The sequence below is a fragment of the Scyliorhinus torazame genome, unplaced genomic scaffold (genome assembly GCF_047496885.1).
Source record: "Scyliorhinus torazame isolate Kashiwa2021f unplaced genomic scaffold, sScyTor2.1 scaffold_771, whole genome shotgun sequence".
Classification (NCBI taxonomy): Eukaryota; Metazoa; Chordata; class Chondrichthyes; order Carcharhiniformes; family Scyliorhinidae; genus Scyliorhinus; species Scyliorhinus torazame.
The window spans coordinates 26712-98800 of NW_027308498.1; the positions used below are offsets into that span (position 1 = coordinate 26712).

A 72089-nucleotide genomic window follows, 5' to 3' on the forward strand; every position below is an offset into this window, starting at 1 on the left:
ATCCCCCAAGCTATGGACAAGCCCAAAAACAAATAGACATGATTTGCGGGCCCACCGGCATACCGTCCACACCTATCTTCCACCCCTTCAAAAAAACTTGCACATCCTGGCCACCGTCATGTGCGCCCTATGGACCACCTTAAACTGAATAAGGCTAAGCCTAGCGCACGACGAGGATGCATTCACCCTCCTCAGAGGCTCCTCCCACAGCCCAGCCTCCAACTCCCTACCCAACTCTTCCTCCCACTTCCACTTCACTACCCCGATCGGGCTCCCTCCCAATCCATCAACACCGTGTCAATTTCTGACACTTTACCCTCCCCTACCCCTGTTCTTGACACCACCTTGTCCTGCAGCCCCTGGGGTGGTAGGTGTGGAAAGGACGGTATCTCCTTCCAGACAAAATCCTTCACTTGCAAATACCGGAACCCATTCTCTTTGAGCAACTCAAATTCCTCCACCAACCCCTCCAAGCTCGGAAAGCTGCCCCCATCGTGGATAGTAATCTCTGACCATGCGCCCCATTGGCTGGCGATTCGGCTTAGATCGGGACGGAAGCAGAGGCCGGGGCTCGATTCGGGGTTGTTGGCAGATAGAGGGTTTTGTGACAAAGTGCGGGCTGTGATTCAAGATTATGTAGAATTGAACCAAAACAGGGGGGTGTCAGCGGCCACTTTTTGGGAAGCGCTAAAAGCGGAGGTCTAAGGGGCAATTATCTCATTCAAGGCACATGCGGATAGGAAAAGGAGGGAGCAATATGAACGGCTGATAAACGAGGTAGTGGAGATAGATAGGGAGTACTCGAGGGTGCCAACCACGGAGGGATTGGTGAGGAGGGAAAAATTACAGCGGCAAATTGATAGGCTGACAATGGGAGGGCAGCTGCGCAGGGCAAGAGGGGTGCAGTATGAATACGGGGAGTAGGCAAGTCGAATGTTAGTACATGAGCTACGGAGGAAGGCCGCGTCCAGGGAAACAAAGATACGGATTAGGGCAAGGGATGTGGTGTCGGAAACGGGGAAGATAAACGAGGTGTTTAGGGATTTATTATCAGGAACTGTACAGGGCGGACCCGGGGGGTAAAGAGATGAACATGGGACAGTTCTTAGACGAACTGGAGTTTCCACAGTTGGAGGAAGAGAAGAGGCAGGCGCTAGAGGAGCCCCTGGGGCTGAGGGAGATATTGGACAGTATAAGAGGTATGAAATTGGGGAATGCCCCGGGGCCCGATGGCTACCCGGCAGAATTTTATAAGGGGTTTGCGACGGACCTAACACCACATCACGTGGGGGTGTTTAATGAAGCGTTGGAGAAGGGGTGTTGCTGGAGACGATGATGGAGGCAATGATCACGTTAATACCAAAAAAGGGGAAGGATCCATTGGAATGTGGGTCGTATAAGCCCATATCGCTGGTAAATAAGGCGTGAAAGTGCAGGCTAAGCTGCTGGCGGGAAGGATGGTAGGTTGTGTCCCGGGGGTGATTAGCGAGGACCAAAGAGGCTTCATAAAGGGGCAGGCGGCTTTCTAGTAATATAAGGAGGCTGTTAAATGTGACTCCATCAGGGGCTCCGGTACCGGAGATAGCGGTGTTCATGGATGTGGAGAAGGCATTCGACCGGTGGAGTGGCAGTACCTGTTTGAGGTCCTGGGAAGGTTTGGGCCGAAGTTTGTGGCATGGGTGTGCCTGTTAAATGCGGCACCGAGGGCGAACGTGTGGACCAATGGCATGGGTTCACGCAACTTTGAACTACACACGGAAACAAGGCAGGGGTCCCCGCTGCTGTTTGCGCTGCCTATAGAGCCTCTGGAAATGGCTCTTAGGGGGTCGGCAGAGTGGCAAGGGATAACGAGGGGATGAAGGAAGCATCGGATGTTGCTCTATGCTGATGACCTACTATTGCATGTTTCGGACCCGCTGGAGAGCATGGAGAAGATCATGGGCCTGTTGGGTAAGTTTTGGGGCGTTCTCGGGATATAAGTTAAATGTAGGGAAAAGTGAAGTGTTCCCGATGAATGAGTTGGGTCGGCGAGCCAATTTAGGAGGGATGCCATTTAAGGTGGCCAGAGACGGGTTTAGTTACTTGGGGATTCAGGTAGCGAGGGAATGGCCGATGCTACATAAATGGAATCTAACAAAACTGGTGGAGGAGGTTAGGGAAGATCTGAAGAGGTGGGACACGCTGCACTTAAATTTGGCAGGGAGGGTCCAAGTGGTGAAGATGAACATTCTGCCGAGATTCCTGTTCATTTTCCAGATACTCCCGATCTTTATACCGAAGGCCTTCTTTTGCAAACTGGACACAATTATTTCAGAATTTGTATGGGCAGGGAAGGTGCGCAGGGTTAAGAGGACCCTGTTACAGAGGAGCATGGAAGGTTGGCGTTGCCAAACCTGCAATATTATTATTGGGCGAACATAGAGAAGGTGAGGCAATGGTGGGAAGGAGAGGGGGTGGAAAGGGTTAGGATGAAGGAGGAATCCTGTAGGGGGGGCACCTTAAGGGCTATGGTGATGCCGACGTTGCCAATGGCGCCAAGCAGATATTCCGTGAGCCCAGTGGTGCAGTCCACGGTGAAGATTTGGAACCAGGTAAGGAGGCACTTTAGGATAGAGGGGATGTCGGTGTTAACGCCGGTATGTGAAAACCACATGCCATGTTGGATGGCATGTATCGGAAGTGAAGAGAAGTGGGGCTGGTTAAGGTGAGGGATTTGTATCTGGAAGAAGGGTTTGCCAGTGTAGATAAATTGAAGGAGAGGGTAAAGCTACCGAGAGGAAGTGAGTTTCGGTACCTGCAGGTAAGGGACTTAGCGTGAAAGGTTGGGAAAGAATTCCCCAGGTTGCCGAGATACACCCTGCTGGAACGACTGTTGCGTCGGGATGTGGAAGGGGAGGGCAGGATTGGAGACATATACAGGTGTCTGGGAGAACAGGGAGGTGAGCGGGTGGTAAGATTAAGGAGACGTAGGAAGTGGAGCTGGGAGGGGAGATAACCTGGGGAGTATGGAGTGAGGCACTACGAAGAGTAAATGTGACCTCCTTGTGCGCAAGGATGAGCCTGATACAATTCAAGGTCGTACACAGGGTACAAATGATGCGGGCAAGAATGAGTGGGTTCTTCCTGGGGGTGGCAGACAAGTGTGAGAAGGGTGGGCAGGGACCAGCGAACAAGCTCATATGTTCTGGGGCTGCGAAAAGTTTGAGAGATTCTAGGCAGGAGTGTTTGCGGCACTGGCAAGGATAGTGGGGGAGGAGGTGGTGCCGGAGCTTTCGGTGGTGATATTTGGGATATCGGTGAAGCCGGAGCTGATGGGAGAGTGGGGGGAAGAAGGCTGATGTTGTGGCCTTCGCTTCGATTGCCCAGCGATGAATCTTATTGGAGTGACGGCCAGCAACGCCACCGGGGGTGACGGCCTGGCTGGGGGACTTATATGACTTTCTTTGGCTAGAAAAGATCCAATACAGGTTAAAGGGTTTAGTGGAGGGTTTCAAGGCAAGGTGGGGCATGTTCGTTTCCCTGTTTGAGGAGTTGTTCGTCAGGGGGGATGAGGGGGGAGCGAAAAAGGGGAAACATTTGTATAAACTGTATAGTTGTGTGTTGAGAAGTTTGTTTCCCGAATTGTTTATCTATTGTTCTTGTATGTTTGGAAAAAATCCTTTTTTTAAAAAAAAAATGTTTTTTAATAATCTTTATTATCACAAGTAGGGTTACATTAACACTGCAATGAAGTCACTGGGAAAAGCCCCTTCTGGCACCTTTTCGGGTACACAGAGCCAGAATTCAGAATGTGCAAATGGCCTAACAGCATGTCTTTCGGGATCTGTGGGAGGAAACTGGAGCACTTGGAGGAAACTCACGCAGACACCAGGAGAATGTGCAGACTCCGTACAGACAGTGACCCAAGCTGGGAATCTAACCTGGGACCCTGGCACTGTGAAGCAACAGTGCTAACCACTGATAAAGATATAGTTGGGATTAGAGAAGTGGCTGTAGGGTGACCAGGGATGAGAGTTGAACATTCAGGGGCATTCAGTATTAGGAAGGACAGACAAAAAGGATAAGGAAGTCGGGTTGCATTGCTTTGGCGGCATGTGGCGCAGTGGTTAGCACTGGGACTGCGGCACTGAGGACCCAGGTTGGAATCCCGGCCCTGGGTCACTGTCGGTGTGGAGTTTGCACATTCTCCCCATGTCTGCGTGGGTTTCACTCCCACAACCCAAAGGTGTGCAGGTTAGGCGGATTGGCCATGCTAAATTGCCCCTTAATTGGAAAAAAAAATAATTGGGTACTCTAAAAAAAATTTTTTAAGGGTTGCATTGCTGGTTAAAGAAGAAATTAACACAATACTGAAAAATGATATTAGCTCCACCGATGTGGAATCTGTATGGAAAGAGCAAGGGGCAAAAACATTAATAGGAATTGTTTACAGACCCTCAAACTGTAGTGGTTATATTGTGAATGGCATTAAACAGGACATTTTATAATAATAATCTTTATTATCAGAAGTTTCTGTGAAAAGCCCCAAGTCGCCACATTCTGGTGCCTGTTCGGGTACACAGACAGAGAATTCAGAATGTCCAATTCACCTAACAGCACGTCTTTTGGGACTTGTGGGAGGAAACCGGAGCACCCGGAGGAAACCCATGCAGACACAGGGAGAACGTGCAGACTCCGCACAGAGACCCAAGCCAAGAACTGAACCTGGGACCCTGGTGCTGTGAAACCACAGTGCTAACCACTGTGCTATTGTGCCGCCCCAAGTTAGAGACACACTCAATAAAGGAACATCAGTAATTATGGGTGACTTTTATTTGCATATACATTAGGCAAATCAAATTAGTAACAATACCATAGAGGAAGGATTCTTGGATTGTGTCTGTGATGGTTTTCTGGACCAATAGACTGAGGAACCGACTAGATAACAGGTTAACCTAGACTGGGTATTGTGTAATGAGAAAGGAATAACTGGTAATTTAGTTGTGCAAGGTACCTTGGGGATGAGTGACCATAATATGATAGAATTCTTCATCAAGATGAGAGTGACGTGGTTGATTCTCGGACTAGGGTTCTGAATCTGAAAGGAAACTACAATGGTATGATGCGTGAGTTGGCTACAATGGATTGGGGAACATTTCCTAAAGGGATGATGGCGGAGAGGCAATGAGAAACATTCAAAGTGTTCATGAGTAACTACAACAATTGTTCATTCCTGTCAGGCGCAAAAGTAAAATGGGAAAGGTAAATGGGAAAGGTGGCCAAACCATGGCTTATAAGTGAAATTAGAGCTAGTATTAGATCCAAGGAAGAGGCACACAAATTGGCCAGAAAAAAAGCAGACCTGAGGATTGGGAGTTCCGAATTCAGCAAAGGAGGATAGCGGGATTGATTAAAAAGGGGAAAAGCGCGTCCACCAGGTAAGTATTGGTGATCCCACAGGACCGGGGGATCAGAAACCCCCACCAGGATTGTTACCTGGAATGTAAGGGGACTCAACAGCCCAGTGAAAAGATCCAGAGTGTTCGCCCACCTAAGAAGCCTAAAAGCAGACATAATCTACCTACAAGAGACGCACCTGAGGGAGAAGGACTGACTGCTGGTAAGGAAGGGCTGGATGGGACAGACGTACCACTCATGCTACGGGACGAGGGCTAGGGGGGTAGCAATATTAATTAGCAAAAGGATGAGGTTATCATAGAATTAACAGTGCAGAAGGAGGCCATTCGGCCCATCGAGTCTGCACCAGCTCTTGGAAAGAGCATCCTACCCAAGGTCCACACCTCCACCCTATCCCCATAACCCAGTAACCCCACCCAACACTAAGGGCAATTTTGGACACTATGGGCAATTTTAACATGGCCAATCCACCTAACCCGCACATCTTTGGGCTGTGGGAGGAAACCGGAGCACCCGGAGGACACCCTCGCACACACGGGGAGAATGTGCAGACTCCGCACAAGCAGTGACCCAAGCCGGGAATCGAACCTGGGACCTTGGAGCTGTGAAGCAATTGTGCTATCCACAATGCTACCGTGCTGCCCTAGGTTTATGGGAACCAAGACAGTTTCAGACCCAGGGGGAAGATACGTCATGGTCAGCGGTATCCTGGAAGGGGCACCGGTCGTACTGGTAAATGTGTACGCTCCCAACTGGGACGATTCAGAATTCATAAAGAAGACCATGGCGGAAATCCCCGACCTTGACACACACTGACTGATTATGGGGGGCGACTTTAACTGCGTGCTGGACCCACTGACCGACCGATCAAACCCCAGAACGGGGAAAACGTCTGGCATGGCAAGGGAGATAGGGGCCTGCATGGAACAGATGGGGGTGGTGGACCCATGGAGGTCCCTGCACCCGGGAGAAAAGGAGATCTCGTTCTTTTCGCAGGTGCACAAGGTATACACCTGTAGCGACTTCTTTGCAGTGGGGAAATTCGTGCTTCCAGGGATCACGGGAAAGGACTACTCTGCGATTGTTATCTCCGACCACGCTCCACATTATATGGATGTGACGTTGGAGTCAGGCCGGGCCCAGCGCCCCACGTGGAGGCTGGACACGGACCTCCTGGCCGACAAGGCTTTCTGCCAAAAAATATCGCAGGCCATAGGCAAGTACACTAGTAACAACCAAAACCGGGAGGTCTCGCCCTCCATGTTTTGGGAGGCACTGAAGGCCGTGATGAGAGGAGAGATCATAGCCAACAAGGCAAGTAGAGAGAGGGTGGCCAGGCAACAGCTAGTGGACTCCATTCTGGAAGTCAATGGAAAATACACCGAGGCCCCGACTGTAGAGCTGCTGGCGGAGAGGAAAAAGCTGCAAATGGACTTTAATCTGCTATCCACGAGGAAAGCAGTGTACCAACTCTGCCAGACACAGGGGACATTCTATGAACACGGAGACAAGGCTGGCCGCCTATTGGCTCACCAGCCGAGAAAGCAGGCAGCCACGAGGGAAATAGCGCAAGTTAAGGATAGCAGAGGCAGACTGGTAACAGAGCCAAAGGAGGTCAATCGTGCATTCGAGACCTTCTACCGGGGACTGTACACCTCTGAGCCTCCCGACGGGGATGTGGGAATGAAACAATTCCTAGACAGTCTGGAACTACCAGTGGTGGGGGAAGACAGACGGTAGGAGCTGGAAGCACCAATAGACCTGGGCGAAATCATGGAGAGCATCAGCTCCATGCAGGCGGGGAAGGCACCGGGACCCGACGGGTTCACGGCGGACTTCTACAAAAACTTTGCACCAGTCCTGGCCTCACACTTAAGGGACATGTTCGCGGACTCACTGGCAAGGGGCACCCTACCACCCACGCTAGCGCAGGCCACAATTTCACTGATACCGAAAAAAGATAAAGACCTGACGGAATGCGGATCGGACAGACCCATTTCACTGCTGAACGTGGATGCGAAAATACTCGCAAAGGTCCTGGCCAAAAGGCTGGAGGGCTGTGTACCAGAGGTGGTCGCAGAGGACCAAACGGGCTTTGTCGATGGTAGGCAGCTCACAGCGAACATCAGACGGCTGCTGAATGTGATAATGACCCCCCCCCCCCCCCCCACCCCCACCCCCCACCCCGGGGAGAGAACACCAGAGGTGATCATCTCCCTGGACGCAGAAAAGGCCTTTGACAGAGTCGAATGGAGCTACCTCCTCGAGGTACTGGAATGGTTTGGGCTAGGAGCGGGATTCGCCGCCTGGGTGAGGCTCCTGTACAATGCTCCCAAAGCGAATGTCTGAACTAATACCACCAGCTCTGAATACTTCCAGCTACAGAGAGGAACAAGGCAGGGTTGCCCCCTGTCCCCACTCTTGTTCGGGCTAGCGATCGAACCCCTGGCAATATCCCTGAGGGACGCGAAAAGCTGGAAGGGAATCCGGAGAGGAGACAGAGAGCACAGAGTCTCACTCTATGCAGATGACCTGCTCCTCTATGTCTCGGAGCCACAGGAGGGACTGACTGCAATACTGCAAATGCTGAAAGAGTTTGGAACCTTCTTGGGTTACAAACTTAACCTGGGCAAAAGCGAGGCATGCCCAGCGAACCCAAAAGGGGCCCAGAACAGATTCCGTTACCTCGGGATCCAAATAGCCAGAGGTTCCTGACCAGCCTGGTGGAGGAAGTAAGAAAACACCTTCAACGGTGGGGCTCACTCCCACTCTCCCTGGCGGGAAGAGTGCAGACGGTCAAGATGAACGTACTGCCAAGATTCCTCTTCCTGTTTCGATCCATCCCGATCTTCATCCCCAAAGCCTTTTTCCAAAACGTAGACAGTCTAATCATGGCGTTTCTGTGTGTGGGGGGAGGGGGTAAGAACACGAGAATTCCCAAACTGACACTGCAAAGAGGGAAAGTCAGAGGGGGCCTGGTTCTACTGAACCTACAATACTACCACTGGGCAACAACGGCAGAAAGAGTGAGGTGATGGATACAAGAACCCGACACAGATTGGGTACAAATGGAGGAGGCATCCTGTAAAGGGACGACCCTCCGGGCCCTGGCCACAGCAGCACTCCCATCCCCCTCAACAAGGTACACAACGAGCCCAGTGGTAGCTGCCACGCTGAGAACGTGGACCCAGCTGAGACAGCACTTTGGGATAACCAAAATGTCCCCCATGGCCCCCATATGTGGCAATCACAGATTCCCCCCAGCCATGCTAGATACCACCTTCAAAAGATGGAGGCAGGACGGGGGCACCCTGACGGTCGGGGACTTCTACGTAGGACGCAGACTGGCGACACTGGACGAACTGACGAGGAAGAGGAAACTAGCAAAAGGACAAGAATTGAGACACCTCCAAATAAAGCACTTCCTCCGCAAAGAGACAGTAGGGTACCCCGGGGCCCCAGAAACCACACTACTAGAGGACCTGATAGGCACAAGCAGTGAGAGGGGCGGGGGGGCTATGGGGAAAATATACGGACAGCTACTGGACAGAGCCTGAACACCACTGGACGGGACCAGACAAAAATGGGAGGACGAACTGGGGACAGAGGTAGAATGGGGACTCTGGAGCGAAGCACTGAGCATAGATTATCATAGAATTTACAGTGCAGAAGGAGGCCATTCGGCCCATCGAGTCTGCACCGGCTCTTGGAAAGACCACCCTACCCAAGGTCCACACCTCTACCCTATCCCCATAACCCAGTAACCCCACACAACATTAAGGGCAATTTTGGACACTAAGGGCAATTTATCATGGCCAATCCACCTAACCTGCACATCTTTGGACTGTGGGAGGAAACCGGAGCACCCGGAGGAAACCCACGCACACACGGGGAGGATGTGCAGACTCCGCACAGACAGTGACCCAAGCCGGAATCGAACCTGGGACCCTGGAGCTGTGAAGCAATTGTGCTATCCACAATGCTACCGTGCTGCAGGGTGAGGTCCACCTCCTCCTGCCTAATGCAGCTCAAAGTGGTGCACAGAGCGTACCTGACCAGAACCCGAATGAGCAGGTTCTTCCCGAAGGACAAATGTGAACGATGCCAGAGGGGCCCGGCCAACCACACCCACATGTTTTGGGCTTGCCCCAATCTTGCTGGGTACTGCACAGCCTTCTCTAGGGCAATGTCCAAGGTTATGGGGGTGAGGGTGAAGCCATGCCCAATAGTGGCAATCTTTGGGGTATCGGAGCAGCCAGAGTTACACATGGGGAAGGGGGCTAACGCCCTTGCTTTCGCTTCCCTAATCGCACGCTGGCGAATCCTGCTCGGCTGGCGATCGGCAGCACCACCCGTGCAGACTGGCTCGCTGACCTCTCGGCTTCCTGGATACTTGGGGGCAGTTCGTCGACATGTTCCAAAACCTGTTCGAGGCCAGCAACGAGGAGTAAGTCACGGAAAAAAAAAGATGAAGAACCAAAGGACTGCGCAACCCGGGGTCGGGTGGGGGTAGGGGATGGGGGGGTAAATGTAATGTATATAAGCAACAACTGTTTATAAATATGAGAAAAGCCAGTAAAAAGATTTTCAAAAAAAAGGGGAAAATAGAGTACAAGAGTAAACTTGCAGGGAACACAAAAACTGACTGTAAAAGTTTCTATAGGTATGTGAAGAGAAAAAAAAATGGTGAAGACAAATTTAGGTCCCTTACAATCAGAAATGGGAATTTATAATGGGGAACAAAGAAATGGCTGACCAACTAAATGCATACTTTGGTTCTGTCTTCACAAAGGAGGACACAAATAACATACCAGAAATGTTGGGGAAAGCAGGGTTTAGTGGGGAACTGAAGGCGATCAGTATTAGTAGAGAAATGGTGTCGGGCAAATTGATGGGATTGAAGACTAGTAAATCCCTCGGGTTTGATAATCTGCATCCCAGAGTACTTGGGAAGTGGTCATCTTCCAAGATTCTATAGACTCTGGAACAGTTCCACAGATTGGAGAGTGGCTAATGTAACTCCACTATTTAAAAAGAGGGGTTGAGAGAAATCAGGGAATTATAGACCAGTCAGCCTGTTGTCGGTAATGGGGAAAATGCTTTATAAAAGATTTAATAGCAGATCACTTGGAAAACAGTGACAGGATCGGACAGAGTCAGCATGGATTTCTGAAAGGGATATTATGCTTGACAAATATACTGGAATTCCTCAGGGTGTAACTAGTAGAGTTGATGAAGGGGAGCCAGTGGATGTGGTTAATCTGGACTTTCAGAAGGCTTTCGGCAAAGTCTTATGTAAGTGGTTAGAGTGTACAATTAATACGCATGGGATTGGTGGTAGTGTATTGAAATGGATAGAAAACTGGTTGACAGACAGGAAGAGTAGGAATAAACAAGTCTTTTTCCAAATGGCAAGCCGTGACTAGTGGACAACCGCAATGATCAGTGCGAGAACCACAGCTATTTGCAATATATATTAATGATTTCAATGAGGGAACTAAATGTAATATCTCCAGATTTGAAGATGGCACGAAGTTGGTTGGGAGGGTGAGCTGTGAGGAGGCTGCAGAGATGTTTTGATGTGATTTGGACAAGTTGATGAGTAAGCAAATGCATGGCAGATGCAGCATAATATAGAAACATGTGAGATTATCTACTTCGGTAGCAAAAACAGGAAGACAGATTATCTGAATAGATTGAGAGAGGGAAATGTGCAATGAGACCTGTGTGTCCTTGTACACCTGTCGCTGAAAGCAAGCATACGGTTGCAGCAGGCGGTAAAAAAGGCAAATAGAATGTTGGCCTTCATAGCGAGAGGATTCGAATATGGGAGCAGGGATGTCTTGCTGCAATTATACAGGGCCTTGGTGAGACCACACCGAGAATACTGTGGCCATCTAAAATGGCCTCCCGCAAAGAATGCTGGGAAATTTGGCCAAGCCTGAACACAAGACAGGTTGCAGCCTGCAAATATACAAAGCTGTAGCTCAGACTTATGCAGAAACTAAGACAGGAAAAAGGCCATTAAAAGGTCTTCCAAGGAACAATATAACTATCCTGTCAATCACATTGTCCACCAGACACAGCGGCACCCAAGCCCCTGCTCCCAACACGTCCAGGCATGGCCACTGTGTGCCCACCCCAAAATCGATGTGGCAGCCCCTGTTTGGACTTGATCGATCAGGGTGATGGAGCCCTGATCAATCGATTGACAATGATCCAGAGACCGCCCACAAAAGGGGCAGGGAAATCCAAAAAGAACAAACGGCACTGCGCAGGCCACCACTCTCTCGACCACAGCATCGACAGCCACCAACAATGGTGAATCCACCACCAGCCAAGAAGAGCCCACGCCATCCACGGAGGGACTAGAACAGAGGACACAGACTGCCTACAAAAACGTCAGCACTGCCAGACTACCAGAAAGCAGATAAGGCCTTATCTGCTCTGTATTTGCCAGTCACCTGGAAGTTAAGTTAAGGTCGTTTAAGTGTATTAGTTTATAGTTTATAGTCCAATGTGCATGAACGTGTGATTGATTAAGTAAACAACCGTGTGGATGTTAATGAACTATTATTGTACTAAACAACATGTGTGATCATTTGTCCACCGTATACAGGTTAAAAACACACTGTGGTTTAGATAAAGAAAAGAGTAACCGTACTGTGCACACTTTTGGTCTCCTTATGTGAGGAAAGATGTTTTATAGAGAGACTGCAGCAAAGGTTTACCATACTGATCCCTGGGATGGCGGGACTGAGGTATGAGGAGAGATTGAATTGGTTAGGATTATATTCGCTGCCGTTTTAGAAGAATGAGGGGGATCTATCAAATCTATAAAATTCTAACAGGACTAGATAAGGTAGATGCAGGAAGGATGTTAAGATAAGGTAGATGCAAGAAGTGGGGGAGTACAGAACCAGGGGTCACAGTCTACGGTTACTGGGTAAAGCATTTAGGAGTGAGATGAGGAGAAATTTCTTCATCCAGAATGTACTGGGCCTGTGGAATTTGCGACCACAGAAAGCAGTTGAGGCCAAAATATTGTATGTTTTCAAGAAGAAGTTAGATTTCGCTCTTGTGGCTAAAGGGATCAGAGGATATTATTTGATTGAATTCTTTGAGGAGGTAACGAAGTGTGTAGATGAAGGTAGAGCAGTTGATGTCGTATACATGGATTTCAGTAAGGCGTTTGATAAGGTTCCCCATGGTCGGCTCATGAAGAAAGTAAGGAGGTGTGGGATAGAGGGAAATTTGGCCAATTGGATAAGTAACTGGCTATCACATAGAAGACAGAGGGTGGTGGTGGATGGAAAATTTTCTGACTGGAGACCAGTTACCAGCGGTGTACCACAGGGATCAATGCTGGGTCCTTGGCTATTTGTGATTTTTATCAATGACTTGGAGGGGGGGGCTGAAGGGTGGGTCAGTAGATTTGCTGATGACACCAAGATTGGTGGAGTAGTGGATGAGGTGGAGGGCTGTTGTAGGCTGCAAAGAGACATTGATAGGATGCAGAGCTGGGCCGAAAAATGGCAGGTGGAGTTTAACCCTGATAAGTGCGAGGTGATTCATTTTGGTAGAAAAAATTTGAATGCGGATTACAGGGTCAACGGCAGGGTTCTGAGGAATGTGGAGGAACAGAGAGATCTTGGGGTTCATGTCCACAGATCTCTGAAGGTTGCCGCTCAAGTGGTTAGAGCCGTGAAGAAGGCTTACAGTGTGTTAGCGCTTATTAGCAGGGGGCTTGAGTTTAAGAGCCGCGGGGTTATGCTGCAACTATACATGACCCTGGTGAGACCACATTTGGAGTATTGTGTGCAGTTTTGGTCACCTCATTATAGGAAGGATGTGGAAGCATTGGAAAGGGTGCAAAGGAGATTTACCAGGATGCTGCCTGGTTTGCAGGATAGGTCTTATGAGGAAAGATTGAGGGAGTTAGGGCTTTTCTCTTTGGAACGGAGGAGGATGTGAGGCGACTTAATAGAGGTTTATAAGATAATGAGGGGGATGGATAGAGTGGACGTTCAGAGACTATTTCCTCGGGTGGATGCAGCTGTGACAAGGGGGCATAACTATAAGGTTCAGGGTGGGAGATATAGGAGGGATGTCCGAGGTAGGTTCTTTACTAAGAGAGTGGTTAGGGTGTGAAATGGACTGCCTGCTGTGATAGTGGAGTCGGACACTTTAGGAACTTTCAAATGGTTATTGGATAGGCACATGGAGCACACCAGAATGACAGGGAGTGGGATAGCTTGATCTTGGTTTCGGACAATGCTCGGCACAACATCGAGGGCCGAAGGGCCTGTTCTGTGCTGTACTGTTCTATGATATGGCGGGTAGGGGGGGGAGAGAGAGTGGGAGCAGGTTGTTGAGTTGGATGATCAGCCATGATGATAATGGCTCAAAGGGCCAATGTTTCTATGGTTGTCCATTGATTACTTTCTTCACATTTATCACTTCATAATAGATTCCATCATTTTCCCAATTACTAATGTAAGGCTAACACGCCGGAGCTCCCGGTATTCTCTCTCCCTTTTTAAATAGTGGGGTGACATTTGCTACATTTCAACCTTCAGGAACAATCCCAGAAAATAAAGAATTTTGGAAGATGACCAACAATGTATCCACTATCTCTATAGCAACCTCTTTCAATACACTGGGAAGCATAATATCAGTTTCCGGGGTTTTTTCAACTTACCACCCCATAATTTCTCCAATGCAACCTTATTTATACTAATTTCCTTCAACTCTGCATTCTCCCTAGCCCTTTGGATTTCTACATCTGGGAGATTATCTTCCTTCGTAAAAACAGTCACAAAATATTAATTTAGCTTCTCTATTATTTCTCTATTCCCCATTATGAACTCCCCTGACTTTGCCTGTAATGGACATGCATTTGTCTTAGTCAAACATTTCCGTTATACATACCTAAAGAAGCTTTGACCGGCCATTTTAATGTGTTTTGTTAGCTTGCATTCATATTCTGGTCTCCTTTTCTTTATCAGTTTTTTGGCCTTCCTTTGCTGTTTTCTAAAAACACCCCAAATCTTCCACGCCATAAATCTTCTACTATTTATGGCAACTTTATAACCCTTATCTTTTAATCTTATACAATCCTTAACTTCTTCAGGAGGATGCTGTTGGTGGGTCTGTGTGGGATCCTTACTGTGACAGAAGCAGTGTTTTTTTTCACAACTGGGATGAATTTACAGCATTGAAAACAGTTGGCAACAGGTTTGCAACTTCCACAGTTTCCAACCATCAAGATAATTCTGCCTTGGGGTGCTGTTATTCATTTAAACTGATCACAGGAACATCAACATTTCTAAGTGAAAGCGACTTCAGGATCACAGCATTATAAAACTTCCAAGAAATTTACAAGGTAGTCAGTATTGATCTTTTTTATCTTTGGGAACTGCATTAATTTCTTCATGTGTGAGAAGCTGAGATGACGAAATTTCCCCGAGTCACTACACCCGCCTCAGGGAGGAATGGTGGTAGGATGGAGTTGGGTCCACTGACCATGAGGGCACAGCATAAGTGGCCATGGAGACAATTAAGTGCCAAGGCAGGCTGGTTAGATGTTTATCTTTTGCAAGGCTTTAGGCCCACCAGCCCTCACTGATCACCCCTCCACATACTCTCCAAGCGTACTCATGCTTCTGCCAACACCCATGACCTCATAACCCCCACACCACTACTTTCATGTCCCCTCATTATTCTATTACAACTAAAACCCCACCAAACCCAAATGATGCTTTATGTCCTGTATGCCTACTCCATAGTCAGTCATTCAGTATCCACCATGGGCAGACCTTAGGAGCCATGTGGAGATGGAAATAAAAACGTCTAAAAACAACCAACACAGCTGCCACTTTTAGAAACAATAGTGAAACAAACTCTTATCCATGAAAGCAAAGCTTTTAAATCTCAAGTGGTTAATGCCTTGAAAAGCAAATAACCTTCTGTTCATACCTGAATCCTTTAATTGTCTCTTCAAGATATCAATCAAATTGTGAACTCAGAACCCCCTGAGATAATTGTAGCTTTTGAAACTTAGCCAAGCATAATGAGTAGCCCTTAGGGAAATGTTAACAAAGAACTGTATTGATGCTACACCAACTGGCTCGTCGATAAAAGCAATTCAGCAAAGTTTATTTGGTTAAATAATAATGGGCAGCTGCAGCCAGTATTTTGACACTATTTCTCTATCTAGGTTGTTTCTTCTTATATTCTGTCACCCTCCAGAAGAGGTTTTACTCTGCGCTGGATAGAAGATGGAGGGTCAAGTTCCACTTGTTACAGATGCCTGATCAGCCCTCAACAATGGCTAAGATACTGAGCCAGATGCTTAGCTTAAGTTTTAAGACGGTTCAGAAAGAATGATTCAGTTCAGGGTGAGAAGGTAAGAAATAGGGTTTTGTTATTTTATAAACAAACTTATTAAAACAAAAGAACATAAAATAATATTTACATTTTTACTTCACCATTCTAACACTAACAGATTGCATGCATTTTCTTAACCTTTACAGTAGTTCCCTCAAAAACACTTTTCATGAAAATACAGCTCTCGTTCCATTTACACATACAGGCAAAGGCACCACTTGCATTGAGGAAGCAATCTTTTTTCCATTAGAGACATTTGTTGAGAACCCTTTTCCAAAGCTTTCTTGCTGTGGCATTTTTCATGACCTCTTCGATGGCTGCTGACATCCTCCCTTCTTTGCCTGTTCCAAATAAATTCTCTCTCGCTAAGCTCCGCCCAGCACATCAGACAAAGGTCCTCATCTGGAATGTCCAGACTCAAACTTATCAACTGTAATTGTGCTGCTTGCTTGCCCGCACCCATTTACACAAAAAAACCCAGAGCGATGCAACTCCTATGCAACTACCTTCCATTGATGGACAAATGGGTCATCAGATTCAGTAACAGGATAACGGATGGTCATGCAGGAATGCCCGAAAGACAATGGAATTCGGTTGAATCACCTTATGCATTCCCTAACTAATTTAACTCTGAATGGGACAAGCTAACTCAGGCTGAGGGCATATCCATCGGAATCTGCTGCTAGCAGGCTTTTCTTTCAGTCTATTTAACTCCTACATTGCCTGCTATCTTTGGACCACGTTTCTGAACCCAAGCTCCTAATATCTCCCTGACATACTCCACGACTTGAGCATTTCACGTAAACCACCACTTTAGAGAAGGCATGTAATATTATATTAGATATCGGGCGGAATTTTCCAGAAATCTGGCAGTGTCGGGTTCAGACCGAATACCAATATGTTTCCACTTCAGATTTTCTGGCACTCAGTGCACAGAAAATCTGGGAGCGTGGTTTGTGCTGTCACTCTGGCGGGGTGTGGCCAGCTCAAAGAGATCAGGGCGCCACAGCACATAAGGGGAACCCACCTCTTCCCCAATGGTGGAGGGTTACCCCCTCCCCCGTCAGAATCTCCAAGCACTACCTCCTTCATTTACCTCGTTGGCACTGCCTCCTGACAGCGGCACTCTCAAGAGTGCCAGAGAGCAATGTCCAGTCTTGTCTCTCAACTCCCAGGGCCTCCAGGCACCTCCGCACACCCCGGCCAGCATGGTCACCGATAGTGATTTGCGGCAGCGTGATGTCATCAGCGGGTGTGAGGGGAAAGACCGCAAACTGAAATCTCGCTAGCAAAAATTCTGTTTTTGGCCACTCGTGAGATTTAGTGGCCCTTACTAGATTTGTGACTGTGGCTAACGTGGTAGCTAGGTGACAGCGACCATCTTTTGGAAAGATATTAAATGTACACACCATCTGCTTTGTCAGTTGTGCATAGAAGATCCTTTGTCACTATTTGAAGCAGAGCTGGAAGGATCTGACATCCTCATCAACATTAATCATTTATCCTTCAATCAATAGCACAAATCAGATTAACTTTCATTGACATGTGTCGGTTAGTGGAACTTGTGGCAGTTTGAGTACATAGAACGAATTGTTACTATTATTTTAAAACTATTGTTTTTCAGTTCTTCCTATCAAAGAACATAATTTCACATTTTACCATATTCTACCTTCCTGCCTCAATGTAGCTTTGGGCCATAACTTCAACCCAGCAGCTGGAATTACAAGACTTTAAAGCACATTCACCCACTCTGGACAACTTTGTTGAAACCTTCCAATGGCTGGAGTTGCCTGATACCTGCAGCAAAAGAGGAAGGGCGCAGTGCAACATTCAGAGAGGCCATGCCCCCCTTTTCACTGCACTGGTTGCGGGAACGCAGGTAGGCTTAAAAGGGCCAGTAAAACGAACAGGCCAGGGAGAAGAGCCCCCAGCCCTGTGTTGTTGGAACTGCACTTAACCCAACAAGGGGAGAGCATTCCGTCATGCTCCTGACTCGTGCTTTCCAGATTGCACACAGGCTTTGGGAGTCAGGAATTGGATTGCTCACCGCAGAATTCCTAACCTTTGACCTGCTCTTGTAGCCACAGTATTTATATGATTTGTCCAGTTCAGTTTCTGGTCAATGGTAACCTCCAGGATAACAGGTTGAGGCAGCCTCATGTAGGGGTACCAGTCTGGGGGCGTTGGTGACTCGCCTCTGCCGTTCCCGCCGTCGCGCTTCTCCACCAGTCCTGTAGTGGTGGCGGCCCTTCGGATCTGGGGACAGTGGAGGAGGCAAGTGGGAGCAACGGGAGCATCGGTCTGGTCCCCGATATGTGACAACCATCGGTTTGCCCCGGGGAGGTTGGACGGGGGGTTTTGGGAATGGCGGAGGGTGGGGATTGACCAGATGGGAGATTTGTTCTTGGAAGGGAGCTTCCCTAGCTTGAGGGCACTGGAGGCCAAGTTTGGGTTGACGAGGGGGAATGAATTCCGGTATATTCAGGTGCAGGACTTTTTGCGTAGGCAGGTGCCAGCTTTTCCGCTCTTGCCACGAAGGGGGATCCAAGATAGCGTAGTGTCTAGAGGATGGGTGGGGGAGGGAAGTGTGTCAGATATTTACAAGGAGCTCCTGGGGGCGGAGGAGATGCAGACCGAGGAGCTGAGGCTTAAATGGGAGGAGTTGGGAGGGGAGATTGAGGAAGGCCTGTGGGCGGACGAGCTGAGCAGGGTTAATGGGACTGCAACATGTGCCAGGCTCAGCCTGATTCAATTTAGGCTTGTCCACCGGGCCCACATGACTGTGGCCCGGATGAGCAGATTCTTCGGCGTAGAGGATAGGTTGTAAAGTGTCTGAGAGGACCGGCAGACCATGTCCACATGTTTTGGGTGTGTCCAAAACTTAGGAGATACTGGCAGAGGTTCGAGGACGTCATGTCCTCGAGGGGTCCAGCGGAGATTCACACGGATGATCCCAGGAATGGTAGGCCTAACATACGATGAACGTCTGAGGATCCTGGGATTATATTCATTGGAGTTTAGGAGGTTGAGGGGAGATCTAATAGAAACTTACAAGATAATGAATGGCTTAGATAGGGTGGATGTAGGGAAGTTGTTTCCATTAGCAGGGGAGACTAGGACCCGGGGGCACAGCCTTAGAATAAAAGGGAGTCACTTTAGAACAGAGATGAGGAGAAATTTCTTCAGCCAGAGAGTGGTGGGTCTGTGGAATTCATTGTCACAGAGGGCGGTGGAGGCCGGGACGTTGAGTGTCTTTAAGACAGAAGTTGATAAATTCTTGATTTCTCAAGGAATTAAGGGCTATGGGGAAAGAGCGGGTAAATGGAGTTGAAATCAGCCATGATTGAATGGTGGAGTGGACTCGATGGGCCAAATGGCCTTACTTCCGCTCCTATGTCTTATGGTCTTATGTCTAGAGTACTGAACACGAGAGTGGCAATGAGTCCAGAGGTGGCGATTTTTGGAGTTTCAGAGGTCCCAGAAGTCCAGGGGGAGAAAGAGGCCGACGTTTTGGCCTTTGCTTCCCTGGTAGCTCGGAGACGGATACTTCTAGCTTGGAGGGACTCAAAACCCCCAAGGTCGGACGCCTGGCTGTCAGACATGGCGAGTTTCCTGGGCTTGGCGAAAATCAAGTTCGCCTTGAGAGGGTCGTTGTTAGGGTTCGCCCGGAGGTGGCAACCATTCATTGACTTCTTTGCGGAGAATTAATCGTCAGCAGTGGGGAGGGGGTTAGGAGAATGTAGTATAGGGGGTCAATTAGGCAGATCTGGGTGGGACGGGTTACAGCAATTGCACTATGTACTTTGTTTATTGTACAATCCTTTTGTTTTCTCGTTCTGTAATTTAATGCCAATTCTGTTTACAATGCCAAAAAATATCTCATTAAAATTGTTTATTAAAAAAAAAATGGTAACCCCCAAGATGTTGATAGTGGGGGATTCAGCATTGGTAATGTCATTGAATGTAAAGGGGCGATGGTTGGATTCTCTCTTGTTAGAGATAGTCATTGTCTGGCACTTGTGTGGCACAAATGTTACTTCAGAGTTTTATAACACTTTCAGGCACACATGAGATGCAACATGGTTGAGATATATTTTTACTTCAGTAAATCCAGACAAACAGATTTAAATATATGCATCAGTTTTACTAAATGTTTTGAATGGTTTGGTCTTTTACTGTGCTGCAAGTGTTTTTTTTTTGCTGACTTGCTAAATGATAAGAAAGTAAATGATTTAATTGTTTGTCCAGCGAGTCAGTCACCTTTGAGAAATAGAAACCTTACAACATTATTTATCTATTAGGTTGTTTTGGAGTTGCTTTTTAAAACATTAGTAATCAGTAACAAAATAGTTACATGTTAAGGACTGTCTTGATATGGTGAATAGAGTTATTTCGTTTGGGGACTGCATCCATTCGAGTTTTTAAAACTTACAACAAATAAAAAGTCCCAGAGTTAGCACAACTAAAAAATCTGCAGATTCTAAATATCTGTCGTTTTGTTGTGATGATGCAGTAACCCAAATTAGAAAAAGATTCAGATGAGCTACTTGTACAACTAAAATTAATAGCCAAGAAAAATGGCAAAATGATTGTGAGAACTTTGTGAAGAGTTAGATATGTATAATTATTGGGAGGATTCTAAAAAAACAAGGTTTGATCCAATTTTATCCATGGGCAGGATTGTTTCTTGAAGTACTCGTTTCACTTATCTGGCTCTATTACAAATAAGTTACATACATATGATTGGATCTGGTGTAAAAATTCACTCAGAGAGGCAAAGTTGCTGTGACAACATGCACTCTTCATACATGTTATCGCCTGGCGTTTTGAATCACGATGGTGGAGGCTCCAACATTCTTTCCATCATATGGCTGACCAGGAAGCACTCCCACTCTCACCCCTGCCATTGTGTTGGAAGAATTTGCAGATTGATTACTCAATCTGTTGGGTGCATTATGAAAGTACCTTCCTTGCTCATCAAGTCAGTGGTGGGACTCAAGCCTGGAGTTTCTGGCTCAGAGGCAGGGTCGTTGCCCACTGTGCCACAAGACCTCTCCATAATAATGTTTATCTGTCATAAATTTGCCCACTGACACTGAATTTGAAAAACAGTTTGCAAAGCACATGGAGGAGATGAGGAAGGAGGTGATGACGGCCTTGCAGGTGCTGGTGGAGGAGGTGATTGCCCCGATGAAGGCACCGTTGTCGAGGACGTCGGCCGAGGTGTAGGAGCAGGGTGAGAAACTGAAGGAAGTGGAGGAGGCCTTGCCGCAACACAGTAATCAGCTCACCTCAATGGGTGAGGAGCTGCAGAGGGTGGTCGAGGCCAACAGGGCTCTGCGAGTCATGGTGGAGGACCTGGAAAACAGATATAGGCAGCACAATCTGAGGATCGTGGGTCTACCCGAAGTTGTGGAGGGCCTGAGGCCGACAGAGTACTTTTCCAAGATGTTGGCGGAGCTTTTGGGAGAATGGGAAGATCCCTTCCGGTATGAACTGGATCGGGCTCAAAAGTCGTTGAGGCCTAAACTAAAGGTGAATGAGCTGCCAAGAGTGGTGTTTATTTGTTTCCATAGGTACCACATGAAGGAGAAGGTCCTGAGTTGGGCAAAGCAGAGTTGGGAGGGCAGCACGGCAGCACAGTGGTTAGCAATGTGGTTTCTCAGCGCCAGGGTCCCAGGTTCAAATCCTGGCTGGGTCACTGACTGTGCGGAGTCGGCACGTTTTCCCCGTGTCTGCGTGGGTTTCCTCCGGGTGCTCCGGTTTCCTCCCACTAGTCCCGAAAGACGTGCTGCTAGGTAATTTGGACGTTCTGAAGTCTCCCTCTGTGTACCCGAACAGGCGCCGGAATGTGGTGCCTCGGGGATTTTCACAGTAACTGCATTGCAGTGTTAATGTAAGCATACTTGTGACAATAAAGATTATAAAAAATATAGGTGCAGTGGGCTGGAGCTGGTATACGTATGTCAAGGAGGAGGGCAGCCTTCGGCCAAGTGAAGATGGCACTGTATAATAGTGGTGTGCGGTTTGGCGTAGTGCGCCCAGCTAAGTTGAGGGTGACCTGCAACTCCAATGACGGTGGAAGCGTTTGTGAAGGCAGAAGGACTGGGGCAGGAATGAGAAATGGAACTGTGGACTGGTTTTGGACTGAGGGTAGGGGGGGGATGGAAGAGTATGTATAGTTCTATTTTTTATTTGAGGTTGTTATACGTGTTAAATGAGGTGAAGTTGCCTAATAGGATGAAGTAGGAGTTGGGATTTTTTTACAATGATCATTTCTGGAGCACGGGGTTTGTTTGTTTGAAGGGGATTTCTTTGTTTCCCTGGGACTGGGTGGGGGGTGCGGATTGGAGGGGAGTGGGGTCTGGGCAGGGGCCTCCACACTTGCAAGCTCCAGCTGGCTAGTGAATGGTAGTGTGGTGGGAGGAGGGGCTGCGGACATTGGAGCCTGGCCGAACAGGTTTTGATGGGCCTAGGATGTGTGAAAAATGGGGGAGGGACCGATACTGGGTGAGGTGTTTTAAAGAGGACGGCGATGGGAGGATTCTGGAAGGGGGGGGGGTTTGATGGCAACAATGGGATGGGGCGCATGCTGGCAGGCCAGCTTTGGAGGGAGGCGGCGGCGAGGGAAATTACCCAGGTGCAGGACCAGGAGGGGAAAATTGGTGGTGGCCCCGGACCAGATTAAAAAGGTATTTGAGGAGTTTTATGAAAATTTGTACGGGTCGGAGCCACCGGATGAGGATCAGGGGATGCGGGAGTTCCTGGACGGATTGGAGTATCCGAAGCTGGTGGAGGAAGGCAGGGTCACATTTGAGAGGTCGGTGGGGGAACAGGAGGTAAAGGAGGCCATTGGGAGGATGCAATCAAGGAAGGTGGCAGGACCAGATGGGTTCCCAATGGAGTATTACAAGAAATTAAAGGATAAATTGGCGCCGCTGATGGTGGGGATGTTTGAGGAGACGATAGGAAAGGGGGTGCTACCACAAACATTGGGGCAGACCTCAATCTCCTTGTTGTTAAAGAAAGATGAGGACCAGGTGGAGCGTGAGTCGAACAGGCCTATAATCGCTACTGAATTTGACGCAAAGATACTGCCGAAGGTTCTGGCAGCTAGGGGGCCCTCTGAGGGTGATAGGGGAGGATCAGGCTGCTGCTATTCTCAAATATTAGGAGGGTATTAAATGTAATCATGACGTCGGCTGAAGGAAAGGAGACGAAGGTGGTGGTTGCACTGGAGCGGAAAAGGCATTTGATCAAGTAGAATGGGGGTATTTGATTGTGGTTCTTGAGAGGTTTGGGATCGGGCCGTGATTCTCGGAGTGGGTACGGCCATTATGTAAGGAATCAAACCAAGACCGAGTGCCCACACAAACAAAATGAGTTTGGGGTATTTTGCCATGCTCCGGGGGACCAGGCAGAGGTATTATGTCCCTCTGTTATTTGCAATAGTGATAGAGTCTTTGACCATCGCTTTAAGGAGCTCGGGACTGTGGAAGGGAAAAGCCCAGGGGGTGGGGGGAACATAGGGTGTCTCCGTACGCAGATGATTTATCGTTACATATATCAGAGCCGAATGTGTCTGTGGGGGATATAATGGAACTTCTCCGAAGTAGGGCAACACGGTAGCACAAGTGGATAGCACTGTGGCTTCACAGCGCCAGGGTCCCAGGTTCGATTCCCCGCTGGGACAATGTCTGTGCGGAGTCTGCACGTTCTCCCCGTGTCTGCGTGAGTTTCCTCCGGGTGCTCCGGTTTCCTCCCACAGTCCAAAGACGTGCAGGTTAAGTGGATTGGCCATGATCAATTGCCCTTAGTGACCAAAAAGGTTAGGAGGGTTATTGGGTTAAGGGGATAAGGTGGAAGTGAGGACTTAAGTGGATCAGTGCAGACTTGATGGGCCGAATGGCCTCCTTCTGCACTGTATGTTCTATGTTTTGGGTCTTTTTCAGGATATAAATTAAAGAGGGAATATTTTGTGCTGTTCTGGCCAGAAGTGGGGCGGGAGTGGGAGGGCTGCCATTTAATAATAATCTTTATCAGTGTACAAGCAGACTTACATTAACACTGCAATGAAGTTATGTGAAATTGCACAGGGCGGCAACCCACTTCACGTATTTGGGGGTGCTGGTGGTGTGTGGTGGTGGGGACGACGACTTTGTGGGTACAATTTTACTAGCTTAGTGGGAAAGGTGAAAGCGGATTTGGCAAAATGGGATAGCCTCCCTCTGTCACTGGAAGGTCAGGTACAGGCGATCAAAATGAATATGTTGCCGCGATTTCTGTTTCCACATCAGTGCCTGCCGGTCTTTTTGCCAAAGGCATTTTGCAGGAAGTGGACAAGTTAATCACATCGTTTATTTTTTGGGGGGGCGGGTAGCCGGGGTAGGAAGGTGGTCCTCCCGAATTTATTATAATACAATTGGGCGGCGAACGCTTAAAAGGTGAGGAGTTGGGTTGGAGGGAGGGAGTCCCGGTGAGTTAGAATGGAGGAGGGTCTGAGTAGAAGGTCGGCATTAGTAACAGTGCCGCTCCCAATGGCCCCGGGCAAGTACTCTGGGAGTCCAGTGGTGGTGGCAACAGATTTGGAGGCAGTTGAGATAGCACTTTAAGCTGGGGGCTGGGTCAGGGGAGGTGCCGATTAGGGGGAACCATGTGTTTGAGCCAGGGAAGCTGGATGGGAGGTTTCGAAGATCGGAGGAGAGGGGGGTCAGGGCATTAAAAGACCTGTTCCTGGGGGAGAAGTTTTGCGAGGTTGGAAGAGTTGTGAGAGAAGTATGGACTGGGGCAAGGGGAAGGGTTTAAGCTACTTGCAGCTCACGAGGGCGAGGATGAGCCAACTCCTTGAGGGAGTGGAGGATGTATGCGGGCAGTATGGGAGGAGCCCTGCAAACCACGTACATATGTTTTGGTCCTGTCCGAAGCTGGGGAAGTATTAGAGGGAGGATTTCAGGGTCATCTCGGGGGTAGTGCACATGAACTTGGAACCAGGGCCCCTAGAAGCCATTTTCGCGGTGTCGGGCCGGCCCGGGCTGCAGACGGGTGCGGGGGCAGATGTTTTAGCCTTCGCCTCACTGATTGCCCAGAGGCAGGTCCTGTTGGGATGGAGGTCAGCTCCTCCGCCCTGTGCCTCGGCTTGGCGGGGGGAACCACTTAAATTTCTGACTCTTGAGAAGGAGACGTTTGAGTTGAGGGGGCTGAAGGAACAGTTCTACAATTCATGGGAACTGTATATTAGGCATTTTTGAGAATTGGTTGCGATCGATAATTTGGGTGGGGTGGGGGGGGGTTATTGTTGTTTTTGATTACACTGTTTACTGATTGTTAATGTTTTGACTGTTAATGTTTTGACCTGGAATGTACGGATGGATGTTTTGGTCTGTAAATTGAATGGGATGCTCTTTTTATTTGGGAGATTGTTACTGTATTTGTTTTGTTTGTTTTTTCTTTTGTTGTTTATTTGTTGAAATGATTGAAAATGAGGAGAATAAAAAGATTTTAATTGAAAATATCTAATAGTGCTTGGGAAGATATAGCATTCACCCTCAGGTGTTTTCATACTCCATCTCAAATTTTAATTTATGTTAAAACCATTAATTTTACTTAATTGTTGTACTTAGAAAATTACTCTTTACATTATTGTTGGTATCCTGAAGCTCCACCTATGTATTTCAGAAGAGCATAAGAAACTAGAGCTGGAGTAGGCCATTTGGCCCTTCAAACTACTCTACCATCCAACAAGATCATGACTGATTATCCGCCTCAACTCAATTTTTTCACATCCCTGTATCCCTTAATATCCAAATATTAATTGAACTCCTTCTTGAATGTACTCAGCTCTCCGGGTTGGAGAATTTCAAAAAATCACAATCCTGTGAGTGAAGACATTTTGCAAATTTTAGTCCTAAAAGCCTGACCTCCTATTTGGAGATAGTGCCCACATGAGCCTCCAGCCAGAGGAAACATTTCTCCAGCATCTACCCTATCAACCCCCATGTGAATTTTATACATTTCAATTAGATCAGCTCTCATTCTTCAAAATGTGAGGAAATATAGGCCTATTCTATTCTATCCCCTCACAGGACAATCCCTTCTTCCAGAAATCAATCTGGTGAAATGTTGTTGCACTCCCTATAGGCCTTCCCTTAGATAAGGAGGGTAAACTGCCCATAACCTCCAGTGTGACCGTATCAATGCCCTGCATAACTTCAGCAAGATTTCTTTCCTTTGAAATCCTAATCTCTTTAATTGAAAAAAAAAAATCACCTCGTGCAACAAGAGATCTACTATTACACATTTGGAGAGACATTTGGAGAGACATTTCTCACCTGTTTCTGTAGAAATTCTTGTTCTGGTGCTCCTTTTTTCAAATATCATGGCAATAGATTTGCCTTGAAGTAAAGGGAGTGTCTGTTTTAATCCACAAAATAGGAGAACAAAAGCAGGATAAGAATCGAAGCAAGATAAGAACAGAAACTTTACGATAGCTACAATGTCTCCGGAAACATCAGCAAACATTTTGCCAATACATTGCATTAATAATTACTGGACTCAAAGACCAGAAGACTCTGAGAGAGGGAACGGGTGAAACCAAGAGAAGAATCCCACTCGATTTTAAAGTTCTGACCTCTGCATTAAATTACACTGGAGTGGGCAACAGGAACTGATTTCATTTGTGAAGGCAGTTTTTCCGAAGGCTCAAGGCATCATCGTAAATTTCCTGGGCATCCTCTGATTTGTACTTAGTTTTTCTTGACCAGACCCTGAAGCTGGTCTATCGGATAATAGAATAAAACCCGATTCAGATCTGATCAATATTGGCAGAGCATGGCCTGACTGCCGTAGGATGTATGCCTGAAAGGCACCATTGAAAAGGAGGCTATACTCAAAAGGACAGAAGACTTTAGTGAATCCATATATCAAAGAAAATCAGTGATGTTATGATCCTTCCTGTTACCTCGCCTTTCTCTTTTATTCTTATTTTCAGATCAGCTGCCGTCCACAATAGTTGCTTGATTTCTTCACCATTAAAATCCTTCAAAGTTAACAGGTGACGCCCTTTTAGAGCAGCAGCACCGAGCATAACTTGGCCACATCTGCAATCAGAACCCAACAAACTGTTAAATTAAGAGTTTTATATAATTTTTAAAGTATTTTTATTCAGGCATTTGTAATTTTAACAAGATATCAGAAGAGCAAGATGAACAACCCCCCCCCCCCCTCCCCATGCTGACAGCTTAATTTTTCCCAAACAAGTCAATAAATGGCAAACGAATGGACATGATTCGCAGGCCACCTCTGCACACCGCCCACACCTATCCCCCACCCCTTTGAAGAAGCTGCTGATCCAGGCCACAGTCATGTGCGCCCTGTGGACCACCTTAAATTGTATCAGGCTAAGCCTTTTTTTTCTTTCTTTTTTGTTCCCCTCCCACCGCCCGCCCCATATCAGGCTAAGCCTGGCACATGACGAGGATGCATTGACTCACCTTTTTTAAAAAAAATAATTTTAATTAAAGTTTTCACAAAATAGCAACAACAAAATGTAAAAGGAACCCAATAGAATTAAATACAAAAACAAAAACAACACCGTGGCCCCCCTCCCCCTATACATAAATAATAAATTAACACCCCGAATTAACACATAGCAAACATATACACCCCCTCAGATCCCCCAGTATAGACAATCAAAAATAAAATAGAACCCCCCCCCAGGTTGCTGCTGCTGCTGACCATTGTCTAACGTTCTGCCAGGAAGTCCAAGAACGGTTGCCACCGCCTGAAAAACCCTTGCACCGATCCCCTTAAGGCAAATTTCACCCTCTCCAACTTAATAAACCTCGCCATATCGTTGATCCAGGATTCCTCGCTTGGGGGTCTCGCATCCTTCCACTGGAGAAGAATCCTCCGCCGGGCTACCAGGGACGCAAAGGCCAGAATACCGGCCTCTTTCGCCTCCTGCACTCCCGGCTCCCCTGCATCCCAAATACTGCGAGCCCCCAGCCCGGTCTGACCCTCGATCCTACCACCCTCGACACCATCCTCGCTACGCCATTCCAAAATTCCTCCAGCGCTGGGCATGCCCAGAACATATGGGTGTGATTTGCTGGGCTCCCCGAGCACCTAACACGCCTGTCCTCACCCCCCCAAAAAACCGGCTCATCCTTGTCCCGATCATGTGTGCCCTGTGCAGCACCTTAAACTGTATGAGGCTGAGCCTCGCGCACGATGAGGAAGAGTTCACCCTCCCTAGGGCATCTGCCCACGTCCCTTCCTCAATCTCCTCTCCCAGCTCCTTCTCCCACTTACCTTTCACCTCCACCACCGAGGCCTCCTCCTCCTCCTGCATCACCTGGTAAGTTTCCGAGATCTTCCCCTCTCCAACCCACCCCCCCCCCGAGAGCACCCTGTCCTGTACCATGCGTGGCAGCAGCAGCGGGAATTCCACCACTTGCCGCCTGGCAAACGCCCTTACCTGTAAGTACCTAAAGATGTTCCCCGGGGGGAGCCCGTACTTCTCCTCCAGCTCACCCTGGCCCGCGAACTTCCCATCCACAAACAGGTCCCCCAATCTTCTTATCCCTGCCCTGTGCCACCCCGAAAGCCCTCCATCTATTCTCCCTGGGACAAACCGGTGGTTTCCCCGTATTGGGGTCCACACCGAGGCCCCCACTTCCCCGCTGTGCCGCCTCCATTGCCCCCAGATTTTGAGGGTAGCCGCCACCACCGGGCTCGTGGTATATCTCATTGGAGGGAGCGGCAGCGGCGCCATTGCCAGCGCCTCCAGACTCATACCCTCACAAGACGCCATCTCCAGCCTCTTCCATGCAGCCCCCTCCCCCTCCATCACCTACTTGTGCACCATCGCCGCATTGGCGGCCCAGTAGTACCCACAGAGGTTGGGCAGTGCCAGCTTCCCCCTATATCTACTCCGCTCCAGGAACACCCTTCTCACCCTCTGAGTCCCTCGTGCCCACACAAACCCCATTATGCTCCTGTTGACACGCCTAAAGAAGGCCTTCGGGATAAAAATTGGGAGGCACTGGAACAGGAACAAAAACCTTGGGAGCACCGTCATCTTAACTGACTGCACCCTACCCGCCAGGGACAGCGGCAACGCGTCCCACCTCTTAAACTCCTCCTCCATTTGCTCCACCAGCCTCGTGAAATTAAGTCTATGCAGGGTACCCCAGCTCCTGGCCACCTGGACCCCCAAATACCTGAAGTTCCTCTCCGCCCTTTTTAGTGGGATCTCGCCAATCCCCCTCTCCTGGTCCCCTGGGTGAACCACGAACAACTCGCTCTTCCCCATGTTGAGCTTGTACCTTCAGAAATCCCCGAACTCCCTGAGGATCCTCATTACCTTCGGCATTCCCCCCACCGGGTCTGCCACATATAGCAGCAAGTCGTCCGCACAGAGCGACACCCTATGCTCCTCCCCACCCTGCACCAACACCCTCCAGTTCCTCGACTCCCTCAGTGCCATAGCCAGGGGTTCAATCGTCAGTGCAAAGAGCAGGGGGGAGAGGGGACACCCCTGCCTCGTCCCTCGATGCAACCGAAAGTACTCAGACCTCCTCTTGTTCGTGGCCACACTCGCCATCAGGACCTCATACAACAGCCTGACCCACCTGACAAACCCCTCCCCAAACCCAAACCTCTTCAGCACCTCCCACAAGTACCCCCACTCTACCCTATCGAAGGCCTTCTCAGTGTCCATCGCCACCACTATCTCCGTCTCCCCGTCCCTCGCCGGCATCATAATAATGTTCAGGAGCCTCCGCACATTCGCATTCAACTGCCTCCCCTTCACGAACCCTGTCTGGTCTTCGTAGATAACCTGCGGCACCCAATCCTCAATTCTCGTGGCTAAGACCTTCGCCAGCACCTTGGCATCTACATTTAACAACAAAATCGCCCTGTAAGACCCACACTGCAGGGGACCCTTGTCCCGCTTCAGGATCAAGGAGATCAGTGCCCGGGACATCGTCGGGGGCAAAGCCCCCCCTCCCTTGCCTCATTGAAGGTCTTAACCAGCAACGGGCCCAACAAGTCCACATATTTTTTGTAGAATTCGACCGGGAAACCGTCCGGCCCCGGTGCCTTCCCCGCCTGCATTCTCCCTATCCCTTTGGCCAGCTCCTCCAGCCCAATCGGGGCCCCTAATCCCGCCACCAATCCCTCCTCCACCTTCGGGAACCTCAATTGGTCCAGAAAGCGGCCCATCCCTCCCTCCTCCCGTGGGGGCTCGGATCGGTACAATTCCTCATAAAAGTCCCTGAAGTCCCCATTGATGCCAACCCCACTCCGCACCACACTCCCTCCCCTATCCTTAACTCCCCCGATCTCCCTAGCTGCGTCCCGCTTCCGAAGCTGATGCGCCAGCATCCGACTTGCCTTTTGCCCATATTCATAAACTGCCCCCTGGGCCTTCCTCCACTGCGCCTCTGTCTTCCTGGTGGTCAACAAGTCGAATTCGGCCTGGAGGCTACACCTCTCCCTCAACAGTCCCTCCTCCGCCACCTCCGCAAACCTCCTGTCTACCCTCACCATCACCCCCACCAGCCTCTCCCTCTGCTCTCTCCTCTCCTTGTGGGCCCGAATGGAGATCAGCTCTCCCCTAACCACCGCCTTCAGCGCCTCCCAGACCATCCCCACTCGGACCTCCACGTTATCATTGACCTCCAGGTATCTCTCTAAGCTTCCTCGGACCCGCTCGCTCACCTCCTCGTCCGCCAACAGCCCCATCTCCAAGCGCCACAACGGGCCCAGGTCCCTCTCCTCCCCCAGCTCTAGGTCTACCCAATGCGGGGCGTGATCAGAAATGGCTATCGCTGAGTACTCGGTATCCTCTACTCTCGCTATCAGCGCCCTGCTCATAACAAAAAAGACGATCCGGGAATAGGCCTTATGAATGTGCGGGAAGAATGAAAATTCCCTAGCTCCCGGCCTTGCAAATATCCAAGGGTCCACCCCTCCCATCTGGTCCATAAACCCCCTAAGCACTTTAGCCGCCGCCGGCCTCCTACCCGTCCTAGACCTGGAGCGGTCCAGTGCCAGATCCAACACCGTATTAAAGTCCCCCCCCCCATTATGAGGCCCCCCACTTCCAAGTCTGGGATCCAACCCAACATGCGCCCCATAAAACCCGCATCGCCCCAGTTTGGGGCGTACACGTTGACCAGCACCACCCTCTCCCCTTGCAGCTTACCACTTACCATTACGTACCTGCCACCATTGTCTGTCACAATGCTCGACGCCTCGAACGACACCCTCTTTCCCACCAAGATCGCCACACCCCGATTTTTGGCATCCAGCCCCGAAAGAAACACCTGGTCTACCCACCCCTTCCTCAATCTTACCTGTGTCTGCCACTTCAGGTGTTTCTCCTGAAGCATGACCACATCCGCCTTCAGCCCCTTCAGTTGCGCGAACACCCGGGCCCGCTTAACTGGCCGGTTCAGTCCCCTTACATTCCAGGTTATCAGGGGGCTACCCGCCCCCCCCTCCCCCGCCGACTAGCCATAATCCCTCCTCGGGCAGCCACGCGCCCGCACCCTACGCCCGGCCCGTTCCCTACAGCGGCAGAACCCCATCCCAACCCCCTCTACTCGCTCCCCCTTGACCATACCAGCAGCAACCCGGTTCCCTCCCCCCCCCACCCCCCACCCACCCCCAGCTAGGACCCCTCCTAGCTGCTTTGCTCCCCCTATTGCACTCCCGCAAGTCAGCTGACTCCTGCTGACCCCGGCCACTCCCGCCTCTCCTTTGACTCCTCCCATTGTGGGACTGCCCCTCCCCCTCCATTACCCACCAGCAGGCTCTCCGCCTCCCCCTTCCATTCCAAGAGCGGGAAAAAGCCCGCGCTTTCCACCTGCCCGGCCCAGCCTCCTCTGGCGCAGCTCCTTTTACAGGCCCAGTCCCTTCATCCCCGACCCAGGCCTCGCCCTCCCCCGCGGGGCCCCATCCCCCCTGCCGGCCATCCACCCTCTACTCCGTTTACTTGCCCCCTTCCAAGAGCCCACCCGACAGACCCAACCAAAACAGTGCCCAACCCCCCCTAACCACCCACACCGAATCAAAAAGAAACAAGAACAAAGAACCCCCCCTCACAATGTAACACAACAATCCCCGATCATCACCACGCCCGACCCCCCATCCCGACCCTCAGTTTGTGTCCAGCTTCTCGGCCTGAACAAAGACCCATGCCTCCTCCGGGGACTCAAAATAATGGTGCCGGTCCTTGTAGATGACCCACAGTCGCGCTGGCTGCAGCATGCCAAACTTCACCCCCTTCCTGTGCAGCACCGCCTTCGCCCGGTTGTACCCGGACCTCTTCTTCGCCACCTCCGCGCTCCAGTCCTGATATATTCGAACCTCCGCGTTCTCCCACCTGCTGCTCCTCTTTCTTGGCCCACATGAGTACGCATTCCCGATCGGCGAACTGATGAAACCGCACCAGCACCGCCCGCGGCGGCTCGTTAGGCTTAGGCCTCCTTGCCAGCACTCTATGGGCCCCTTCCAGCTCCAGGGGCCCCTGAAAGGTCCCTGCTCCCATCAGCGAGTTTAACATGGTGACCACATAGGCCCCCACGTCCGATCTCTCCAGCCCCTCCGGGAGGCCCAGGATCCGCAGATTCTTCCGCCTCGACCGATTCTCCATCTCCTCGAACCGTTCCTGCCATTTCTTGTGCAGCGCCTCGTGCGCCTCCACCTTTACCGCTAGGCCCAAGATATCATCCTTGTTATCTGAGATCTCTTGTCGGGCCTCGCGGATCGCCACCCCCTGGGCCGTCTGGGTCTCCAGCAGCTTATTAATAGAAGCTTTCATCGGCTTCAGCAGGTCCGCTTTGAGCTCCCTGAAGCAGCGCTGGATAACCTCCTGCTGCTCCTGCGCCCACTGCATTCACGCTGCCTGGTCCCCGTCCGCCGCCATCTTGCTCTTCTTCCCTTGCATTGTATTTGGGTTCACCACCACTTTTTTAGTCGCCCCGCTCCTGGTCCAAGCCATACGCTGTCAAGGGAATGTTGCAGTCTTCTTCCCACACCAGGAAATGTCGAAAACATTCCATTGGGGGCCCTGAAAAGAGCCCAAAAGTCCTTTCCAAGTGGGAGCTGCCGAACGTGCGACTTAGCTCTGCATAGCCGCAACCGGAAATCATGCATTGACTCACCTAATCTCCAGCTCCCCACCCAGCTCTTCCTCCAACTTTCACTTCACCTCCCCTATCGGGGCTCCCTCCAACTCCATAAGCTCCTTATAAATCTCCGATACTTTCCCCTCCTCCACTCCCGTTTTTGACACTACCTTATCCTGTAGCCCCTGGGGCGGCATGTGTGGGAAAGTCAAAACCTGTCTCTGCACAAAGTCCCTCACCTGTAGGTAACGGAACCCATTCCCACTGGGCAGCTCAAACCCCTCCAATTCCTCCAAACACAGAAAGCCCCCCATCTAGAAACAAATCCCCAAACCGCTCGGTCCCCACCCGCTGCCACCCCCCGAACCCCCATCCAGCCCCCCTGGAGCAGACTGGTGGTTGCCGGATATCGGTGCCCACACCGACACCCCCTCCAGCCCCATGTGCTGTTGCAACTGTCCCCACACCCTCAGGGCCGCCACTACTGCCGGGCTGGTGGATGTACCCTGCTGGTGAGAACGGCGGAGGCGCCGTGAACATTGGCCCCAAACTCATGTCCCTACATGAGGCCGCCTCCACCTGCTCCCATACCGACTCCTCCCCCACTTCCTGACCATCGCTATGTTTGCCTTCCAATAACAATTTATAAAGTTCAGAAGGGCCAGCACCCCCCTCAACCTCGCTCCAGCAGCACCTTCTTTACCCGTAGGGTTTTACCCGTCCACGCGAACCCAGAAATCACTGCATTCACCCTCTTGAAGAAACCTTGGGAATAAAAATAGGCAGGCTCTCAAATATAAACAAAAGCCTCAGGAGTACCACACCGTCTGCACCCTCCCCGCCAATGACAACGGGAGCGCATCCCAGCTTCTAAAGTCTCCCTTCATCTGCTCCACCAACCGAATCAGATTCAGCTTGTGCAGCTGCTCCCGCCCCTGTGCCACCTGGATGCCCAAATGCCAAAAGCTCCCCCCACCACCTTGAATGGCATCTCCCTCAATCTCTTCTCTTGCCACCTCACCTGGATCGGAAAGACCTCGCTTTTTCCCCCATGTTCAATCTATACCCCGAAAACCAGCCAAATTCCTCTAGGATCCCCATAATCACTCCAATCCACCCCCCCCCCCCCCCCCCCTCCCCGAACAGGTCCAAAATGTACAAAAGCAGGTCGTCCGCATATAGCAAGACCCTGTGCTCCACCCCCCATCGTCTTATCCCCTGCCAGTTCTTTGATGCTCTCAGCGCCATCGCCAACGGCTCTATAGCCAAGGCAAAAAGTAGTGGACAGCAATGGAGAGTGGACACCCCTGCCTCGTCCCTCAGTGCTGCCGTCTTTTAAAAGAGATGAAATGAGGCTGTGTGCAGTCATCCAGCCAGAACCAGCAGCAGTGAGCAGGTCATGCACCCTGCACGTACACTTGACTTCAAGCACCCTCTATGAATGTGCTTTTGGCACCAAATCACAGAGGAGGGCTTCTTCCACTTTCTAGCTGCTGGCAAGCAAGGCAAGAGGACTGTGAAGATGGCTCATTCTTTTACAAGTAAGAGAGGCCAGAGACACAAATAAGCAGTGAACCTACTGGGCAGGATCTCACAACTGCATCTGCTTGAGAGAGCTGCGCAGGAGAGTCCAGGGCAGGACTGAGCAATACTAGTGTTAGCTCAGTTCAGAACTCCAGGGCCTCTGGTTAACAGCCTACAAAGAAGAAACTTAACTCAGGAACAAAACAGTATTGAGATGATGTCTTGCATAATGGTTTTGTCAGTTGTGCCAGTGCAAATAAGGATGCAAAACCCATGTGTGTTCTATGCAGGGAGGTACTAACAATGAGAGGAGAAGTTTCAGATTTTGAAAGAGAAGTAGTGGATGAAAAATTCCATTTGCGTTTGAGAGCCCAGCATCAGTTATTAACTACAGCTGACTCTAAAAGAAAGACGACATTGCTGTATCTGACCTGTGATACGCACATTAAAAACGGTGGCGCAGTGGTTAGCACTGCTGCTTAACGGTACCGAGGTCCCAGGTTTGATCACGGCCCTGGACCACTGTCCGTGACGCGTTTGCACATTCGCGTGGGGCTCATCCCCATAACCCAGAAGATGATCAAGGTATGGTGGATTGGATTTTTAAGTCTACCAACAAAACAGAAGAAAGGAAAACAAACTGAGGGACAAAGCAAAAAAGGGCCGGTCCTGTTAGGGGCACGAACCCAAACACAACAAAGATCAACGGAAACTTTAAAAACATCAAATAAGAGTGCAGTTAAAGGGGTCAATAAAGCACCTCAACCCCTGCGGTGCACTGGGCACGGAAGGCACGGTGGATTGGCCACGCTAAATTGCCCCTTAATTGGAAAAAAGAATTGGATACTCTAAATTTAAAACAAAACATGCCAAAGGCCCATTTCGCTGTCAGCAATCTGGAGTACATATGCCAGGAAAATCCAGTGCTGAGTAAATCAAGCATGTTGGCCCTTCACAACAACCTACAAGTGCGAGGTTGGGTTTTCGGTTTTCTCAAAGATGAAAATGGCACAAAGGAACTGGCTGAAGTCTGTACCTGATGTGCGTATTACCCTCTCCTCCTGTGAACCAGATTGCAATGAGATCGAGAGGACAAACTCTTTCGCATTAAAGGTAAGCAAATGTGGTGTGTGTTGCAAAGGTTGGCCGGCCTGGGTCACGATGGTCGGCTGGCATTTGTCCCAAAGGTTGGCACAGATCCCAGGTAAAAAAAACATTTGGAAAACCCTGGTCTACTCCAACAGCAGGTAACGCGATTGTAAATAACTTAAAATAAACTATACTTAACTATTGAACTGTTTCATTGGTGAACAGTGGTCAGTTTCTTAAATTTTAAAATGTTAAAAAATTTCTAAAACAGACAGACATACGGGTTCTTTTACATCTAAAAGAAGCTTGATTTTAAGAGCTTCGCTGAATGGTTGCAATTGGCCGATAAAGTGTTACAATGAGAATAAAGTGTTACAATGATAACTTGTGATTGCTGTCCCTGGGAGAATGCACAGAACATTACTGCAAGCAATTCCAAACTCTTGTGCTTTGAGGCACATAAGATTTCTCAGGGCTCGTAACCAGACTATGGTCCTTTAATAAACTTTCGCTGACAATCTAATTGTATCTTAGGTTCAGTTTTAAAGTTTTGTCGCTCTTAATGAAACGAGGACAGAGATTTGTAATTGGATACTGCCTGTGGTGTCTGCCTTTTAAAAATCCCCATGACAGCAGCATTGCTGACTTCTCGCACATTCTGCAGCCTGCACAAACTCTGAATCAATGCCACGCAGATTTCGTTACAATCATCGCGATATAAAAAGTTCAAATCTAAATCAAAGCTGAAGAAGATGACATTATTAAGTGGGCACTGTACGGATATAAGACCCACCTAACTTGGAGTAATAAGAGCACAAGGAGCGAGTTCAGACATGACCTCCACCCCCACACTCCTAATATGTTGCAGGGTGAATTCTCCCTGGATTAAAGTAAACTCACCGGAATGAACGCACGGAGCACTTGTTGCTCAATGACACCGAGCGCCCCAGAAGGTTTCTTAATGTAAAGCTGATCATTCTTGGACTTGGATCGCGTACTGGAACTGCTCCCAGTAATGTTCCAGCTCCAACTCCCACCTGGCGTTAAATGTTGAAGCGATCTTCTCCCCCTCCCCACTCCAAGCTTGTGTTTTACTCCAACTGATCCAGGAGCTGATGCAATAAAAACGCCAGCCAGACGTCGGTGACGTACCATGTAGCTCCGGCAAACAGCTGCAAAAGAGGCTAAAGTTACCTGGGCTGAGTGCAAACACTGTGAGGCGCCCTGGAATGTCTTCGCACATTTAAGACACTGCAGACATGCATATTGTAAGAGGTGATTGGATATATCATAGTCATGTGCTTTCTGCATAATATTCGAACAAAAGCAGTAAATGCTGGAAACACTCATTAGATCAATTCAAGCCTCATTTGTTGAAGGATGATCTATCTGCAAGGTTTTCTTGTCTCTCCTCTCCACAGATGCTGACCGGTCTGTTGTGTTTCCAGCTTCTGCAGCATTTTGCTTTTTGTTCAAAGTACTGTTGAGAGTTGTAATAATTCGAGGTGTGGAGTGAAAGGCCAAACTGCTTTATTTTAAACTGAAAGTAATGCTGCTATTGCAGCACACAAAACAAACGTCCAGTCCAGGACTATCTTAACTCCTGGTCTGGGAGTTATTGTCCTATGAGAAACTGTTGAGGACTCTGGGTCTGTACTCTTTGGAGTTTAGAAGGATGAGGAAAACTTATTGAAACTTACAGGATACTGCGAGGCCTGGATAGAGTGGAAATGGAGAGGATGTTTCCACTTGTCGGAAAAACTAGAACCAGAGGACACCATCTCAGGGTGAAGGGACGATCCTTTAAAACTGAGAAGAGGAGGAATTTCTTCAGCCAGAGGGTGGTGAATCTGTGGAACTCTTTACCGCAGAAGGCTGTGGAGGCCAAATCATTGAGTGTCTTTAAGATAGAGATAGATAGGCTCTTGATTAATAAGGGGATCAGGGGTTATGGGGAGAAGGCAGGAGAATGGGGATGAGAAAATATCAGCCATGATTGAATGGCGGAGCAGACTCAATGGGCCGAGTGGCCTAATTCTGCTCCTATGTCTTATGGTCTTACATTTAAATGTCTCGCTAATGAGCCCCAGCTGGGCCCACCTCTGCCAGCTCATCACAGGAACTCATATTCTGCAAAGCTTGCGGGGAGATCAATCAGCGATCCCCTGTGTCCTCGTGAGGGTTACCACAAGAGTATATTTTGGTTTGAATCATTTTGCTGTGTGCATAGAGAATTCTTTCAAGTTATAGTTCTGTGTTTATTCGTAATGGACTTACATTTAACTCTGCACCAAAACCTTAATATCTTGATGCAATATTTAGATAGTCCAACGAGGGAAAGGGCAGTACTGGACCTGCTATTGGGGAATACGCCTGGACAGGTGGTTGAGGTTTCAGCAGGGGAACATTTTGGGAGCGGTGACCACAATTCCATAAGTTTTAGGGTACTTTTGGACAGGGATGAGGGTAACCCTCATGCAAGGTGCTAAACTGGGGAAAGGCAAATTACGATAACATAATTAATAATAATCACTTATTGTCACAATTCGGCTTCAATGAAGTTACTGTGAAAAGCCCCTAGTCGCCACATTCCGGCGACTGTTCAGGGAGGCCGGTGCAGGAATTGAACCCACATTGCTGGCATTGTTCTGCATTACAAGCCAGCTATTTAGCCAACTGTGCTGCTAGGCAGGAATTGAAGAATTTGGATTGGGTGTGGCTGTTGGAGGGTAAATCAACATCGGGCATGTGGGAGTCTTTCAAGCGACAGTTGATTAGGATTCAGGAAAGTCACGTTCCTGAGAGAACGAAGGATAAGTATGGGAAGTTTAGGGAGCCTTGGATTACGAGGGATATTGTGAACCTTGTCAAAAAGAAAAAGGAGGCTTTTGTACGGTCTAGAAGGGTGGGGGCTGTCAAAACCCTTGAGTATAAATAAATTAGGAACGTACTTAAGCAGGAAATTAGGAGGGCTAGGAGGGGCCATGAAAAGTCCTTGGCACGTAGGATTAGGGTAAATCACAAAGTTTTTTATTCTTATGTAAAAAGCAAGAGAGTGACCAGGAAAAGGTTTGGACCACAGAAGGAGAGTGAGGGGAATTTATGTGTTGATTCAGAGGAAATGGGCGAAGTACTAAATGAGTACTTTGCATCAGTGTTCACCAATGAAAAGGACTTTGTGGAAGATGATTCTTGGCTCGGGTGTGTGGACAGTCTGGGTCAAGTTGACATTGAAAAGGAGGAGGTACTGGGTCTTTTAAAAGACATTAAGGTAGGTACATCTCCTGGGCCAGATGGGATTTATCCCAGAATCTGAGGGATGCAAAGGAAGAAATTGCTGCGGTCTTAACTGACATCTTTTTATCCTCATTGGCTACAGGTGAGATCCCAGAGGACTGGAGAATAACTAATGTGGTACCGCTGTTTAAGAAAGGTAGCACGGATAATCCTGGAAACTATAGGCTGGTGAGCCTCACGTCGGTAGTAGGTAAATTATTGGGGAGAATTCTCAGGGACAGGATTTATACCTCTTTCGAAACAAATGGACTCATAAGCAATAGACAGCATGGTTTTGTGAAGGGGAGGTCGTGCCTCACTAACTTGATTGAGTTTTTTAAGGAAGTGACAAAGATGATTGATGAGGAGAGGGTGGTGGATATTGTTTACATGGACTTCAGTAAAGCCTTTGACAAGGTGTCTCATGGCAAACTGGTACAAAAGGTGAAGTCACATGAAATCAGAGGTGAGGTGATAAGTTAGATACAGAACTGACTCAGTAACAGAAGGCAAAGGGTAGTAGTAGAAGGATGTTTCTCTGAATGGTAGGTTGTGACTAGTGGTGTTGCACAGGGATCTGTGCTGGGGTATCTGTTGTTTGTAGTATACATAAACGATTTGGAGGAAAATGTAGCTGGTCTGATTGGTAAGTTCGCGGATGACATAAAGCTTAGTGGAGTGGCAGGTAGTGTTGAGGATTGTCAGAGGATAGAGCAGGACATAGATAGGTTGAAGACTTGGGCAGAGAAATGACAAATGGAGTTTAATCTGGACAAATGTGAGGTAATGCATTTTGGTAGGTTTAACATAGAGCGGAAATACACCGTAAATGGCAAAACTCTTAGGATTTTGGAAAGTTAGAGAGATCTGGGCGTGCAGGTCCACAGATGTTTGAAAGTGGCAACACAAGTGGACAAGGTAGTCAAGAAAGCTACGGAATGCTTGCCTTGATTGGATGGGGCATCGAGTATAAAAACTGGCAGGTCATGCTGGAGTTGTATAGAACCTGGGTAAGGCCGCACTTGGAATACTGCGCACAATTTTGGTCGCCAAACACCAGAAGTATGTGGAAGCTTTGGAGAGGGTGCAGAGGAGATTTACCAGGATGTCACCTTGTCTGGAGGGTGTTAACTTTGCGGAGAAGCTGAATAGACTCGGACTGTTTTCATTAGAACGACGGATGTTGAGGGGTGACCTGATAGAGGTCTATAAGATTGTGAGGGGCATGTATAGAATGGATGGGCAGGCACTCTTTCCCAGGGTGTTGGAGTCAGTCACGAGGTTTAGGTTTAAGGTCCATGGGACAAAGTTTAGAGGAGACGTGTGAGGCAGGTTTTTTACACCGAGGGTGGTGAGTGCCTGGAACGTGTTGCCAGGGGAGGTTGTGGAAGCAGATACATTAAAGGCTTTCAAAAGGCATCTTGACAAATACATGGATAGGATGGGTATAGAGGGATATGGCACAAGGAAGTGCCAAGGTTGGTAACATGACCGGTACAGGCTTGGAGGTCCAAAGGGCCTGTTCCTGTGCTATATTGTTCTTTGTTCTTGTCACGATGTGTGAACTGAAGTACCTGCTATCTATGATGGGGGTGGAGATTTATGAGGATTACCCACTTACTATTTATAATTGAAAACACTTTAGCCTTGTCTCTTGCAGTCACCGTTGTGGCTGGTGTGGTGAACGTTTTGCAGTAACCATTCACCATGTATATAACTGTATCACGCTGTTACCCATGTGGGCTCCACCTATGGACCATTGTAAGGTATTACCTGTAATGTATCATGTTGGTGCCTTGTGGGCTCCGCCCCTGGCTCCACTCCTTGAGGAGAGGTATAAAGAGCAGTAGCCCTGTAGGCGGCTCTCACTAGCAGACCAGTCGCAGGCAGGCACTGTTCTAGTTGATTAAAGCCACAGTTTACTTCTACTCTTGGTTTCGCATGAATTGATGGTCGCATCAATTTAATCAACTATAACACCACAATGGAATCAGCCCTCAAACCTGACCGACTGGAACTCGACCCGCAGGCCACGGAGGCCAAAGGGAGTTTTTCGCACTGGCTCCGCTGTTTCAAGGCCTACCACGCTGCCCCCTCCTCGCTTTCTGTCTCCGACGATCAGAAGCTGAGCCTCCTCGAATCTCTGTGCAACTCGAGGAAGCCTCCACTTACGCAGACGCCCTCGCGATGCTAGAGCGCCTCTATGTAAAGCCCGTGAACGAGGTACACGCGCGGCACCTCCTCACTACTCGCCGTCAACGCCCCGGGGAATCGCTGAAAGAGTACCTACGCGACCTCAAAGTCCTTGCGTGAAGTTGCAACTACCAGGCCGTTACGGCCACTCAACATATGGACCTCGCCGTCCGGGACACCTACGTGGCTTGAGTCAGGTCCAACTACGTGAGATAGCGCCTACTCGAGAAAGGTGCCCTAGACCTGGAAGAGACGGTAAAGTTAGCCTCTTCTCTAGAAGTAGTGTTCCAAAGCCTCAACGCGTTCCTGTCTGATCATGCGACCCCTTCGTGGACCCCCGACCAAAGAGTACCTCAGGCCTGTGCCGCGCGGCTGTCCGCCCACCATGGGGGGCTACCCTGCTATTTCTGTGGCCAGCATCAACACCCCAGGCAGCGCTGCCCGGCCCGGAACACGAACTGCAGCGACTGCGGAAGAAAAGGACATTTCGCTAAGGTTTGCCTGGCCAGGTCCAAACCCTCAAAATCGCACGCCCGACCCTCAAACTCACAGGTCCGCAGATCTCGCAGTGCAGCAGCTTGCCCAATCTTCCCGGCACATCAAACCATCTCCCTCGCTTCTGGGTCACACCCAGTGCAGATCCAGGGGTGCACTACCGCAACCCTCGCAATACAGGACGCCGAGTGCGCCAATTTTAAGTTATATGTACTCCCCGACCTCTGCGCTCCTCTCTTGTTGGGACTGGACTTCCAGTGTAACCTCAGGAGCCAAACTCTGAAGTTCGGCGGGCCCCTGCCCCCACTCACCGTATGTAGCCTTACGACCCCAAAAGTCGACCCTCCCCCGCTCTTCGCAAACCTCACCGCCGACTGTAAACCAGTCGCCACCAGAAGCAGGCGGTACAGCATCCAGGATGGACTTTTATCGGGTCCGAGATCCAGCGACTCTTGAGGGAGGGAATCATCGAGGCCAGCAATAGCCCCTGGAAAGCTCAGGTGGTGGTCGTCAGGACCGGGGAAAAGAACCAGGTGGTTGTCGATTACAGCCAAACCATAAACCGGTACACGGACCTCGATCCTCGATGCGTACCCCCTTCCCCGGATCGCAGACATGGTGTTTTAAAAAAAATAATTTTTATTCAAATTTTCACAAAATATCAACAACAAAATACAGAAAGAAAAAGGAACAACCCCCCCCCATATACCTAAATAATAAATTAACAGTCTTCAGCAACACAAAGGCAAAAATACACACCCTCTCAAGAAACACAAACCAACCCCCCCCCCCCCCCACCCCCGCCCGCCCCGGGATGCTGCCGCTGCTGACCATCTTCTAACGTTCTGCCAGGAAGTCTAGGAACGGTTGCCACCGCCTGAAGAACCCTTGTACCGATCCCCTTAAGGTGAATTTCAGCCTCTCCAATTTAATAAACCCTGCCATATCGCTGATCCAGGATTCCACGCTTGGGGGCCTCACATCCTTCCACTGAAGTAGAATCCTTCGCCGGGCTACCGGGGACGCAAAGGCCAGAATACCGGCCTCTTTCGCCTCCTGCACTCCCGGCTCCTCTGCCACCACAAATATTGCGAGCCCCCAGCCCGGTTTGCCCCTGGAACCTACCACCCTCGACACCGTCCTCGCTACACCCTTCCAAAAGTCCGCCAGCGCTGGGCAGGCCCAGAACATGTGGGTGTGATTTGCTGGGCTCCCTGAGCACCTAACACACCTGTCCTCGCACCCAATGAACCGGCTTATTCTTGCCCCGGTCATGTGAGCCCTATGCAGCACCTTAAATTGTATGAGGCTGAGCCTCGCGCAAGAGGTGAAAAAGTTCACCCTCCCCAGGGTATCCGCCCGCATCCCCTCATCAATCTCCTCACCCAACCCCTCCTCCCACTTACCCTTTAGCTCCTCCACCGAGGCCCCCTCCTCCCCCTGCATCACCTGATACGTTGCCGAGATCCTCCTCTCTCCAACCCACCCCCCGACAGCACCCTGTCCTGGACCCCGCGTGGCGACAGCAGTGGGAACTCCACCAGCTGCCGCCGAACAAACGCCCTTACCTGCATATATCTGAAGGTGTTCCCCGGGGGAAGCCCAAACTTCTCCTCCAGCTCACCCAGGCTCGCAAACTTCCCGTCCACAAACAGGTCCCCCATCCTTCTCATACCTACCATGTGCCAGCTCAGAAACCCTCCGTCCATCCTCCCCGGGACAAACCGGTGGTTCCCCCGAATCGGAGACCACACCGAGGCCCCCACCTCCCCCCTGTGACGACTCCATTGCCCCCAAAATTTGAGGGTAGCCGCCACCACCGGGCTCGTGGCGTACCTCATTGGAGGAAGCGGCAGCGGCGCCGTCACCAGTGTCTCCAGGCTCGTGCCACACAGGACGCCATCTCCAGCCTCTTCCATGCAGCCTCATCCCCATCCATCACCCACTTACGCACCATCGCCACGTTGGCGGCCCAATAATACCCACAGAGGTTAGGCAGCGCCAACCACCCCCCCCCCCCCCAATCCCTGCACCGCTCCAGGGACACCCTTCGCACCCTCGGGGTCTTCTGCGCCCACACAAACCCCATAACGCTCCTGTTAACCCGCCTGAAGAAGGCCCTAGGGATTAGGTTGGGGAGCCATTGGAACAGGAACAAAAATCTCGGGAGCACCGTCATTTTAACTGACTGCACTCTACCCGCCAGGGAGAGTGGCAGCACGTCCCGCCTCTTAAACTCCTCCTCCATCTGCTCCACCAGTCTTGTGAAGTTAAGCTTATGTAGGGCCCCCCCAGCTCCTAGCCACCTGGGCCCCCAGGTACCTGAAACTCCTCTCTGCCCTTTTTAGCGAGAGCTCACCAATCCCCCTCTCCTAGTCCCCCAGGTGCACTACGAACAACTCGCTCTTCCCCATATTAAGCTTGTACCTGGAGAAATCTCCAAACTCCCTCAGGATCCTCATCACCTCCAGCATTCCCCCCATCGGGTCCGCCACATACAGCAGCAAATCATCCGCATAGAGCGACACCCGATGCACCTCCCCACCCCGCACCAGCCCCCTCCAGTTCCTCGACTTCCTCAACGCCATGGCCAGGGGTTCAATCGCCAGTGCAAAGAGCAGGGGGGACAGGGGACACCCCTGCCTCATCCCCCGGTGTAGCCGGAAATACTCTGACCTCCTTCTGTTCGTGGCCACACTCGCCACCGGGGCCTCATACAGCAGCCTCACCCACCTGATGAACCCCTCCCTGAACCCGAACCTTTTCAACACCTCCCACAGGTACCCCCACTCCACCCTATCAAAGGCCTTCTCCCCATCCATCGGCGCCACTATCTCCGCCTCCCCTTCCATCGCCGGCATCATTATAACATTCAAGAGCCTCCGTACATTAGTATTCAACTGCCTCCCTTTCATGAACCCCGTCTGATCCTCGTGTATGACCTGCGGCACACAGTCCTCTATCCTCATGGCCAAAATCTTTGCCAGCAACTTTGCATCTACATTTAAGAGTGAGATCGGCCTATATGACCCACACTGTAGGGGATCCTTGTCCGCTTCAGGATCAGGGAAATCAGCGTCGAAACATCATCAGGGGCAGACCCCCCCTTCCCTTGCCTCGTTGAAGGTCCTTACCAACAGCGGGCCCAGCAGGTCCACATACTTCTTGTAAAATTCAACCGGGAACCCATCCGGCCCCGGTGCCTTCCCCGCCTGCATGTTCCCTCGTCCTCTGACCAACTCCTCCAACCCAGCTGGCGCCCCCAACCCTGCCACCTACCCCTCCTCCACCCTCGGAGACCGGTACAGTTCCCCGTAGAAGTCCCTGAAGACCCCACTGATACCTACCGCACTTCGCACCATGCTCCCTCCTCCATCCCTAACTCCCCCGATCTCCCTAGCTGGTTCCGAAGCTGGTGCGCCAGCATCTGGCTTGCCTTTTCTCCGTATTCATATACCACCCCCTGCGCCTTCTTCCACAGCGCCTCCGCCTTCCTGGTGGTCAACAAATCGAACTCAGCCTGGAGGCTATGCCGCTCCCTAAGCAATCCCTCCTCCGGGGCCTCCGCGTACCTCCTATCCATCCTCACCATCTCCCCCACCAACCTCTCCCTCTCTCTCTTCTCCCCCCTCTCCTTGTGTGCCCTAATGGAGATCAACTCTCCTCTGACCACCGCCTTCAGCGCTTCCCAGACCACCCCTACTTGCACCTCCCCATTGTCATCAGCCTCCAGGTACCTCTCTATACACTTCCGGACCCGCCCAATCACCTCCTCGTCCGCCAGCAACCCCACCTCTAGGCGCCACAGCGGGCGCTGGTCCCTCTCCTCCCCCTACTCGAGGTCCACCCAGTGCGTAGCATGATCAGAAATGGCTATCGCTGAGTACTCCGTATCCTCCACCCTCGGAATCAGCGCCCTGCTCATGGCAAAAAAGTCAATCCGGGAGTAGGCCTTGTGGACATGGGAGAAGAATGAAAATTCCCCGGCCTCGCAAACCTCCATGGATCCACCCCTCCCATCTGGTCCGTGGGCCCTCAGCACCTTGGCCGCCGCCGTCCTTCTGCCCATCCTAGACCTAGAGCGCTCCAATGCCGGGTCCAGCACTGTGTTGAAATCTGCCCCCATTATCAGGCCCCCTGTCTCCAGGTCCGGAATCCGGCCCAGCATACGCCGCATGAACCCCGCATCGTCCCAATTCGGGGCATATACATTGACCAACACCACCCGCTCCCCCTGCAGCTTGCCACTTACCATCACATACCTGCCGCCATTGTCTGCCACAATGCTCGTCGCCTCAAACGACATTCTCTTCCCCACCAAGATCGCCACCCCCCCGATTTTTTGCATCCAAACCCGAATGAAACACCTGCCCTACCCACCCCTTTCTCAACCTTACCTGATCCGCCACCCTCAGGTGCGTCTCCTGAAGCATGGCCACATCCGCCTTCAGCCCCTTCAGGTGCGCGAACACCCGGGCCCGCTTGACCGGCCCATTCAGTCCCCTTACATTCCAGGTTATCAGCCGGATCAGGGGGCTACTCACCCCCCTCCCCCGCCGACTAGCCATAGCCCTTCCTAGGCCAGCCACATGCCCGCCCCCCCCGCACGACCCGTTCCCCACAGTGGTAGGCCCCCGCCCCGACCTCCTCTACCAACTCCAGCTCCCCCTTGGCCATTCCAGCAGCAACCCGCCCACCCCCCCCCCCCCCCCAACAGCTAGGTCCCCCCCCTAGCTGCAATGCTCCCCCCCATTGCACTCCCGTAAGTCAGCTGACTCCTGCTGACCCCGGCCACTCCCGCCGCTCCATCGACCCCCCACCCCCCCAGTGTGGAACTTCCCCTCCCCCCCCTTATCCACCAGCAGGATCTCATCCATTCCACTCCCAGCGCGGGAGAAAAAGCCCGCACTTCCCAGCTCCGGCCCCGCCCCTTCAGCCCTAAACGCGGGAAAAAGCCCACGCTTACCACTCACCCGGCTTCGTCTCCCCTGGCGCAGCTCCCTATATGGCCCGGTCCCACTACCCCCAACTCAGCACCTTCCACATCTGTCCTCAACGCCAAAGAACCTACTCAACCTCGCCCCCGTCAAGTGCGCTCTGTGGACCACCTTAAATTGTATCAGGCTGAGCCTGGCACACGAGGAGGAGGAATTAACCCTACCTAGGGCATCAGCCCACAGACCTTCCTCGATCTCCTCCCCCAGCTCCTCCTCCCATTTACCCTTCAACTCTTCTACCAGCGCTTCCCCCTCTTCTTTCAACTCCTGGTGTATTTCCGACACCTTGCCCTCCCCGACCCATACACCCGAGATCACCCGATCTTGAACTTCTTGTGCCGGGAGCAACGGGAATTCCCTCACCTGTCGCCTCACAAAAGCCCTCACCTGCATATATCTAAAGGCATTTCCCGGGGGTAACTCAAACTTCTCCTCCAGTGCCCCTAGGCTCGCAAACGTCCCGTCAATGAACAGGTCCCCCATTTTTCCAATCCCCGCCCGATGCCAGCTCTGGAACCCCCCGTCCATCTTCCCCGGGACAAACCGGTGGTTACCCCTGATCGGGGACCACACCGATGCTCCCATTGCACCCCGGTGCCATCTCCACTGGCCCCAGATCCTTAGCGTTGCCGCCACCACCGGGCTCGTGGTATACTTTGTCAGCGAGAGCGGTGCCGTCACCAACGCCCCCAGGCTCGTTCCTTTACAGGATGCCATCTCCATCCTCTTCCATGCCGCCCCCTCTCCCTCCATAACCCACTTGCGGATCATCGCCACATTTGCTGCCCAGTAGTAGCTCCCCAGGTTTGGCAGCGCCAACCCTCCTCGGTCCCTACTGCGTTCCAGGAACCCTCTCCTTACTCTCGGGGTCTTATTCGCCCACACAAACCCCATAATACTCCTGCCTACTCTCTTAAAAAAGGCCTTAGTGATCACGGTGGGAAGGCACTGAAACACAAACAGAAACCTCGGAACGACCACCATTTTGAACGACTGCACTCTACCCGCCAGCGAGAGCGGTAACATGTCCCATCTTTTGAAATCCTCCTCCATTTGCTCCACCAACCTCGTCAGATTCAGTTTATGTAGGGTCCCCCAACTCCTGGCTATCTGGATCCCCTCCCCTCCGCCCTCCTCAGCGGTAGGTCCCCTATCCCTCTTTCTTGGTCCCCCGCCTGTAATACAAAGAGCTCACTCTTCCCTACATTGAGCTTATAGCCCGAAAACTCCCCAAACTCCCTTGGAGTCTGCATGACCTCCACCATCCCCTCCATTAGATCCGCCACGTACAGCAACAGGTCATCCGCATATAGCGACACCCGATGCTCTTCTCCCCCTCGGACCACCCCCCTCCATTTATTAGACTCCCTCAATGACATGGCCAATGGTTCGATCGTCAATGTGAACAACAGGGGGGACAGGGGGCACCCCTGCCTCGTCCCTCGGTACAGTCGAAAGTACTCCGACCTCCGCCGGTTCGTCACTACACTCGCCATCGGGGCTCTGTAAAGGAGCTTAACCCAATTGATAAACCCTACCCCGAACCCAAACCTACGCAGCACCTCCCAGAGGTACTCCCACTCTACTCGGTCAAAGGCCTTCTCCGCGTCCATAGCTGCCACTATCTCCGCCTCTCCCTCCTCCGATGGCATCATTATCACGTTTAAGAGCCGCCGCACATTGGTGTTTAGTTGCCTGCCCTTTACAAATCTCGTCTGGTCCTCGTGGATTACCTCCGGGACACAGTCCTCGATCCTCGTGGCCTGCACTTTTGCCAGCAACTTTGTATCCACATTGAGGAGCGAGATCGGCCCGTACGATCCACATTGCAGTGGGTCCTTGTCCCGCTTTAGGATCAAAGAAATTGTCACTTCCGACATTGTCGGGGGCAGGGTCCCCTCCTCTCTTGCCTCATTAAAGGTCCTCACCAGTAGCGGGGCCAACAGGTCTGTGTACTTCCTGTAGAACTCCACCGGGAATCCGTCCTGTCCCGGGGCCTTCCCCGCCTGCATACTCCCCAAACCCTTGCTCAGCTCCTCCAACCCAATTGGTGCCCCCAAACCAGCCACCTCTTGCTCCTCCACCCTCGGGAATCTCAGCTGATCTAGGAATCGTCTCACGCCCTCTTCCCCCGCTGGGGGCTGGGATCTGTACAGCTCTTCATAAAAGACAAAACACATTTATTATACACAGTCAATCGCTACTCATGCATAAATTCTACTAAATAAACTATCTCTATCACTAACAGGCCTATACTTAGCCTTGGGCTGGCCCACCAGGTCAGGGGAACAAATGGCCTTTCGTTCGGGATCTGAAACTGCAGGATTCAAAGGCTGGTATGGACTGGTAGCTGGGAGCGCCTATCTCGCAGCGTGCATTGACTGGAGACTTACTTGGTTGGTGCGGCAGCTTGGGCAGTTCACTCTCAAGGGCTGATTCGCTGCTGAATGACCCTGCCAAGAAGACCGATTTGAACTTGGGGGCTCTACTTTATAGTCCCCAGGGGCTTCCCGCCCTTCGGGGTGGACCCCGTACCTGGTTCCAAGTGATTGGACTGCGTTCCGATCACTTGGATCGATTTCTCCAATACTGGAGTTGTTCCCTGATCGCTAGGCAGCCCCTAAATGTCCGTTGGCCTTCCTTTGTCTTGGCTCCTGCTGGCGCCGAGGAGTCTGGCTTGGCCTTATTCACCTGAAGTGTATGAATTGTGCCTGGGAATTGCTCATTACTATGCAGATGGTGCTGGTTTCAGTGCTGTCTGGTTTTTGCAAGTTCCAATACACAGGATTTCTGCACTTGCTCATTTTTGCCTGTGTTGGCTGAATTTTCCTTTAATCTTTGCGGTTCACCATTTTAAGTCGGGTAGTGGCCAACCCAGGTGGCTACACTGTGAATTTCCTCAGTCACTTATCTTGCAAGTTTTCAAGCCAAGTTTCCCTCTGGAATCTGACCTGTCCACCAGTAACATCAGCAGGGATTGTACCAAACTGCAGTTTGTCCCTTTTATGTCATATTTGTCCTTTATTGTCTCCCTTGGTTACTTCATGAGAATATATTGTTATATAGTGAGTGATGTGGAGATGCCAGCATTGGACAGGAGTGGGCCCAGTAAGAAGTCTTACAACACCAGGTTAAAGTCCAACAGGTTTATTTGGAATCACGAGTTTTTGGAGCGTCAGTCCTTTATCAGGTGAGTGAAGAGGTGGGTTACACAAACACGGCATATAAAGACAAAGTCAATGATGCAAGATGATACTTTGATTGCGGGTCTTTGCAGGTAATTACATCTTTACTGACAGTGCGACTGGAGAGAGGGATAATCACAGGTTAAAGAGGTGTGAATTGTCTCAAGCCAGGACAGTTGGTAGGATTTCGCAAGCCCAGGCCAGATGGTGGGGGTTTAAATGTTGTGAGACAACTGTATCCGATTCTCTGGTTTCTACTTTTGAAGAACAGACCAATTAGCCATTATCATTTGCAGGGTGACTGCTTGTTGCTAGCATCCCTCTGTCACACCAGCGGTTGGCCCTTATGGGTTTTGCTGGTGCAGTTCCTGAGTAGGACGGAATTTTCAATTGTACGGTGTGACCGCCAACAGCTGCAGTTCAGCGGTGTGGCCGCGGGATGCCGCTGTTGAGGGCGGTGTTTGTTCGGTTGTCAATGGCAGGCAGGTTTGTTTACTTCCGGGTCGGCGGCTCGCGACCCGGCCCCAACACCCCGGGCACGGGAGCCGGTGCTGCAGCGATGGCGGCGGAGCCGGAGCCGTCGGGAGAGGAGGTGCCGGGTGAGTGACAGACAGACAGACAGAGGAAGAGAGTGTCTGACTCGGGGCCGCAATACCGATTTGAGCTGTGAGTGAGGATATCAAACAGGGGGATCAGACCTGGTGGGTGAGTGGAGGGCGGGTTTGATGGACCAGCTGGGACCTTTCCGAGCCCTCCCATTTCAGGTGTTGGTAAGTGACAGGAAAGCAGTGGTGGAGGGTGTGGGAGTTCAGGCAGGAGGAAGGAGGAACTCACAAGGTGATATGGATTTTTGGAGAAAGTGGTACAGCCGAAGGTGAGGATGATTGATTGAAACGTAGAATATACAATACTGAAGGAGGCTATTCCGCCCGTTGCGTCTCTGCCAGCTCTTATAATAATATAATAATCTTTATTATTACACAAGTAGGCATACATTAAAACTGCAATTAAGTTACTGTGAAAATCCCCGAGTCGCCACATTCCAGCGCCTGTTCGGGTACACAGGGAGAATTCAGAATGTCCAAGCATGTCTTTCGGGACTTGTGGGAGGAAACCGGAGCACCCGGAGGAAACCCACGCAGACACGGGTAGAACGCGCAGACTCCGCATAGATGGTGACTAAGCCGGAATCGAACCCGAGACCCTGGTGTTACGAAGCAACTGTGCTAATCACTGTGCTGCCGTGCCATCCTCTTTTGAAGAACGGACCAGTTAGTCCCACTTCACTACTCTTTTCCCGTAATTCTCCATTTTTTCTTCTCTTCCCCCCCCCCAGGTAGCTGTTAAATCTGTACCCAATACCCCTGAGCAGTTCGCACTGCCTCTGAGGACATGACTCCAATCCATACCACACAAAGGTATAAGCTGTAGTAAAGTTTCTCTTTACACATTTCCTACAAATAAAAAATCGAATTCATCCATCATTGAAATCACACACAGAGGGTATGATGCTGCAACATATGTCATGTAGTTGCGAAAAAGAAAGAGCCAGGCTTTTATTTTTGCGAATGTGGTATTTCATGCTAAAAAGCAGAATTATAATTTTATTTTGCTCCAGTGATTCATTGAAAGACATTAAATTAACTAATGTTATTTGAACAGCTAATTTGTAATCATCTTGTGGCACAAGTGCTTGCTTTTGGATTAACATGCAAATTGTTTAAAGGCTGTCCAAACCATCTGTGTCGCCTGAGAAGCGATGATTTAGTTCTTCATTCAGCTGGTTTTCTGTCTCCGTATCAGCCTCTTTATAGGAGAGTTTCTTTATTGGATGAACTGTATTTTGTGCTGCAGAAGCAGTGTTCTCGCTCTCAGCCCCCTGCTTCTATCTGCTTCGCATCTTCTGCTTGTTTGTTGGTAAATAAAGGGTGATGGAGGAGGATGCAATGTTAACTTTCATAGGGGAACTGAATACATGCCGTCTCTACTTAGAGTCATAGCATCTTGCAGCACAGAAGGAGGCTATTCAGCCCATCATGTCTTTTTTAAAGGGCAGTCAAATTATTGCTCTTTTCTCACAGCTGAGCAACATTTTCTTTTTAAGTATGTAATCGGTTCCCGTATGAAAGTTAACATTGAATCCTCCTCATCGCCCTTTAATGCAGTGCATTCCAGATCATAATTCACCGTGTAAAAAATAATTCTCCTCATCTCACTCTGATTCTTTTGCCAATTGTCTTAAATTTGGATTCTTTTGTTACTTATCCACCACTAGTGGATACAGAATAAATAAGGATCAACCATCAGAAACTTTCATAATTTTGATCAATGCATTTACTCTTTAGGTTTCTCTACTTTGAGCACTTTTGGTTTCTTTAGTCACTCTAAATAACCAAGTACCTCGTCCGTGTTATCATTTTGGTCAACCTGTACTCTATTCCTTCTAAGCCCTTGACATCTTTTCTAAAGTGTGGTGTCTGGAATTAGGCACTCCATCTGAAACAAGCTGATTATTTATAAAGGCTTGGCATCATTTCCTTGCTTTTGTGCTCCTGGCTTGTATTTCTTTTTAAAAATAAATTTAAAGTGCCCAATTCTCTTTTTTTCTATTAAGGTGCAATTTAGCATGGCCAATCCACCTACTCTGCAGATTTTTGGGTTGTGGGGGTGAGACCCACGCAGACACGGGGAGAATGTGCAAACTCCACACGGACATTGACCTGGGGCTGGGATCGAACCTGGGTTGTCGGCACTGTCCCCCCCCCCCCCCCCCCCCCCCCCCCGGTTTCTATTTCTAAAGCCTGTACACTTTATCAGTTTGACTTGGTGGTGGTAAAGATTTGTGTATTTGAACCTCGCGGTTTCTCTCTTCTTGCCCCCCTTTAAAATTGAACATTTATTTCATCTTGTTTCTTCTCGACCTGCCTTCCAGCTTGCATCAATCATACTTCTGCCATTCAATATCATTATGGGGAGGTAGTGGTGTAGTGGTATTGTCGCTGGACTATTAATCCAGAGACCCAGAATAATGCTCTGGGAACCCGGTTCGAATACCGCCATGACAGATGGTGAAATTTGAATAAAAATCTGGAATTGAAAGTCCATGAAACCATTGTCGGAAAAATCCATCTGGTTCACTAATGTCCTTGAGGGAAGGAAATCTGTCGTCCTTATTTGATCTGGCCTACATGTGACATTCAATCCTTAGCAATGTGGTTGGCAATAAATGCTGGTCTAGCCAGCAATTGCCACATCCATGAATGATATTTAAAAAAAATTTTGAAGTGTCTCCACCAGTCTGTTTATGCCTTCAGGTTTGTTACCATCACACTATTTATTTATCCACGAGACTCTCTTTCCGCTCTCTTGACCCTATTCCAACTTTACCCAACATCTAATCTTGAAGAGTCACAATTTCTTCAAATTAAACTTTGGAAAGACAAAAGCCAACATCATCAGTCACAAACTCTGGCCACTGATTTCACTCCCTTTCTCCGTAACTGTCAGGCTGAATCAATCAATTTCTTACCTTAGGACCCTATTGGACTTTGAACTGAACTCGTATGCTCTCAAATCAAAAAAGTTGCCTCCTTTCACCTCATGTCTTTTCCTGAGTAATTTATTGCAAAAACTCTCATGCATCATGCCTTTTGTCACTTGCAGATTTGACTATTTCAATGCTTTCTTGCCAGACTCAAATTCTACTCCTTCTTAATTTCATCTGTGGCTATGCCCTCAGCCCTGCAACGAGCCCTGGTCAAAAAACAACCACATCCTCACTGACCTGCATTGATTTCCAACTTAACTTGGAATTTCACATCACTGTGCTTCGATGCCTTGATGGTATTGGCCCTTGTGTCAATAACTTCCTTACAGACCTCTCTCTGACCCCTTTATTCCTCTGACTCTGGTGTCAATTAAAAAATATATATTTTTATTCTCCTCATTTTGCACTTTTTCATCAAATATATGACCAACGATAACAAATACAATAGCAATCCCCCAACCAGCATCCCCTCCAACATACAAACCCAAACATTACCCCCTACATCCCAAATACAAACAAGAAAGACCAACAAAAGAGAATCCACGGTCATTTATTGTTTACCATGTATGCGAAATGAAATGAAATGAAAATCGCTTATTGTCACAAGTAGGCTTCAAATGAAGCTACTGTGAAAAGCCCCTAGTCGCCACATTCCGGCGCCTATTCGGGGAGGCCACAGGGCTAAATCGCTGGCTTTGAAAGCAGACCAAGGCAGGCCAGCAGCACGGTTCGATTCCCGTATCAGCCTCCCCGAATCAGCATCTCTCTTAACGTGCCCACTACTTGAAGTGCTGCCTCAACTGCCTCCAAATCTTCAGCGTTGCCACCACCACCGGACTCTCAGAATATTTAAACGGGGCCATCGGGAGCGCTGACTCTGATGTCATATACATCCTCCTCTTATGTTTGCCCATCAGTTGTACTCTCAGTTGTCTACCCTGCGTTCCAAAACTCTTTCCCGAAGTCTCTCTACCTTCCATGTTCCTTTTCATCCTCTGAGACTCTTTTTGAGACCTGCCTTTTTAAAACCACATCTTTTGTCACCTGCACTCAATGGGTGCAATTTTCCCAAAATTGCTAGTGCTGGATCAGGCGAGAAAAGCTGTGTGAAACTTGCTGGCTTCACAGCTGCCTTTTGTGCCTCATTTAACAGCACTCGGTGTAATTTCAAAGTGCTGCCGTAGATCTCACAGCCAGCTGGAGGTATGGGGTCTAAACACACTATCAAAGCCGGTAAAGGAGTGCCTGAATCTCAGAAGCCCCCCCCCCCACTGCAATGCCATCTAACCACTGCACCACCGTGCCGGCAGCTGGAGGAAAGATTGAGGGGAAATGTGGGGGTAGTGGGGTCAAGGTATGGTTATTACAGCATTGGGATTGAAAGTGCTGGTAAAAATAGACATTGGCCCGTTATCTTCTGACTCCCCAGCGTTGGATTTGGGGAGTACACTAGGATGTGCTGGGAATCCCTCTCGGAAATTCCCAGGTCAAGTTTTATGCGGTAATTGTCCAGAAGTGCTAATCAAAGAGATATTTGGGCGCAGAGGGAGTGTACAACTCTCATAGATTTCATAGAATTTACAGTGCAGAAGGAGGCCATTCGGCCCATTGAGTCTGCACCGGCTAGTCAAATGTTGTGAGCAATCAGCATGCACCTCACATCACTTGTTCTTGCTTTACGTGCATGTCGCTTCAGTCATACTGGTAGGAAAAAAAACTACGTTAAAAAAATCAACTGAATATGGCAATCCTGAATGTGGGCAGCAGTCAACAAAATGTCTCGTGGGCCATACTCAGAACCCAGGTGGACCACATGTGGCCCTGGGTCGCAGGTTGCCCACCACTGCTTCAGATAGATTCCTTTGATCTATGCTTGGCTGTAAGTTGAGGAATGGATCAATGCAATTCAGGACATGAAGGCCTCCATGTTCTTCTTCAAATCGTGTTATGGCTCTTTCCCACCCATCTGAGAAGGTAGACCACAGTTTAACCTACTATCCAAAAGACAGCACCTCCTGCAGTACAGCATCATTTGAAATTTTTAAGGACATTAATACTGTGATTATAATGTTGCTTTTCATGACTGACCATATTCCCTCTTGGGTTTATTTCTAGAGACTGTTTTATTGATCTTATTTGTTAGTTGGTTATACTGGGTGGAATTCACCGGTCTCGTCCGTGGCGGGACCCGTTGCGAGTGAGAACAGAAACCTTGGCGTTCCAGCCAAAACTCCATGCACTTTCCAGCGGCACCGGAAAATCTCAGCCTCGAACAAGGACGGAAAGTTCGGCCATAGCGGAGGGAACAAGTGCGTAGCAAAATTAATGCTTTTCAAGAACCAAGATTGCCCTTTTCAAAAACAATTATAAATATTTTGCCTGTCAATGTTTTCCGTAAAATGCCAGTTTAGAAATTATTCATTGCAAAAAGATCCTGGACACCCCTCCCTGCCCCACTCTGCCCTGCCCCACGTACTTCTGCCATATCCACAAAATTCCAGTTGTTCCTGGGGATTCCTGATCCTCAAACTTTGGAAAGACAGTATCAGTGATCCAGAAGGTATATGGAAACAAGTGTTTCTTCAGCCTTGAGGGCATTGTTAGCACGGGTTGTGAATTGAGGTAACACATTGTGCTCTTTTAGTGGCAACAACTGCACCCAAAGACTAATGTACTTATCACTTCCCAGTCTTGCTGCATGGTTTAACTACCATTGTATCTCACTAATGTTATCAAAATCTCCTTGACTGAGCAGACACCAAGTAAGAATGAATCAACATGTCGTGATGCAACATGACCAATCATCTGATGTCCTCCAATTATTCGAAATGATAAATAGTCGCGTTTATATGACTGTGGTGTAGTTCCTCCAAGTTGCCATCTGGAATTAGATGGGCCGCACATAATTGCTTGTACACAGAAAGAAATTACATTCATGTCATGACTTCATGGATGCGCGAATTTGAAAATCATGGTTTTCATATGCTGAGTATATTGAATTAGCAGAAGTGTACATTATCTGAATTGTTTCAATACCTGCAAGTATAATATTTTTCTGGGATTGTGGCTGCTCCTTTCTTTTCTGGGGCGAGTGAAGCACCTACAATTCTAAAGACTACATAAATGCTACAAATAAATATTTGAAGTGAGCACTCATTGTGACTAACTCGATAGTTTCTAATTTACAATGTGAGTGTCTTATAAGACCATAAGACATAGGAGTGGAAGTAAGGCCATTTGGCCCATCGAGTCCACTCCACCATTCAATCATGGCTGATTTCAACTCCATTTACCCACTCTCTCTCCATAGCCCTTAATTCCTCGAGAAATCAAGAATTTATCAACTTCTGTCTTAAAGACACTCCACGTCCCGGCCTCCACCGCCCTCTGTGGCAATGAATTCCACATACCCACCACTCTCTGGCTGAAGAAATTTCTCCTCATCTCTGTTCTAAAGTGACTCCCTTTTATTCTAAGGCTGTGCCCCCGGGTCCTAGCCTCCCCTGCTAATGGAAACAACTTCCCTACATCCACCCTATCTAAGCCATTCATTATCTTGTAAGTTTCTATTAGATCTCCCCTCAACCTCCTAAACTCCAATGAATATAATCCCAGGATCCTCAGACGTTCATCGTATGTTAGGCCTACCATTCCTGGGATCATCCGTGTGAATCTCCGCTGGACCCGCTCCAGTGCCAGTATGTCCTTCCTGAGGTGTGGGGCCCAGAATTGTTCACAGTATTCTAAATGGGGCCTAACTAATGCTTTATAAAGCTTCAGAAGTACATCCTGCTTTTATATTCCAAGCCTCTTGAGATGAATGACAACATTGCATTTGCTTTCTTAATTAAGGACTCAACCTGCAAGTTTACCTTTAGAGAATCCTGGACCAGGACTCCCAAGTCCCTTTGCACTTCAGCATTATGAATTTTGTCACCGTTTAGAAAATAGTCCACGCCTCTATTCTTTTTTCCAAAGTGCAAGACCTCGCACTTGCCCACGTTGAATTTCATCAGCCATTTCTTGGACCACTCTCCTAAACTGTCTAAATCTTTCTGAAGCCTCCCCACCTCCTCCATACTACCTGCCCCTCCACCTATCTTCGTATCATCGGCAAACTTAGCCAGAATGCCCTCAGTCCCGTTATCTAGATCGTTAATATATAAAGAGAACAGCTGTGGTCCCAACACTGAACCCTGCGGGACACCACTCGTCACCGGTTGCCATTCCGAAAAAGAACCTTTTATCCCAACTCTCTGCCTTCTGCCTGACGGCCAATCGTCAATCCATGTTAGTACCTTGCCTCGAATACCATGGGCCCTTACTTTACTCAGCAGTCTCCCGTGAGGCACCTTATCAAAGGCCTTTTGGAAGTCAAGATAGATACCATCCATTGGCTCTCCTTGGTTTAACCTATTTGTTATCTCTTCAAAGAACTCTAACAGGTTTGTCAGGCACGACCTCCCCTTACTAAATCCATGCTGACTTGTCCTAATCCGACCCTGCATTTCCAAGAATTTAGAAATCTCATCCTTAACAATGGATTCTAGAATCTTGCCAACAACCGAGGTCAGGCTAATTGGCCTATAATTTTCCATCGTTTTCCCTGTTCCCTTCTTGAACAGTGGGGTTACAACAGCGATTTTCCAATCCTCTGGTACTTTCACTGACTCCAGTGACTGTTGAAAGATCATAACTAACGCCTCCACTATTTCTTCAGCTATCTCCTTTAGAACTCTAGGATGTAGCCCATCTGGGCCCGGAGATTTGTCAATTTTTAGACCTCTTAGTTTCTCTAGCACTTTCTCCTTTGTGATGGCTACCATATTCAACTCTGTCCCCTGACTCTCCGGAATTGTTGGGATATTACTCATGGCTTCTACTGTGAAGACTGACACAAAGTACTTATTCAGTTCCTCGGCTATTTCCATGTCTCCCATCACAAAATTACCAGCGTCATTTTGGCGCGGCCCAATGTCAACTTTTGCCTCCCGTTTGTTTTTAATGTATTTAAAGAAACTTTTACTATCATTCCTAATGTTACTGGCTAGCCTACCTTTAAACTTGATCCTCTCTTTCCTTATCTCTCTCTTTGTTATCCTCTGTTTGTTTTTGTAGCCTTCCCAATCTTCTGACTTCCCACTACTCTTTGCCACATTATAGGCTTTCTCTTTTGCTTTGATGCATTCCCTAACTTCCTTTGTCAGCCATGGCTGCCTAATCCCCCCTCTGATAACCTTTATTTTCTTTGGGATGAACCTCTGTACTGTGTCCTCAATTACACCCAGAAACTCCTGACATTGCTGTTCTACTGTCTTTCCCACTAGGGTCTGCTCCCAGTCGATTTTCGTCAGTTCCTCCCTCATGCCCCTGTAGTTACCTTTATTTAACTGTAACACCTTTACATCTGATTCTACCTTTCTTTCAAATTGGAGATTGAATTCGACCATATTATGATCACTGCCTCCTAAGTGCTCCCTTACTTTAAGATCTTTAATCAAGTCTGGCTCATTACATAACACTAAGTCCAGAATGGCCTGTTCCCTCGTGGGCTCCATCACAAGCTGTTCCAAAAAGCCCTCCTGTAAACATTCAATGAATTCCCTTTCCTTGGGTCCACTGGCAGTATTATTTACCCAGTCCACCTGCATATTAAAATCCCCCATGATCACTGTGACCTTGCCTTTCTGACATGCACTTCCTATTTTGTGGTGCATCTTGTGCCCCCGGTCCTGACCACTGTTAGGAGGCCTGTACATAACTCCCATTATGGTTTTTTTGCCTTTGTGGTTCCTCAACTCTACCCACACAGACTCCACATCATCCGACCCCATGTCGTTTAGTGCTATTGATTTAATTTAATTCCTAATTAACAAGGCAACCCCGCCCCCTCTGCCCACCTCTCTGTCTTTTCGATAGGTTGTGAATCCCTGGATGTTTAAATGCCAGTCATGAACCCCCTGCAACCATGTCTCTGTGATGCCTACCACATCATACCTGCCAGTCACAATCTGGGCCACAAGCTCATCTACCTTGTTCCGTACACTGCGCACATTTAAATATAGCACCTTTAATTCTCTATTGACCGTCCCTTTTTGTTTTCTTAGTGTGGTGGACCTTGGTTTACTGAGCCTTTCCATACACTGTGTCATATTTTGTGGGATGGAGACTATTGTAACCTCTCCTGAGTTCTGTCTTTTTGTGCTTTTTTGTATTCCTAAGCAGCTACGCTTCCCACTGATTACTTCACCTCTTGGTTCCCTGACTTTCCCTTTCCCCCCCCCAATATTTAGTTTATGTTATTATGTTACTAGGTAATACTCGTATGCATACTGTATTCTCAATGGCACCATGTTAGTCATGTCATGTTCTAGCTATTTAATGGCTATCAATAAATCAGGGTCATTAGATGCTATCATATAATAGTGCATACTGATGCATTGGTTGATGGTTATCTTAACTTGTTGGTGGAAGCAAAACAAAAACAAGGACCACAGAATGATTATTTCCAGTCTTTTGATGTATCCATGATACAATGTAACAAATGTTAATAATTTATGTTATGGTTCAGGGTAACATGAGCTCCTCAGTGTACCAGGGAGATTTCAACAGCGTGTCATCTTGAATGATACTTTTTAAAAAAGAAATACAGGTTGGCTGGTAATTCACCTACTTTGCTGTTTGGAAAATCTGGCTGGATGCAAAATGGTTGCTGTGTTTACCTGACAACAGTGACTGTTCTTTGAAGCAATTAAATTGCATGCAAAACAGATTGAGACATTTTGAGATGTGATGAGCCTGTATGCAAATGCAGCACTGTTTAAAGTGACAGAATTTTACTTTATCAACATATTAGCTTTCTGCTCATGAGAAATCAGAGCCCCACGTATGTGATTCTTGACAGTTATGCACAATGAAAAATCTTACTTTTGTAGATGGCAAATTGGTCTAGGTCATTTTATTGGCGCTTTCATATAACTAAGTGGGAAAGAATGTGTGCTTACCCTCACGGGGAACCGCTGATTAATCTCTCCATGGGCTTCGGAGAATATGAGATCTCCTGGTGAGCAGGTGGAGGACCGCCCAGCTGGGGTTCGTTAGCAGGACCTTTAAATGTCCCAGACTTGGACCGGCAGTTCCCGAAAGTCCTGGGCTGGGATGTTTGCTTTTTGTGTAGAGGTAGCGGCTTTATTTTCAGTTTAAAATAAACCAGTTTAGACTTTCACTTCGCGCTTTCTGGAATTGTTACGTTGGCCAGGATCAAGCACGCAATTCTGAGCAGTCTTTTCAAAACTCCCTGATGACAACTCCGGTAAGAAACAAAGCAAAAAGAAAAACCTAGAAATGCCCTTGTTTGGGAAGCTCAAGCCTTGTGATGCGGATATGGAGGGCTGGCCCCAGCATGCCGTATGCATGCCTTATGTCCGGAGGACAGACATAAAGTCATCCATTTGACAGCATACGGAGTCCTGACGTTCAGCATGATCAAGAGTTTAACTTGTCCTGCAGCCCCTGACACTAAAACGTTCAATGAGCTTGTGGATCTAATAGGGAAGCATTATAACCCAAAACCACCCGTAGTCTTCCAGCGTTACCGATTCAACACGGCTGGGTGGACTCCTGGGGAACCCGTGACACAATTCCTGGCTAGTTTAAGGAAGCTGACCAAATACTGAGAGTTTGGGCCATCCCTGACCGAGATGCTATGCCACCGGCTTGTGTGTGGGATCAATAATGTTGCAATACAAAAAGAATGTGGGCAGTACCTACCCAAGAACTCAAATGGGCTATGGAATTAGCACCATCTTAGGAAAACGCCAGAAAAGGGGCCCAAGAACTCCAAGGGATGATGGACACTAGAATTCTCACGCTGTGGGGGAGGAGGGGAGGAGGGGGAGGGGGGGGCGGCGGCAAGGCTGCTGTGAGCGTGGCTAAAGGACACTACCCAGGCAAGGCTGCCAGAATCAGAAGTACGCATGCCACCCAGGCCGGAAACCAAAGCCACCTCCGACCACCGCCTTGCAAGTCTATCAGCCCGTAGAGGATGAAATGAGACGTCTAAACTGCATCATCATGCATAAGGTATACTTTGTCAACGGCCATTCCCTAGAAATGGAGGTGGACATAGGAACTGCGATTTTCATCGCCGGGAACAGACCTTCGGCGACTCCGGATGGCATTTTTTTCCCTCGGCCTGTGAGACACCAGGGCCATGTATACACATGGGAACCTTTGACGATTATAGGGACCACCTTACCTATGGGCAGCAGATGGCCTGACTCCCCCTCACAGTTGTATGAGGGCCAGGACCTAGTCCTGTGGGCAGAGACTGGATCCAGAGGATCAATCTGGGCTGGCTACAAATTTTAAAACTAGGAACCTGTGCACGGTGTGAGGTCATTGGAAAATACCTCAAGTTATTCCGAGAAGGCCTGGGTAGAATAAAGGGAACAAGGGCAAGGATCCATATGGATCCCGATGCCCTACCCAAATTGTTTGGGACACAGCCAGTCCCATACGCTTTACTTACCAAAGTAGAGACCAACTCGAGCGGTTAGAGAGCCTTGAGATAGTACAACCAGTGCGGTTTGCAGATTGGTCTGCATCAGTAGTCCCTGTCCTCAAACCCATCAAATCAGTCCGCCTTTGCGAGGACTAAGCTAACGGGTAATAAAGCCTCATGTTTAAATTGGTACCCCATTCCATGCATAGAAGATCTGCCAGGGAGTCAAACCTTCACCAAACTGGATAGGAACCATGTCTACCTCCAGCTAGAATTGGGCAGTCATCCAGGAAGTACATGGTAATTAATACCCATAAGGATTTCTGCGAATATTCACACGCCTGTTTTTTGGAGTCTCATTGGCATACTCCATTTTTCAATGAATGATGGAAAACATGCAGAACATGGGGTGGTACAGTGGTTAGCACTACTGCCTCACAGCCAGGGACCCAGGTTCAACTGCGGCCTTGGGTGACTGTGTGGAGTCTGTATGTTCTCCCCATGTCTGCGTGGGTTTCCTCCAGGTGCTCCGGTTAACTCCCACAGTCCAAAGATGTGCGTGTTAGGTGGATTGGCCATGCCAAATTGCCCCTTAATGCCCAGGGATGTGCCGGTTACAGTATGGAGTTAATGGCACAGAGCAGAGTGGATGGGGGGGGGGGGGGGGGTGTAAATGTGTAGAGTGCTCATTCGAAGAGTTGGTGCAGACTCGATGGGCCAAATGGCCTCCTGCACTATTAGGATTCTATGATTTTATTTGCCAAAGGCTACCGAAGGAGCTACCTAAGGAGGAAGTTTTCTTTATTCGTTCATGGGACGCGGCGGTCGTTGGCTGGGCCAGCATTTATTATCCAACCCTGACGCACATTGCTGTGGGTCTGGAGTCACATGTAGGCAGACCAGGTCAGGATATTAGATTTCCTTCCTATATGACAGTGAACCAGATGGACTTTTACGAAGTGACGAAGATGATTGATGAAGGTAGGGCTGTGGATATTGCCTACATGGGCTTCAGTAAGGCCTTTGGCAAAGTCCCTCATGACAGACTGGTATAGAGGGTGAAGTCACATGGGATCAGAGGTGAGCTGGCACGATGGATACAGAACTGACTCGGTCATAGAAGACAGGGTAGCAGTGGAAGGGTGCGTTTCTGAATGGAGGGCTGTGACTAGTAGGGTTCCGCAGGATCAGTGATGGGACCTTTGCTGTTTGTAGTATACACAAATGATTTGGAGGAAAATGTAACTGGTCTGATTAATAAGTTTGCGTACGACACAAAGGTTGGTGGAATTACGGATAGTGATGAGGACTGTCGGAGGGTACAGCAGAATATAGGTTGGTTGGAGTGTTGGGTGGAGAGAAGGCAGATGGCATTTAATCCAGACAAATGTGAGATATTGCATTTTGGAAGGTCTAATACAGATGGTAAATGGCAGAACCCTTAAGAATATTGACAGACAGAGGGATCATGATATATTGTCCCACAGGTCACTGAAAGTGGCAATGCAGGTGGAGAAGTCAAGAAGACATGGGGCATGCTTGCCTTCATCGGCCGGAGCATTGAGTATAAAAATTGGCAAGTCATGCTGCAGCTGTATAAAACCTTAATTCGGCCACACTTGGAATATAGTGTTCAATCCAGGTCGCCACACTACCAGAAGGTTGTGGAGGCTTTGGAGATGGTACAGAAAAGATTTACCAGTTTGTTACCTGGTATGGAAGGTATCAGCTATGAGGAGAGGTTGGAGAAACTCTTTTTGTTCTCACTGGAATGACGGAAGTTGAGGGGTGACCTGATTGAAGTCCACAAAATTATGAGGGGCATGGACAGAGTGGGTCGTCAGAAGCTATTTCCCAGGGTGGAAGAGTCAATTACTAGGAGACATAGGTTTAAGGCACGAGGGGTAAAATTTAGAGGAGATGTGCGAGGGTTTAAGTCACGAGGGGTAAAATTTAGAGGAGATGTGCGAGGGAAGTTTTTTTACTCAGAGGGTAGTGGGTGCGTGGAACCTGCTACCGGAGGAGGTGGTGGAAGCAGGTATGAAAGTGATGTTTAAGGGCATCTTGACAAATACATGAATAGGATTGGAAGAGAGGAAGACGGACCCCAGAAGTGTGGAATGCTTTAGGTTAGACCGGCAGCATGGTTGGCGCAGGCTTAGAGGGCTGAAGGACCTGTTCTGGTGCTACACTTTTTTTGTTCTTTGTTCTTAACTGCCAGGAGAAGCTGGACAGGACAAGGGAGTTGCACAGATGCATGCTTCATCAGGAACAAGGAAATTGGGACAGATAGGATGTTTACGACGACTGAAGTTAAGGGAACAGCGACCAAGATATTGTTCTGAAGAACTCAAGGGAGAGTAAACAAAGTGTTCTGAGTAAAAGAGACAATTGCAGTAACCAGATTTAAAGTAGGACAGCAACCTTCAATGTTAAAACAAACATCTGATGTAATTTTAGTAAGAGTCCTGGAATCGAGAGTTAAAGCCATTGTGAACAGTTTGTGCAGCAGGTGAGACAAATCCTAAAGAGGTAGGTGTAAAATCCCAGATTGGATACGTTGTTAAAAGTTGAGCAGAAGCTTTGGTTAAAAGAGTCATTTGTAAAACCTTGATTGGATTTTGGAATGCAAATCCCAAAAGGTAAGTGTTCTTCTGAGAGAAGATTTTAAAGCATGATTTTAGGAGTGGAGTTTGAAAACTCTTGTGACAATTATCTGGAGGGATTCTGAGGAGAAAGCCACAGAGACTAACTCTGGTTCAGAGTGGAGTGTGTGAATTTGACCATAGCCATTCTGTGTGCTTAAAGGGGCTTTTTGTTAATGAGGCCATTGTAGCATAAAATGCATTTGGTAATCAGTGTCAATATTATAATCTGTGAGTAATTGTTAAGCTGAAGGGGGCATAAATAGTATTGTGTTATAATCCAGGTTTTTCATGTTTGACTAATGCTTTATTCTTGTTGTTAAAACTAATTAGCAATCCTGTGACTTTGTTCCTACACGTTTTATTTTTTAAAAAGTAAAATTTACGGTCTTTTGATCCAAAGTTCCATTCTGGAATCTTCCCATCAAATGGGATCGTAACAGAAAGTTGCAGAGTAATTTACTATAAATGCATTTTTTCATGATCAGATACTGGAGCAATATGCATCTGAAATCACAGAGTAGCTTTTATATTTAGTTTGACAAGTTAAGAGAGAAGGCACTGACAAGTAATGAGAGAGTTGACAAGGAGTTTGTTCAAGGGTTGGGAGGGAAAAATGGGAAGCAAGTGCACAGAGTACAAGTTTGTCGGTATCGGAAACCAGTGAAGAAAACAGCACGGTAGCATAGTGGTTAGCACAGAAGTCACTGCTCCAGGGTCCCAGGTTCGATTCCCGGCTGGGTCATTGTCTGTGTGGAGCCTGGACGTTCTCCCTGTGTCTGCGTGAGTTTTCTCCAGGTGCTCCGGTTTCCTCCCACAGTCCAAAGATGTGCGGGTTAGGTGGATTGGCCATGCTAAATTGCCCTTACTGTCCAAAAAATGTTAAGTGGGGGTTATGGGGATAGGGTAGATACGTGGGCTTCAGTAGGGTACTCTTTGTAAGGGCCGGTGCAGACTCGATGGGCTGAATGGCCTCCTACATTATAAATTCTATGAAAAGTCTGCATCGGCATCTGGCTGCAAGCTGCCTGTATCCCCATTTCTCCCTAGATTCAAGCTCCGACAGAAGGAAGGAAAAAAAGAGAGAGAGCACAACATTAGTACAATGAAACAGAGGGTTAGTGATGCAGGTAAAGTGAACAGTGGTCGGTATTTGATTTAGAAGAAAAAGAGGAGCCAGGAGTGGCAACACTCCCTTAGAATCTGTTCTATGTTCCTTGGGAACAGTGTATTTGAAAATTTTCTTCAGTCGGAAGTCCCCATGTAAGGATTGCATGGCAATTGCCCTCAATGAGAACCACACTAAAGTACGATAAAAATCGTGAACTTTGGATGGTTTTGTTTGTCTCACAGTAATAATTACCAGCAAAAGTTAGAAGATTTAAAACCACTTCTAACTTCAGGGTAAGTTGAGTACTGACCCCTCCCAAACCTTCCACAGGACTGCACAACCCCTGACTGTACCCCACTACCACTATTCCCATCCACCAGCTGCACCCGGCAACCTTCCGACCCACCAATACACCATCCGATTCACTGAATACAGCCCTACCCCCACAACTACACTCTCACCCCCACTGACCAGCTCGTGATCCTTCCACTGATCATCCACCAACCCTACCCGCTTACCTTATACACTTGCCTCCTCCCTGGATTCTCAACGTGGTTGCACCTTTGAACTTCTCTGCTTTACGGCAGCCAGTGCCATAAGATAGGGACATGGCTTCCTTACCTGCCACTCTCCTTTGACATAAGGCATCAGGAACCCACTGTGCAACACTGTTCTCACCCGACCTGAGTTGGCAGGCGAAGCAAGAAAGGAGAGGCTTCATTTCCAGGTATTTAAGTAGGAGCGACTGGACCTGACTTTGATTGCCACTCCACGGAAGTTACAGGCCTAGGTTCCTTGGGAACAGTATATTGTTTTTTGTCTGGCAATTATTTTGCCTTGTCACCAAGAACTCAAAATTCTCTGACCGCTTGTCCATCATCCAGTACTGGATGAGCAGAAATCATTGGGAAGATCGTGAAAGCCATTGTCTTCAGTCCTTGATGCAAACTTGATTCTCTCCCTGCTCACTCCATCCCTCTCCCTGGCAACAGTCTGAGCCTAAACCAGACTGATCACAACCTTGGTGCTGAATATAATCCCTAGATAAGCTTCTGAGCACACATCTCTGTAATCACTAAGATCACCTACTTCCACCTGCAACTGAAGACATTCTCGCAAAGGGTAAATGATCAATTACAGGCTTCCACATTGTATCCATTCACGCTTATTCTGTGCTAAAATATATATTTAACAAAAATCTACATCTCACTGCCTGCCCATATGTGACATGATTTTGAGTAATGCTTTTATGTGAGCATTTAACATGGCACTACCTTTATAAATATTTAGAATAGAAATGTGTGAAGTAAACATTTGCCTTTGCCAGTGTTGCAGGCAGGCACCAGATGCGCAATGCAGCTGTGGTCACTTTTCCAGCTTTACCTTACAATTGTATCTCAAACCCTGTCCACTATCTTGTTTTTGCTCAATTGCAGTTTAAACTTTTCATTTTGTATTTGTAAATTTAAATAGCCCATTACTTAACTAACCACTCGCTCCCTCCTCAAGTAAGGCTGTTAAGTTGTGCCGTGGCCTGCTGGCTCCTATTTAATCAGCCTCAGGTTTCCTCCTCTTCACTCCTTGCTGCTAATTGACTCCCTGCTCCTTCAGCCAATTCTTGGATTGCCTGTTGTCTTTCAAACACACCGTAGGACATTTCTTTTACTTTTGTCAATGAAATGTAACCTGTGCTTTTAGCATCTAAGCATGAAGGTGAAAAAGGATGTCTGGGGAAGCAAGAACCAGAAGGCAAAGAGTAAAACTAATAATCAGGATAGGGGAATATTAAATAATTGGTCTGAGGATGTTTTTTTATCCAGGAACCAGGTGGGAGGTTGGTACTGGTGAATTGCCCCACCACACAGTGAGGAACAAGGAGTAATTGTTATTGTTTGAGAGCGATGGCACAACAAGTAATGAGAGAGTGGGAAAGGCATTGGTACGGAGGGTGAGAGAGGAAGTGAGTGCAAAGAATACTAGTTTCTCAGTATTGGGAAACCAATGAAGAAAACAGAGAGTCTGCATAGGCCTCTGCTAGCTTCAAGCTGCCTATTTTCCCACTTCTCCTTGAGTTCTGGCTCAGACAGAAGGAAGGAGAAAAAGAGAGAGCTAGAGTACAGCACTGGCACAATGGAAACAGTACATTGGGTAGAGAAGGTGAGGGATACAAGGTAAAGTGAACAGTGGTCAATATTTGATTCAGCAGAAAGAGAGGAGCCAGAAATGGCAGCACTTCTTCAGAATATCTTCTAGCTTCCTTGGAAACAGTGCATTTGATTTTTTTATTCAAGTTATTTTGCTTTGGCCCCAAGGTCTTTAAATTTTCGGACTGCTTGTCCAACACCGAGTACTGGATGATCAGAAATTTCCACCAACTGAAGATTGAGATTGGCCCTAGCTGCTGGCTCAATTTCTGTCTCGCATCTGTCTGAGGTTGAATCACTTTGTTGGTAACCTAGGTATTGTATTGGACTCTGCGGTGAGCTTCCAACTCCCATATCTGCACCTTCACCAAGGCCACCTTTCATCCTTCGCCATTATGAGAAATGAGCCGGTGTTTCTCACACCATGTTGTCATGATTCCACCTCCTGCCTCAGCTCATCTACTGCTGCAACACTCATCTGTGACTTTGTTGCTTCTTGATTGACTCTTGCAACACACTCCTGGGCGGCCTACTATTTTCTACCTTCCAGAAATTGAGTTAATTCTCAACTCTGCGATCCATGTTCTAATTTGCATCAAGTGCTGTTCACTTGGCCATTACTCTGTGCTTAGTGATTTACATGGGCTCCCAATTAACAGCACCATGCTTTTTAGATTTTTTAATCTTTTGTTTTCAAGTCCCTCCATGACCCTGCCTTTCCCTCTCCACATTAATTTCTCCAGCCCTACCAACCCTCCGAGTCATGTGTGGTCCCCTAATCCTTCATTGTTGTGGAAAATAAAAGCTCATTGTGTGGGTGAAACATATTGGCATGGATTGAAGATTGGCTCACAAACAGGAAACAAAGTTGGTATAAATGGTTCTTTTTCTGGTTGGCAGGATGTGCCACAGGGATCAGTGCTGACGCCTCCACTTGTTACAATTTATATAAATCACTTGGCTGAAGGGACTGAAGGTATGATTGCTAAATTTGCTGATGACCAGGATAGGTAGGAAAGTAAGTTGTGAAGAGGATGTAAGGAGGCTACAAAGGGAAATTGGTTAAGTGACTGGGCAAAAATCTGGCAGATGGAGTATAATGTGGGCAAATGGGAAACTGTCCATTTTGGCAGGAAGAATAAAAAAGCTTATTATCTAAATGTTGAGAGATTGCAAAGCTCTGAGGTGCAGAGGGATCTAGGTATCCTCGTGCAAGAATCACAAAAGGCTAGTGTACAGGTGCAGCAAGTAATGAGGAAAGTTAATAGAATGTAATCATTTATTGGAGGGGGAATTGATTACAAAAGTAGGGAGGTTATGCTTCAGTTGTACCGGACATTGGTTACACCACATCTGCAGTATTGTGTACAGTAGTGGCCTCCTTACTTAAGGAAATATGTAAATGTGTTAGAAGCTGTTTAGAGACAGTTTACTAGACCAATACAAGAATGTGCAGGTTGTCTTATGAGAAAAGGTTGGAGAAGTTAAGCTTGTATCCACTAGAGCAGTGTTTTTTCAAACTGCAGGTCGCACCCTGCGGATGGGTCACAGGAGGGGTTGGAAGGGTTGATGGGCGGCATGATAGCACAGTGCTTAGCACCAGGGTCCCAGGTTCGATTCCCGGCTTGGGTCACTGTCTGTGCGGAGTCTGCATGTTCTCCCTGTGTCTGCGTTGGTTTCCACTGGGTGCTCCGGTTTCCTCCCACAGTCCAAGGTCGTGCAGGTTAGGTGGATTGGCCATGCTAAATTGACCTCGGTGTCCAAAAAGGTTAAGTGGGGTTACGGGGTTAGGCTGGAGGTGTGGGTTTAAGTGGGGTGCTCTTTACAAGGGCAGGTATGGACATGATGGGCTGAATGGCCTCCTTCTGCACTATAAATTCTATGAATTGCAGTGTTCCCAATCCAAAAGAAGTGCAAAATGGCCACTGCTAGTATTTAAAATGAGAATGGTAGCTGCTACCAGCATTCAAAATGAGAAAGGTTGCATTATCAGCCGTGCAGTCTTCCGATCATTGGAGGCAACGGATTTAGGAAGCGGATTCTGGACCTGGAGGCAGGAAGCTTGATAATGGGGGGGGGGGGGATTTCAACACTGTGCTGGATCCAGCATTAGATCGCTCCAGATCTAGGACGGGGAAGAGGCCGGCTGCGGCCTTGGTGCTTAGAGGGTTTATGGATCAGATGGGGGGAGTGGATCCATGGAGGTTTGCTAGACCCCTGGCCAGGGAATTCTCATTCTTTTCCATGTACATAGAACTTACTCCCGGATAGATTTTTTGTTTGAGTAGGGCGCTGCTAATCCTGAAAGTGGAAGGAACGGAGTACTCGGCCATAGCCATCTCGGACCATGCCCCGCACTGGGTGGAGCTAGAGTTAGGAGAGGAGAGGGACCAGCTCCCATTGTGGCGTCTTGATGTGGGATTACTGGCGGGTGAGGTGTGCGGAAGGGTGTGGGGGTGCAATGAGAGATACTTGGAGGCCAATGACAATGGAAAGGTGCAAGTGGGGGTAGTCTGGTAGGCGTTGAAGGCGGTGGTCAGGGGAGAGTTAATCTTCATTAATGTCCACAGGGAGAAGAGAGAGAGAGGGCAGGGGAGAGGGAGAGGCTGGTGGGGGAGATCTTAAGAGTGGACAGGAGATATGCAGAGGCCCCCGAGGAGGGCTACTTGGGGAGCGGCGAAGCCTCCAGACGGAGTTTGATCTGCTGACCACAGGGAAAGCAGAGGCACAGTGGAGGAAAGCACAGGGGGCGACGTACGAGTATGGGGAGAAGGCGAGGCGGATGCTGGTACACCAGCTTCGTAAGAGGGTGGCAGCGAGGGAGCTAGGTGGAGTTAAGGATAGCAGGGGAAATACGGTGCGGAGTGCGGTGAGAGTGAATGAGGTATTTAAAGACTTCTATGAGGAGCTGTATAGATCAGAGCCCCCAGTGGGGGAAGAGGGGATGTGATGATTTTTGGATCAACTGAGATTCCCGAAGGTGGAGGAGCAGGAGGTGGCTGGTTTAGGGGCGCCAATTGGGTTGGAGGAGCTGATTAAAGGATTGGGGAACATGCATGCGATGAAGCCCCGGGGCCTGATGGGTTCCCGGTTGAGTTTTATAGGAAGTATGTGGACCTGCTAGGCCTGTTGTTAGTAAGGACTTTCAATGAGGCAAGGGAGGGGGGGACTCGCTGATTCTGAAGAGGGAGAAGGACCCTGCAGGTACACTGCAATGTGGGTCGTTTAGACCGATCTCGCTCCTCAATGTGGATGCTAAGTTGCTGGCAAAGGTGCTGGCCACGAGAATTGAGGACTTGAGAATTGTGTCCCTGGGGTGATCCATGAGGACCAGACGGGATTTGTAAAGGGCAGGCAGCTAAACACCAATGTGTGGAGGCTCCTCAACGTGATTATGATGCCATCGGTGGAGGGAGAAGCGGAGGGAGTGGCAGCTATGGACGCGGAGAAGGCCTTCGACCGGGTGGAGTGGGAGTATCTGTGGGAAGTGTTGCGGAGGTTTGGCTTCGGGGAGGGGTTTATCAGGTGGGTCAGGCTCCTATATAGAGCCCCGGTAGCGAGTGTGGCTACGAATCGGCGGAGGTCGGAGTACTTTTGGCTATACCGGGGGACGAGGCAGGGGTGCTCCCTGTCCCCCTTGTTGTTCGCGTTGGCAATCGAGCCTTTGGCCATGGCACTAAGGGAGTCCAGGAAATGGAGGGGGTTGGTTTGAGAAGGTGAGGAACACCGGGTGTCGCTGTATGCGGACGACCTGTTGCTGTACGTGGCAGATCCAGTGGAGGGGATGGTGGAGGTCATGCGGATCCTAAGGGAGTTTGGGTTATAAGCTTAACGTAGGGAAAAGTGAACTCTTTGTGGTGCACCCAGGGGACCAGGGAAGGGGGATAGATGACCTACCATTGAAGAGGGCGGAAAGGAACTTTCGGTACTTAGGGATTCAGGTGGTGGGGAGCTGGGGGGCACTGCACAAGCTCAATTTGATGCGGTTGGTGGAGCAGATGGAGGATGATTTCAAAAGATGGGATGTGCTGCCACTCTCGCTAGCGGGCAGGGTGCAGTCGGTTAAAATGACGGTCCTCCCGAGGTTTCTCTTTGTGTTCCAGTACCTTTCCATCATGATTACCAAGGCCTTTTTTAAACGGGTAGGTAAGAGCATCATGGGTTTCGTGTGGGCAAATAAGACCCCGAGGGTAAAGAGGGTGTTTCTGGAGCGTAGCAGGGACAGGGGAGGGCTGGCGCTGCTGAATCTGTGTGGCTACTACTGGGCAGCCAACGTGGCAATGATCCGTAAGTGGGTAATAGAGGGAGAGGGGGCGGCGTGGAAGAGGTTAGAGATGGCGTCCTGCAGGGGCACGAGCCTGAGGGCGCTGGTGACGGCACCGCTGCCGCTCTCGCCGACAAGGTACACCACCGTGGTGGCGGCAATGTTGAAGATCTGGGGGCAGTGGAGACGGCA

The 72089-nt window shown here is 49.0% G+C and overlaps 1 long non-coding RNA gene across 1 annotated transcript; it reads right to left on the reverse strand.

The window, feature by feature from the left end:
- Positions 1 to 26113: 26113 nt before the first annotated feature.
- Positions 26114 to 36731, reverse strand: LOC140406655 (uncharacterized). The gene is made up of 3 exons (XR_011939217.1): positions 36438 to 36731; positions 26744 to 26882; positions 26114 to 26196 (listed from the first exon to the last, which is right to left on the reverse strand). It is a non-coding gene; the product is annotated as an uncharacterized lncRNA (long non-coding RNA).
- Positions 36732 to 72089: the final 35358 nt, after the last annotated feature.